The sequence below is a fragment of the Triturus cristatus genome, chromosome 12 (assembly GCF_964204655.1).
Source record: "Triturus cristatus chromosome 12, aTriCri1.1, whole genome shotgun sequence".
Lineage (NCBI taxonomy): Eukaryota > Metazoa > Chordata > Amphibia > Caudata > Salamandridae > Triturus > Triturus cristatus.
Genome location: NC_140595.1, coordinates 815,053,601 through 815,125,689, shown reverse-complemented (window position 1 = coordinate 815,125,689; position 72,089 = coordinate 815,053,601). Strand labels below are relative to the sequence as shown.

The window sequence follows — 72,089 nt, the reverse complement described above, 5'->3', positions numbered from 1 at the left end:
GGATCCACTGAGAGAGAGGGAGACTGACTATGTGGGACTGAGACGGAACTCTGAGAGAGGAGAAGAAGAAGAGAAGTCTTAAGAGTTAGACAATGAGTGGCCTGATGAGAGGATAGGTCATATTTTATCTGAATCTCAGATAAGTCTGTAAGAGAGCCAACAGTGAGTATATGGCCAATGGTTATAATACCTTTGTTGATCCATTATTTCCAAGAAAGAACTCTATTATTTATTTTTAAGGACTTATTGTAACAAATAGGAGTTTGTGAAGTAATATCTAAATCGGAATTAGAGGAGGCAATTAAAGGTTTAGCAACAGCTACGGAAAGGGTAAATATAGGAGAGAAAAGGTCCTGGGTGTTGAGAGATATGAACCGCTGCGTTTAAAGAAAACGAAGTCAGTTGGGCCTGCTCCGATTGACCACAGGTAGTTAATGTTGTATGTGGGTTAGCCGAAAGGGAAGTCCAAATTTGTTTCACTATAAAGGCGGAATGATAACACCTAAGGTTAGGAAAATTTAGCCCTCCAGAATCTTTGGGTTGTTGAAGACAGTTAAGTGAGATTCTAGGCTCGTTCCACAAGAATTTGATCAAAGAAAGATTAATGGTATTAAAGAAAGAGAGTGGGAGGGTAACAGGTAGAAATTAACTATCGGTAGCAACATCATTTTAATTGTTGCTAAGCGACCTCATCAAGACAGAAATAATGGGGACCAGCCCTCCATCAATGCCGTGGTTTTCATAATTATTTAATTAAGGTGAAATTTAATGGTTTCTTTAATGTTATTTGTGTATAGGATACCTAAACACTTAATACTTTTTGAATTCCATGTAAACCCAGTATCTTTAAACATATCTGGGAGGCAATATTTATTTAGGGGTAGGACCTGTAATATATCTATTTTAAGTTTATATCCAGAAACTATAGAGTATTCATTTAATAATGAGAAAAAAGCCAGTACAGACGTGTTTGGGTTAGATAGATATAGTAAGATGCCATCCGCATATGCTGTAAATTTAATGTTGAGATTCTTAAATTGAAAGCCAATGAACTTTGGAGAATGGCAATTTTTTTCCAAGAAGGTTTCAAAAGCTAAAATTAATAAAAGTGGAGATTAAGGGCAACCTTGTCTAGTTCCCCTGTGGAGGGAAAAATAATTGGATTGATGACCGTTGACCCAAATAGAAGGCTGTAGCGCATGATAGAGAGAAGCGGGAGATAGGGATTGAATGTGAAGATAGGAGTTTCCAGTTACAGATTAATAAATGTTATGTGGCCCAAGAAGAAAATGATACTTTCGTGGAACAATTGTTAGATACCCGACCCCCACCTCTGTATGCCCCACAGAGGGTATATCCCGCTCTTCCCACACAGGCCCAGCTACCCGGTCCTTCTGTCTCTGCTGTTCCTGCTTATGTTACTGTTGATCAGACTGCCTTGGCCACGGCACCTCCTGTCCTTTTTTTTGTCTTCGTCGTCAGTGGCAACTATGACTGTTAGCACTCCTGCAACACCTATTGATTCGACATCCCTTTCGCCAGCTCTTACACACACGACCCAGCCAGCGGCGACGTTAATGCCCACTTCCTCTGTTATCACTCCCACTGTGTTCCTCCATTCCCCGACATCACAGAGTGGTGGGACATCAGTTCACGGCCCCGAGGATAGAGACTGGATAACATTTAAGGAACGCCTGAGGCGAACATTGGTGCGATCTGATATGGGAGAGGCAGTGTTAGAAATGGGGGTCTCTAGTTGACAGTGGCTGGCGCCGATGTCAAATAGTGGCCCTTCTTCCTAAATTAGAGTAAGGGGGCTACACCCTTTGATAACCCCTGCTCAATCCTGTGGTAACGTAGCACGAGCAGACAGGCCTATCTCAGAGGCAGTGTGTGAAGCATTTAGGACCATACACAATAACACAGGAAAATAGACGCCACAAACAATTATAAAAAATTGTTATCTTTATATAGATTAAACACGAAATTGGGAAATGCTCAAAGAGCCACAATGCACGTAATTACAGATTCGTCTCAGGAGGGATGAAAGCACTTGTGCGTGCGGGTGGAACGAACATGGTTCGGGGCCGGGGTCTATGCGACCCAGTGATGCACAATGTACAAAGTACCTAGGATATAAAGGGGCACGGTACACAGCTCCTCAGAGAGGGTGCAGGATGGAAGGCACACCCACAGCGGCCACAGTCCCTGGGCCGTGGCGATCCGCAGCGTGCACTCAAGGTAATCCTGGGACGGGCGTGAAAGCGGCACCCAGTGGCGCACGCGGAAGTTGGCATGCCTCTCGATGTGGAGCTAGCATGGGCACTCAGCGGCACAGCTCTTCAGCTGCAGTGGCCCACGATAGCGATAGCAATGATTCTTGTGGTAAGGTAGGGCTGGGCACTCAGCGGCACAGCTTTTCGATGGCGGCAACCCAAAACTGTGATAGTAAGGGCTCTCAAAGCCAATGCAGGCCTGCAGCGACACAACTCCTCGGCTGCAGCGGCCCACAGTGGCGGTTGTACTGATTCTCGTAGTAGGGCAGATGCGGGCACCCAGCGGCACGGCTTCTCAGTGGCAGCGGCCCACAATAGCAACAACAAGGTTTTTCGTAGCAAGGCCAAGGTAGGCACTCAGCGGCACAGCCCCTCGGCTGCAGCGGCCCACAATGGCATCAACAATGGATCTCGTAGCAAAGCCTATGCGGGCACTCAGTGGCACAACTCCTCAGCTGCAGCGGCCCACAATGGCGATATCAATAGTTTCTGTAGACAAGGCAAATGGGGGCACTCAGCGGCACAGCTCCTCAGCTACAGCGGCCCACAATGGCGATAGTGATAGTTTCCGTAGACAAGGCAAATGCGGACACTCAGCGGCACAGCTCCTCAGCTGCAGCGGCCCACTATGGCGATAGCAATAGTTTCCGTAGGCAAGGCAAATGCGGGTACTCAGCGGCACAGCTCCTCTGCTGCAGCGGCCCACAATGGCAATAGCAATAGTTTCCGTAGGCAAGGCACATGCAGCGTTACCCACAGTAGTTCCAGAGGCCCTGGATTTCTCGACAGAGGCCTCACCTGTGAGTAGGATTCCTCTCAATAAGAATCCGGGCTGCTGATGAATGAAGTCTAATGTCCCTGAGACTTCAGCAGGAGGCAAGCTCAATTCAGGCCCTTGGGTAGTTGCTTCAGTGGATGGATCAAAGCTTCAAAGACCTCTCCCTCTCGTTTACACGGCCAGAGGTTCGTCTTGGCATCTCGCAGTTACACACCACGAAGGGGTTTCAGCTCAGATCTTTATACCCCAAAAGTCTTTGTTCTTGAGAAAGTCACAAATCACTCGATCCAACCAGAACCAGTTTGGTGTCGATTTGGGTCACTTTATTTACGAGGCTGCATCCTCCCTTTCAGGGAGAGGGGCCCACCATCAGACACCCAGCGGGAGGTGGAGCCATCCTTCACCTTGCCAGGCACAGCCCTGCTCAGATCAAAGGGGTCACCCCTCGCCATACTTCAACGGTAGATTGCTCCATTCGACCCAGGCTGGCCCCGGCCTGCCCTGGCCCTCTAAACCAAACAACCAATACACTTACCAGTGAAACACGCAGAAAGACTTAGACAAAAAGATACCTACTTTCCCAAAGCGGCAGTTGCACACGCAGAACATAAAGACAATCACTACTACCAGATGCACGTTAATATTTGGAGCGGAAGCATACCAAATTCGACCTCCCTAGCATGTTCCTTGGTACTACTAGGACTACACCGGTTCATCAGTTATTTTATAATAAGGAGCATTCGCGCTGTGTCACTGAATGACAGTGGCACAGCGCCCAGAACATCTAACGCCAGCAACCATGAAGGAGACATAACAACAAAAATGGAAGGGAGACCTATGCCAATGATGCCAGGTCTAACACGTGTCCCCTCCAGCTGAAATGTGGGGAGAACTACCCACCCCCTGGGAGTTCTCATCACTGAGGCGGAAAAATCTGGACAGACCGTCAGCGTTGGCGTGTTCTGTACCAGGGCGATGTTCCACTGTAAAGTCCATACCCTGTAGAGAAATGGACCACCTCAACAACTTTGGATTCTCCCCCTCATCTGCATCAACCATCTGAGGGGTCTGTGGTCCGTCTGAACCCGGAAGTGAGTTCCAAACAGGTATGGCCTCAGCTTCTTCAATGCCCAGACCACAGCAAATGCCTCATGTTCAATTGCACTCCACCTCTGTTCCCGAGGGAGCAACCTCCTACTAATGAAATCCACAGGTTGGTATAGGCCCTCCTCATTGATCTGTGACAGAACGGCCCCCACACCATGCTCGGAAGCGTCTGTCTGGACAACAAATTACTTTGAAAAGTTGGGCTCCTAGAGTACTGGTGTGGAGCACATGGCAGTCTTCAGGGCATCCAAAGCTTTCTGACAGGTGTCAGTCCAGTTCACAATCTTTGGCTGCTTTTTATAAGTCAGCTCAGTCAAGGGTGCAACAATGTTGCCATACCCTTTGACAAACCTCCTATAATAACCTGTGAGTCCTAAAAAGGCTCTCCCTGTGTCTGGGTCATTGGGGCTCCCAAGCCAGGATGGTTTCAATCTTAGGTTGCAGGGGCTCCACCTGACCGCTCCCCACCTGATTTCCTAAGTACACCACAGAACCCTGCCCAGTCTGGCACTTGCTTGCCTTGATTGTGAGGCATGCCTTTTGCAGTGCCAACAACACTTCCCAGAGGTGGCGCAGGTGGCCCTCCCATGAGGAACTAAACACTGCAATGTCATCCAGGTAGGCAGTTCTGAAATCTTCCAGCCCAACCAACACTCTGTTGACCAACCTCTGGAAGGTGGCAGGGGCATTCTTCATCCCAAAGGGCATCACCCGGAACTGGTAGTGCCTGTCAGGCGTGGAGAGCTCCAACCTCTCCTTTGCCCCATCGGTCACGGCGATCTGCCAGAACCCGGACGTCAAGTCAAACGTGCTGAGGTACCGTGCAGCCCCTAGCCGTTCTATGAGCTCATCAGCTCTGGGGATGGGGTGCGCGTCAGTCTTGGTGACGGAATTGAGACCTCGGTAGTCCACGCAGAACTGAAGTTCCGGGGTGGCACCAGGCACCGCAGCCTTGAGTACCAGGACCACTGGGCTGGACCAAGGGCTGCTAGAGGACTCAATCACCCCTAAAGCAAACATTTTGGAGACCTCCTCCTTAATGTACGCTCTGACCCGGTCAGTAACTCCGTAAGCCTTATGCTTCACAGGAGGACTATCCCCAGTGTCCACGTCATGGACACACCAATCAGTGACACCAGGCACCAGGGAGAACAGATCACTAAATTGCCCCAACAGTTAGCGACAATCACTCTGCTGTTCAGGGGTCAGTGTGGTGGAGAGGACCACGCTGTAACGCCCTGAACGTCTCAGGATCGTTTAACAGACACGACAATGAGGACGCAACCACTTGTGAAGGGTTAGTTCTTTTAATGAAGGCAAAATAAAATACAAAGAACAAACAAAAGTTATAGTCACTGGAATCCTCCAGGCTAAGTACGTTACCAGCCCACAGCACGGATGGTCCTAACCGTCCTCTGCATATACGCCGATCCCGGCGTATGCCAACAGAGGGCAGAAATGAAATGGCCGACAATGCCAATCGGTAGGCTGTGAGGGGCACGAAGAGTGTTGGGGAGAATCGAGGAGTCAGGGAAACACCCAGCCGGGGTCTCTACCTGAAGGGAGCAGCCGCTCAACCTCTTCCTCAGACTGCACCGGGACGCGGAGTCACCTCCTAGTGATGCGTCACCGATACCCCAATCACAAGCAAGAAGACTGAACCGAGAGCAGCCGCTCGATCGATCCTGTGGACTTCCGAGTCTGTAACGCGGCAAACACCTCCTGGTGTGCGTTACAGCTGGCAGTCCCTGTGTCTCTGGTCGGGCTGGGAGTTACGACTCCAACCAGCAAAAGCGCCACTGCGCTTGGACTCAGCCGAGTCAAAAAGCGAAGCTCAATGGTTGACCGGTAGAGCTTCCGGGTCCTTCACAGGTGACGATGGGGCAAGACACGGCCCAGGGAGTAACGACTCGACCTACCTCCGTTCTTGCCTTACTGGAGCACCACTCCGGAACACTGCTCTTCACGAAGCAGGTACGTCGGTGTAAACACAATATCCGACAGCCTTGTACCTCCCGGTTCCTCCCTTTATAGGGCGTGTTTTCCTTGAGTTATGTAACAGCTCTCCTGTTTACATAAGGGCGTGTTTCCCTTGAGTTATGTAACAGCTCTCCTGTTTACATAAGGGCGTGTTTCCCTTGAGTTATGTAACAGCTCTCCTGTTTACATAAGGGCGTGTTTCCCTTGAGTTATGTAACAGCTCTCCTGTTTACATAAGGGCGTGTTTCCCTTGAGTTATGTAACAGCTCTCCTGTTTACATAACCTCTCAACCGCTAAGCATCCTGGGAGATGTAGTCCGTTTTTGCTGGTTACCGTTTTCCTCCCCTCGTATGACAGGAATTCTTGACACACGCCCTCCACTGACCCATCTTTCTCCTCTGCCCACAGGAGGTCAGGAAGAGGCTCACTCTCCTCTTCCGTTCCAGCATCTGTAGCTAGAAGCATGCCCACTTCAGACCTCTCAAAGTGGGGCTTCAGGCGGTTGACATGCAGGACCAACAGAGGGTTCCTGGGAGACTGCAAGTCCACCAAGTTGGTAACTGGACTCTTGCGCTCCACCACCTCAAAGGGGCCGGTCCACTTATCCTGGAGCACACAGGGCTCCACTGGGACCATGACCCAAACCTTTTGACTAGGCTGAAACTCGATCAGAGTGGCATTCTGATCGTGCCAGCGTTTCATTTCTTCCTGGCTGGCTTCCAGATTTCCCTCAGCAAGTTTTCTGAAACGCCGCGTTTGGTTCCTGAAGGCCAGCATGTAGCTAAACACATCCTGGGGAGGCTTCCTGGTAGATTGCTCCCAGCCTTCCTTGACCAAACTCAGAGGCCCTCTTACCTGGTGACCATAGAGCAGTTCAAAGGGACTGAACCCTAGAGACTTCTGTGGCACCTCACGGTAAGCAAACAACAGGCATGGCAAGAGAACGTCCCACTTACGCCTCATGGGCTCCTCTAGGCCCATAATGATGCCCTTAAGGGCCCGGTTGAATCTCTCAACCAGCCCGTTAGCTTGAGGGTTGTAAGGAGTCATAAACTTGTACGTTATTCCGCACTCCTCCCACAGAGACTTCATATATTTGGAAATGAAGTTAGTACCCCTATCGGACACCACCTCTCTGGGGAATCCCACACGGGAGAACATCCCCATCAGTGCACGTCCCATCACGGGGCCATCACTGTCCTGAGGGGGATGGCTTCAGGGTACCGGGTGGCATGGTCCACCAAGATCAGGATGAACCTGTTGCCCATGGCTGTCTTGGGGTCCAGAGGCCCCACAATGTCAATGCCCACTCGCTCGAATGGACTACTGACAACCGGGAAGGGCTGGACCTTGATCTTCCTCCCGCTCTTTCTACTTGCCTGGCAAGTATCACATGTCCTGCAGTGAGCATCTGAGCTCTTGTGCATCTGGGGCCAATAAATGTGGGTGACCAGCCTCTCAAAGGTCTTGGTCTGCCCCAGATGGCCGGCCAATGGCACATCGTGAGCCAACCCCAGTAGGAAGGCTCTGAAGTGCTGGGGTACCACCAGCACACGGGCTGACCCAGGCTCAGCAGCCTTAGGCTCGCTGTAAAGGAGGTCATTCTCCCAATAGATCAGATGTGATCCTGACTGATCACCTGTTGCCTGGGCTTTGGCCTGTTGCCGCAGTCCCTCAAGGGATGGGCACGTTCTCTGCTGTTCACAAAATTCCTCCCTGGTGGGCCCTCCTTCTGCTGCCAATGGGTCAGCTCCGGTAGGTCCCTCAGTTTGGCTACTTGTTCCCCTGTCGGTTCCAGGGCATCCCCCTCAAGGTCTGCTCCTTCCTGGAACGTGGGAACCATGGGGGCCGGTTTCCCATGCCCCCTACCCCTTCTCTTTAAGGCAGGGGCCTGGGCCATACTTTCAGGCTGCAGGTCCTTCTGAACATCCTTACTGGCTGCCATGGACCGAGTGGTTGCACACGCCGACTCAGGCAGACCCAACATTTCCAAATGAGACTTCCTCTCCACCGTAGCCCACGGGGAGTTCTCTAAATCGTTGCCCAACAGACAGTCTACCGGCATGGCTGGCCTCAGAGCTACTTGGAGAGTTCTTGAGACCCCCCTCACTCAAAGGGAACTTGAGCCACTTCACACTGGCTCTCAGAGTTGTCTGCTGACACTACTGGGCAGAATGCATGGGGGACAATCTGCTCTTTGGACACCAACCGGGAGCTGACAGCAGTCACACTAGCCCCTGTGTCCCTCAGAGCCTCCGCCCTATGGCCATTGATGGTTACCCACTGCCTGTACTTCTTAGTGTTAGCAGGCAGTGTGGGGTTAGGGACCTTCTCAAAGTCTCCTAGCGAGACAAGGGTCAATTCTACGTGATCCCAGCCACTTTGGACACCCATCTCTTCCCCTCCGAGGGTTAAACTGGCAACCTGGCGGGGGTGCACGGGGTGGTGCATTGGTGTCCCTCAGGGGACACTGAGGATCATAATACCTGTGGCCTAATTGACCACATTTAAAGCAAGTAAGGGGCCCCCTCTGAACAGGCCTACCTGTCGGGGGCACTGGCTTCTTTTCAAGGGGAGGCTGGGACACCACTCCTTGGTTCCCTGGGCAATTATTTTGGAGCCCTCTGTGGAACTCTCTCTGTTTACCCCTGTCCCCCCCACTTCTCTGTTGGGGACCCTGCCCACCTTTGGCGAAGTCTCCCACAGGACCCTTGTGAACCCGGGTGCTCACCCAGCGGTCCGCCTCCTCAGCAAGCTTCCTAGGGTTAGTTAGCTTGCTATCAACAAGGTGCTGGTGTAGCTCTGGAAAACAGTTACTAGATAAATGCTCCCATGTGAACAAATCATACAATTGCTCAAAGGTTTCCACTTTGCTACCTTTTTCCCAGCGATCCATTGCTTTGCAAAAGAAAGACACATATTCAACCCAAGTGGTACCCTCCAACTTCTTGCAGGTCCTAAATCTCTGCCTGTACATTTCTGGGGTCAAACCATAACGCGTCACCAAGGCCTCTTTCATATGGGCATTGTGAGAAAGCGGGTTTCTGTTGCAGTGACCCCCCCTTTTTTTTTTTGCCTAATAGCTGATGCACTTTTCCTTGTTGTGCCCTGGGCTCCTGCCAATCAGGTGCCCAGGGCCTATGTTCCTTCCTTAAAACACACAAACTCCCAATTGGCAAACCCTGGCCACATGTCAGCCCCTGGTAAATGGTACCCTAGGTACCCAGGGCCTTGTGACCAGGGAAGGCCTCTAAGGGCTGCAGCACTCATTGTGCCACCCTTAGAGGCCCTGTACCCTTACACACACACACTGCCTTTGCAGGCTGAGTGTCTGGGTGCAGGACAAAACAAAGAGTCGACATGGCACACATCTCTGTGTGCCATGCCCATCACCTACACTGCCAAGGCATATGTCAGCCACCCCTCTGGCTGGGTGCCTTATGCCTATGGTGTGGGCACAGGAGCAGGAGCCATGTGCCCCTACAGTACCCAGGTCCATTCCTGGGCACTGTAAGTACAGTGCTGCCTTTTACAAGTACATGGTGCTGAGAGCTCGTCAAACACGAGCTCCACAGCACCATAATGGCAACACTGAAGACTGGGAAGTTTGGTATCAAACTTCTCAGCACATTAAACACACACTGATGCCAGTGTGGGATTTAATGTACTAAGCACCCCAGAGGGCATCTTAGAGATGCCCCCTTACAGCTAACCTACAATCCACGTCTGCTCTGAGGCTGCCCAGGCTGCCACACAGCAGACACGTTGCTGGACCCCTGGGTGGGAGAGCCCCTGCTCTTCCGGGCCTGCAACAATGCACATCCTGGGTGAGGTGAGAAATCTCCTCCCCCAGGATGAGCAAAGGGAAGCTTCAAAGGCATGCCGCCAGTTGGAGTTTCCCCAGGCCACTGCAACCCCCCACTCTGGCAGGAAGCTTGGCCGGAAACCCCATACAAGGACAGGGGATGTGCCAGCCTGCCCACCCCACCCCTCAGGTGGGGGAGGCGAGGTGCAGCACATCTCCGGGCTCTTGCCATCTTGAAGATGGGAGGCCCTACCCTATCAGGATTAGGCTACTGCCCCCCTCCCACAGGAGAGAGGCAGGATAGGGGGTGTACCCACCCCAGGACAAGGACCCATTGGTCCCTGGCCTTCACCTACCTGTAACGCCCCTAAATCTAGTATTTAGGGGCCCCCTGAACCTTCCTTCCGCAGATCCCAGATTCGAAACTACAAGAAGAGCAAGAAGAACAAAGACCTGCCCTGCAGCTGCTAAAAAGAGGAAGACACCAACTGCTTTGGCCCCAGCCCTACCGGCCTGTCGACCCTCGAACCTGCTCCTGCTCCAGCGCGGCATCTCTTGTGGCCAGCAACCTCAAATACCCCGGAGGACCTGGCTACCTTTGAACTCTAAAGCCCCTGGGACTCCCATGAGTAGAGGCTCTACTCAGAAACCTATCTCTAACCCCTGGCAGCAGCCCGGAACCGCGAACCCAGCACACTCTGCACCAGCCAAGCCTGGCCAGTGCCGGAGTGAACAAAGACCCTGAGGACGACCCCACGGCGACTGTGACCCCGAGTCCGGCACCCAAGGACCCCCCTCGACATTCCGGAAGAAGCCTGCAGCCTCAGAACAGAGTGCCACCCCAACCGCGATCAACAAGAGGGTAAGATTCCCGACATCAAAAGGCACCCCTGCACCCGGCGCCCTGCGGCCCCCTGTGCCCAATCCCGGGGTACCCACCTAACCTACAACTACCCAACTTACCTCTCGAAGTGGTGGTGGCATCTGAAGCATCCTCGTCCCCGAGCTTGCAGCCTTTTTCCAAACCGGAACATTCCCATTGACTTCCATTGAGCGCCCGAAGGCTCAAAAGCACCCTGCACCCAGCCGCCCGAGTGGCCCTGGCAGTGCACTCTCTACACTAACCTACGTCCCCACTTGCCCTGAGTAAGTGACCAGGAGCCCAGCTCCCACAGCCGCGTGGCTTGCCAGACAGCAGCCACCAACCAAGGCCCCCCTATCCCTCATAGGATAACATTGGGCCTAACTCTCTCTGCACCCGGCCGTCCTGAAACCGCTGAGGGTGAACCAACTGTACCTACCTGACACTGGGGGACCCCTGAGTCTATGCCCGGAATTTCAACTCTGCCAGTCGGGTACTTACCCTTAAACCGCTAACTTCATTTTCCTCATAGGGTAACATTGACTGGCTTTTTCTTGAAAAATCTTCTAAGTGTGAACTTTTCAAAACTGCAAATATTCACTAAAAATCAGCCAAGTGACAAAAACGAATTTACTCACCTGCTCTTAGGTGAGCTCCCAGTGCTGGATCTTGGTGCCCAGCCCTGACTCTGAAAAGTGTCCACAACTGTACTTACCTCTAACTCATTTTTCTTCCATAGGAAACCATTGTCTGCTTTTCTGTGAAATTTCTTCTCAGTGTCTATTTTTGCAAAATTGAAATATTCTTTTAAAACCGTACCATTTCTGCAAACGAAATTACTTACCTGTTTCTGATAAGGACCCCAGTCCTGGGTCTAGGTACCCAGTCCTGGATTACTAAAGTAACGATAAAGTACTCTACCTGCAATTTGAATTTCTTGCCATAGAGATCCATTGAATGTTTTCTTTGAAATATTTTCTAAGTGCTAACTTTTGAAATAGCTGAATATTATTTAAAAATCATTACAGTTATTAAGTCGACTTTCATCACTTGATTCTGAGTACTGACCCAGAGCTGGATCTAGGAGCCAGACCTGGAATTTCAAAAGTAATCTGAAAAGTAATTTATTACAAGATAACCTGAATTTACCATTGAGCTCAATGCATTGTTATGTTTAGGAAATAGGATTGTTTATTGCAACCAACTGTGACTGTTTACAAAAATCCATTGCTTATTGCAAAAGTATTTATATTCAATCTCTCATTCTGAGAAAAGTATATTTTTTATTCCCTTTGTGGTTCTAAAAATAAAACAAGCATATATTTTATATATATAAACCATTGGCCTAGAGTTCAGTTATTGAGTGTGTGAAACCATTTGCTGACTGAGTGTGTACAATAAATGCTTTACACTGTCCTCTGGTACTGCCTTACTGCTCAACCAAGCTACCACTTTTGAGAGTAAGGTCATACCTAACTTTGACCTCTATCAGCCTCTGGGGGACTGTGGACTCTGGACACCCTGTACCCATTAGGGAACAGTATATACAGAGCCACTTTCTCACAGGCATACACCATCCTGCTCCGCTCAGGCAGGTCTAACAGGGTATCCCTCCCATCACTCACAAAGCGTCCCCACAACCCCGCTCCCCAATCCTTCTCAGGGACCAGGTGGGACACCATGGCTATCTCATATGCGGCAAACCATTGCCCAATATCCTCACTCTTATGGAAATCCTTGATGACATCCTTGGGTATGTACACTCTACTCTCGGTAGGTACTAAAGGTATGCTGCCACCAGAGGGAGAGATCTCCAAACTCTTAGCTTTGATCTCCAACTCCCTCAATACTCTCTGAGGCTCAAGTTTCATTTTCTCCAGTTCAAATGCCAATCTATTATTCTCAATATCCAATGTTTTGCTCTTTAGGTCCTTCTGACCTTCCAATTTGGCCATCTCCAAACTATGCTCCTATCTCTCTCTCTGTCCTCCATCTCTTCAGGAGACAGACTCTTTGAGGACACACTAGTACCTGGGTTGGAAAGTGCCTTACCTCCCACTAAACCCACTTCCTCATCCTGCTGCCCTCCAGCGTTCTCTTCCTCATTCCCGGCGGACTCCCTCGCCTCTATCCAGGCCTTAAGGGTCTTCTGATATTCCTCCTTCCTAGAGAGGCCCGCAACAGGGACGGTGAATCGCTTGCAAAAAGACTTTAGCTGTTTGGCAGTGTATGTTTCTAACCTATCTTCCCCAAAGAGGAGATCCTCCGAAGCATTGGAGGTTGGCCTACCCAGTGTAGACATGACTGGTAACTACAGTCAACAATAGAACAGAACCAAAAAAAAAAAAAATTACCTGGCTGACAATCACAGTCCGCACAGAACAACAAAAAATACTTGGTGGGCAATCACGGTCAGCAATAGAACCAAAATCACCTGGCTGGCAATCACAGTCAGCACAGAACAACAACAAATACTTGGCTGGCAACCATAGTCAGCAATAGAACCAAAATCAAACCGTACGTGGTTTACCCTCACTAGTAGCGTACACTGGTTATTGTATGTGGATCATAAATGCAAGTCCTGATCCTCACCGCTGACCACCAATGTTAGAAATGGGGGTCTCTAGTCGACAGCACGGCCCCACTTTTCTAAAATGTTAGCTGCCAGACTTTTCCCTTCACTTGACAGCTCATATCCCAAAAATAGGACACTGAGGGGCATATTATCAACGGACAGCGATAATTATCGCTGGCCATGCTTAGCGATGATTTTGTTATCGCAGGCTATCTCTGGAATTAATCGCCCTGGTAGCGCGTTATTAACAACGCGTTTCTCCAGGGCGATAAAAATTCGAGAGATAGCGAGGTCAGCACCGTTTTGCAGGGAACATCGCTGGTTTTCCAGCGATGTTCCCTGCGAAACGGCAATAACCTTGCTGATACGACCCACAGGGTCGTATCAGCATAATCCACCCCAATGTTCGGGATAGGTAAGTCTGCATTTTAGCAGACATTAGTTTTTGGAGAAAACAGCATTTTTTTCCAAAAACTATCATGTGCTAAAATGCTGGGGCAGCCTTGTAAATATCGCAATGTGAACATCAGAGATATTTACAAGGTTGTCCTGCCCAGTGACGCCCACTTTACATCTCATCAGTGATGCAAAGGGGGGCGTTCGGTAAAAGGGTGCTAACATGCGCTAATGCATGTTAGCACCCTCTTGATAATAGGGCAATAGTTTTATCTGTGCTTTTTTGTCTTTAAAAGCCAAAAAAGCGGAGATAAAGCCCTTGTAAATATGCCCCTGAGATGGGCTATTTTCGATTTTTTAAAGTTGAACTTGTAACCCTCTGCGGCAAATCCCAAGATAATGGTGCTTACCCTGTTCAAGTGCCTCATTAAGTCGTCAAAAGTCAGATAAATATCATCCGCATAGGACAATGCTTCTTCATCAAAATTTTGAAGTAACTATGTTACTCTTGCTAAAAATACACTTGGGCTATTCATATATCCTTGTGCTAAACAACAGAATTGTCTCTGGGACCGCAACGCGCTGCAAACGGTCAGATATCTGCTTTCAGGCGCTATATTTTGGCAGAAAAATCCATTTGAGATATCAAGTGTGGTTTTGTATTTTTTGCGCACAATGTTGTTCATTAGTGCGGCACTGTGTGCATTTTGTACAGCAAATGTCTTTGTGCATGAGTTTAAATGTCTGTAATCTAAAACTAGACAATATGTGTTGTCAGGTTTAGAGACGGAAAACAAAGGATTGTTGATTGGTGAGGTACATTTTTCAATGACCCCCTGATATTCAAGTTGATCTAGGATCTCCCTGACCTGTTTTTAGGTCTCGCCTGGCGTAGGCTGCGTGCATGCGCAGTCTCGCTGGCGAGATTTAATGAGATGTGGTATTTTCTGTAAGGGGCATTAAGCCTCGCCCCTCTTTTCCATTGGCTGGCATCGCCGTTTATGCTAAACAGTAGCCAGCATTGGAAAAGAGGTGTTGGTGACGTATTTGCTTGGCTTTCTGAGCCGTCCCATTTGGACGGCCTCGCCTGCTTTGCGTTCGTCGCAAAAGTTTTCTTATCTTTATGGGGCCAAACACATGGCCCCATAAAGACAAGAAACCTTTTAGCAGGCAAGAAAGCCGAGCAAATACGTCATGGCAAGCGCTTGTTATAGGTGAGGAGATATTGAGTTGCCCACAGTCACATGATGTTGAGCTCACAGCGGGACTCGAATCAGCTTCCCTAGTCGACAGCTCTGGCACTTATTCCATATTTTCTTTCTCATAAACAGACTTCAAACATGGAAATGCCACATAAAAAAGGAAAATGATAACTTGGCACAGTATATATGTTGAACACGAGTCCTACGAAAAATGAAGAAAAAAAATACTCTGAATGAGAGGCAGGTTCTCAATTGGACTGACATCTATGGTGACGTAGAACTCTTTTTGTTTATACTCGTCGCCTTCTACAGCCCCACCGTTCCGTACAGCATGGCTGCCCACGAAAGCAGATGCACTTCTTACGCTCTGTGGCCGCTTGTTGTGTTAACTGAAATCAATAGGCAAAATTGCCCTGCGTGCAATCGTACAACATGTCAGCCGCCTGCGAGGTTGCTGTTTCTCTCGCTTTGCGGTTTGTTGACGCAGGTGTCGTAAACCGGTGAGTCTGACTGTGCTCCCGGGCCGCTGCTGGTGCGCAGGTGATCGGTCTCTTGGCCTTTAGTCTCGATCTGTCAGAGGTAACAGGTCAGAAAGATTCCCGTCACCATGGACCCGAACCGCATCATCCAGGCACTCAAGGGCACCATAGACCCCAAGTTACGGATAACCGCGGAGGATGAACTTAACCAGGTAGCGAACTGAGCGGAGAAAGCAGCAAACGTACAGGAACTAGCGGGCAAGGGGTTGGGGATGAGGTCTGGGATTGTGTTCTGCTATCCTACTCATTGCCCATCACCACTTTAGCTCCTTCGCATACTCTCTTTCCCCATTCACTTGATTTTACGCCGAAACAACCCCTACTCCCTCATGTCCTATTGTCGCTCATCCATCCCAGGCTTGTGTATCATTGATCATTTTAAGGCACATGATATCCTTTATCAACTGCGACCAGGTTAACAGTTCTCAGTCTTAGAAAGTGCCCTTGGTGGCATATTGGCACCGCATAACTCGCTTGTACCATTAATGAGTCGCTTCATACTATTGTGCCTCCCCCCCTCCCCAGCGAGCTCCCTGTTGTGGAGGGAATTATGCCACTTGCAATGCAAACTGTAGCACGTGAACTGTCAGTGTAAATTGGAACAGGATGATCTGAGTGACATGTCCGGAATACGATGAAGCTTAGTGCCTAAGAGTGAATACCACGTCTTGGCTGGTCGAAACATCAGAGCTTACACATCCACTTTTTAATGTTCATTTCAACATACAGTTTGGAAATGTAAATTTCTGCTTATTAAGGACCCATACCTTTCTGATTATGAATGGTTTTGCCAGTGATCCACTGAAAGCAGGCGGGGTCCGAGTATTCTGCATTTCCAGAGGAAGTAAATTACTTAAGTTTAAATTACTGCACGAATTACTGCAGTTTACATTAGTTAAACCTAGTCTAAATTTAAAATATATTTAGAAAGCAAAGCTTTAAAATGCTTCTGGTACACTAATGACTCGCAAATTATGTAAGATCCTGTAGCAGTGCAAATATGGTTCAGAATGATGGAGGAGAGTGGGAACCTCTTGAAATCTCCATGTTAAACTTTGAAGTTTCTGTCAAAACAAGTTTTTGTTCTGAAATCTGATGCTCAAAGCATCCGATCCATGATGCAGCTAGTGATATAGATCTGTTCTGAATACCTTATCTAAAAGTATCCAGTAGTTTATGGTGCAGCGCATTACAAGAACAATTTAACTGTAGCGTTCCAGTGGCCCACCTTAAGTTTTAGCAACACGTCGGTCGAAACCCTCAGGGCCCGATTCACAGAACTAACTTAAGACAAAATCCTAAACTTACTACCATTTTGGTATTCACAGAAGGCACTTACTCATTTTGGTATTCACAGAAGGCACTTACTCATTTCGGTATTCACAGAAGGCACTTACTCATTTCGGTATTCACAGAAGTTAGGAGTCCTAACTTTAGGACTCCTAAATGCCTTCTGTGAATACCGAAAGCCTTAAAATTAGGATTTTTCTCAGTTTAGTAGTAGTAAAGTTAGGAGTCCTAACTTCTGTGAATACCGAAATGAGTAAGTGCCTTCTGTGAATACCAAAATGAGTAAGTGCCGTCTGTGAATACCAAAATGGTAGTAAGTTTAGGATTTTGTCTTAAGTTAGTTCTGTGAATCAGGCCCTCAGTAGTTCAATGTCTGTTGTGTGTTAGTGTCTGAATCAAGACTGTGTGGAGCAAGACATTGAAAATGCTCTAGACGTGTTCAAAATGTGGAGTAAAATCTTCATGATTTGATGCATGTGACTTCTAAGAACTCCTGCTTTTTAAACCATCATTTTATTTGTATTTTTGGTTAGGATGTCTCACCAATATTTAGATCTTGCCTCCAACAGCACATGCGCTGCATACGTTCTTGCTTACGAGAGATATCGTGTTCAACAAGGGGCTTGCTGCCTGGTCATTACTTAGCATTCATTAGTTTCATTGTCCCTCTTATTTGTTTGAGCTATTGGCATTGCTAATAATAATGCAACACCAATAGCTCAAACTTTAATAATGCGAGACCTATTGCATTGCAAATGCTTGTTTAGCTTCTTGCTTTATTGGGTATTGCCTCTGAGCATTTGGTGAAACTTTTAACGGGATCACGTGGTAGGTTGAGTTCTCATCCCACCCTGCGTGATTTTTGCACATTGCTGGAGCTTTGGGTACTGCCCACTCCTGTGCATAAGCATGTTTTAAATTAACGGGAACGTGGTTGGAAAATGCAGGAAAAATTACTTCTTCTCCCCTGGGGCACTCCATAACGAATGCAGGCGGCCAATCTTGTTCTGCTAACAGGATGTTATAACCAGACGATAAGTCTTTTCAAAAAAGACTTTTTAATTTTCTGGGCTTGTCCCCCTCCAGCCGGAGTGTTACTTCATATAACTTATGTGGGACGCTCACCCTGGTGTCTGGTGTTTCCACCGTGATGTAATCATTCAACTCCGCTGTCACCAGAAATTTTTTCAGGTTCAGGCGAGCTATTGTTACTTCTGCCGCGCTGTCTAACATCGTCAGAGCCCATTCCCCGTTCAAAAGTTGTGTCCTCAGAATTCTGGGCATGTCTGATTTTCAGACCAGCGACTTTCTTTTTCTTAAATTTAGGTTTTGGATTTTGTTTCTCTTCTTTTTTAGAAGTGAAGTCTTGAGCGCGCTGCTTGTCTCTGGACTGTGTGCGCTCTTCTCTGTGTTCTGACCGTCCTTCTCTTTCTGAGCCTTTCTTCGAACCCTGAAAGGAACGAGAGGAACATGTATCAGTATACTGATACCTGTCAGGTTTCTTAATATTATCCCTATTCCTAAGGTTCTACCTCTTTTCAGAGGGCTCCCTTTGGGGAGACCTACCTCGGGATTGAGATCTCTTGTCTGTAAAATTTTCTTTTTTATTATCCCACTTCCTCTTTGAAGAATTTGGTGTTTGTTTAAAGGTGTCCTTTTCAGGACTGCCCTGTAGTTGAGGTTTTCAAGGTTTTCCCCCCAAACTATATCTGCCTAATTCTACATATGCAGTTTCTATTATTTTTGGTAGTTCATTCTCCTGTTCCGATGGAGTGACCTCCCTTAGGCGTTGGCGGATTGCCACTGATGCTGCTTCCCCTTTAATGTTTGCCAGCATAATTGCTGATACCTGGTCGTCGTTATTTAATAACTTCATCCCTAGATTTAGGGCAGGTTCTGCTCCATAGTCGTTTTGTATTTCTCTTAAGACATCTGGCACTACTGCTATTGAAGGAATACCATGCGTCCTGGTATATATGGCAGCAAAGACTGTAACCCAAGAGGCGCAGTCCTCTAACTGTGGTGTTATCCCCATGGGCAAACAGATTGTTAGCATTCTGTGTTTCTCAAATGGGGTTGTATTTGGAAATACTGCTTCTAACTGGGTTATTTTCTGGGCTACCCAGAAAGGAATTTGTTCACGTTTTGTGGGCACTTTGCCCATTACTGCCTGTAATGTTTGTGGGATAATTTTAGTCCCTGAGCTCTTTGGAGGAGCTGCTGTAGTTGTAATTACTGTGGATTGGACCGCAAGTGTCCTCAAGACAAAGTTTGTCATGTTTCTGTAGAGTTTTATCAACTCTTTGTGTTGAACAAGTAGTTCATCCTGTGGCATTGTGTCAATGTCTGGATGTGGTGCATAGGTCGCTAATATCGGCCATGTTGCTCCTGGAATCCCTAAAGGACCAAGTCTCACTCTTGTTCTTATGTGGGGTAGGGCGCCATTAAACCAGAAAATATGTTCCTGGAAAGTAAGCGGAATCTCGGTCTCCTCAAAAGGAGTGTAGACCGCTGCAATGTCATCATGTATGTAATAATGAAAAGTTTTTTTTACAGCATCGGCTGCTGGCAATATAACCCATGAGTAGAATACCTCTGTTTTGAAATCTTCGTGCGCCTCTATCACAAATATTACTCCACCTCCTCTGGATTGTAACCCATGCTTGAGTAGTTTAACTGTTAAAGTTTGTCTTACTTTGGGTGCAATTTCTATTGTATCCGCATCGACATCACCAGTCTGATTAGGTCCCTGGTTTAAAACTCCTTCCTCGTCCGCCATCGTGTTTAAGACACAAAATTGTCCAAGGAAATGGTGAAAAAGGTCTTATGCACAATTTTTGGGAATTTCCTTTCAAGCTTGATTAACCAACAGCCAATACATAGGATATCTCGCCTACTCAGCTGTGGCGGAGTTTTTTCCCACTCACTCCAGACGTCTCTGGGTTTGTAAGTAGGGTCTCTGAGAGTAAGACCAAGCACGACTGAGCTACTCAGATTTTCCTGTTGAGTAAGTGTGCCTTTATTAGACCACATTGGGCGCCATGTTGTGTAGTCCCAAAAGTACCCTGTCATGCAGGACCTACGACGCTTACAGATAACATATACTGTGGGTCTAGTGGCGGACTGACTCCGTACACCCCCTCCGCATATATCAGCCTATGGTTTGCATTAGCTAGCTCGCAGTGCCACTAGACTCTCCTGCTATCAGAGAGATTCGTTTTGGCAACCTCAGAACACAATAACCTCAGACTCGTGGAAACAATATATTACTTTTCACCCAGTCACTCGTGCTTACTTGTTTTTGCTCTCGGAGACATACACAGAAGAAACAGTCGGTCGTTTTAACAATGAGAGTTTATTGTACCGTTGTTCTTCTCATGTAAGATATATGCGCTGCCATCACTGTAATACAGTAGCAGAGATATAGAACCAGCAGTACAGTGAATATAAAGAAATAGTATTGTTCTACCATTGCGTAATAGTCATGAACAGATACATGAATATAAAATGCATTTATAAAATAAAGTGCGTACTCCTAAGATGCCTGACTAGATGTACCTAAGTGTACCTAGCATGTGAGTAGGTGCTTTAGATCCTAAACCTAAGAGCCAAGAATCCCACTAGGCTTTTAGTTGAACCCCACTACCTGAATAGTGAAAGTGTGGGACTTCATCCTGGACTTGAGCTGAACACCCCGCAAGGGAACGTCAGACCACTGTCAGCTGGAGCGATGGCACGCCGGAGCATCTCTGGTCCATGTGTCGGCCTCGAAGTCTCGGGTTCCTCCTGCTTTCTAATAGCAAGGGGCACTGTATTTATACAGTCTATGTACGTGTTTTACCCATTGTTCAGTATGAGGATGACGTTGGGGATTAAACCTTGTGCGTCGATTGGAGAGGTGAAGGATACCTCCTGGAGAGTGTACTCATCAATTATTCATATGTGCTAGGGGTGACGTCTTAGCAATATTGATTGGGAAAAACCCATCCTCTGCATGGAACAGGGTGAAAGGTTTAGTCCATAAAAGGCTACAGTCCTTATAAGGCATTCTGTCCTTATTTGGAGTTATGTCCTTATAAGGTTCGTTCATATGAAATAACGGGCGCTAATGTAGGGAAAGTGTCCGATGTTCCCTGGACCTATAGTAGGGTACCGATATGAAACATAACAGTGGCCACAATGCTGCATTCTGGGACTTATAGTTGTTGTTGTTTTTTTATTGTAAATTGGGGCTGAAACTCCCAACATGCAAAGGTAATCCTAGACTCTGAGGTGAACGCACAGCAAATTCTGATAAAATGGGGTCAAATCCTGGGGAGGGTCAGGCTTCATTGGCACCTCATGAAAATACTGAAAGATTTAAAAAGCGCCCTTTTTGGAACTATGGCTCTTTAGCAAATTTAGCTGAAGATTGTGCTTCAAAATGCATAACTTGAACCATTTTTTCAAACCTTCCTCAGAGGGATCTAACCCCCTCCCTTGCTAAAACCCTTTTCAAAGGCGTCTGGCACACTCGAGTCATTCGTTGGAAATTGGGGCGAATATTCTGCCCCATCTCTTTGAAAAGGAGCAGAGATTAGGCAATGGCATAACCAACATGTCCATTCTTAACACTGATAAAACCGCTCACATTTTAGAAGTTGATTAGCCAGCCCCCCTCTTGCCCCCTCCTGCCCCCCTCTTGCCCCCTCCTGCCCCTTCCTGCCCCCTCTTGCCCCCTCTTGCCCCCTCCTGCCCCTGCCCCCCTCCTCTCCCTCCTGCCTCCCTCCTGCCCCTCCTCTCCCTCCTGCCCCCCTAATGCCCCCCTCCGGCCCTACCTGCAGTTAATTCTCATTTGTATTCAAAGTTGGGTCATGTGACCCAATCGTCTGCAATCATTTTGTGAAGTTGATTTTTATGCACGCAGCATTCCAAACACACACACTGACACACAAACCCACGCACCGTATCGCAAAGATACCAGAATATGAATGAACCCACAAGGCTATCTCTTCTTGGAAAGGAAACTGGGGCCCGGAGGGTTTCACAGACTCTGTTGTGACACTGTACAGCGCTCCTCTGCCTTTAGGTTATGTTCACGCTATAGACATACTGCATACTTAAATACACACAGGGCTTTAAGTGGGCCGGGTCCCTCTGGGTCTCAGACGCAATAGTAATTATAGATGGACCTTGATACAGGTCCCTATCGGGCCCTACATGTATGTTCTGAACTCTACTGGCAAAAACATTGATCGATATCAACACAATTAATGTAAAAAACACGTTTACGTCATCCAGATTAGCGATTCAGTTCCTGTTTGTAGCTCACCAGTTTAACCCTCCTGAGGAATGCTCGATTAAGTAAGCTTTTTCCAGGATGATGTGTTTCTGCATTTTTTTTGTGTTGCATATTACCCCTGTATAGTGCACACTTTGAACTGAGTCACCTCCAGGTGTTTATAACGGGCCAGGAGGAGCTCTGGAGCTGGAGCTGAGGCTGAAGGAAGCCCCAGTATCTCACAGTGCCTGTCAGTGGATCGAAAATGTGTTCAGAATACATGCTCATCCAATCCTTGGCCTCTCTGCAGAGCCCACAGAGAAACGGGCCCCAATTCCAGTTGCAATTGTGAGTTCGTGCTAATGAGAGAGAGGGAGGTAGAGAAGTGTCAAAATATTACCCAAGGCGAAACTAAAGGAACATGTAGTGCTTACGGGCGAGTGGGAGCTTTGTGTGTTTGGAAATGGTGACGTGAAGAAGGTGCGAGGAAGTGCATTCAGGAGAGAGTGAAAAGAAGGAGCTGGAGAGGAAAGAGATGAGATGTAAGATGTGCAGAGGGAGGAGCTGTGGAGAGAAAAAGTGTGCTCATGGCTGACACAGAGTGAACATAAAGGAGTGACTGAGGCACCCGGAAGACCTCTACCCCCTTCCACAGGCCTCAGTAAGATTTCATTCACAGTCTCACACTTTCAGAATTAATTCATTTTAATCATTAGTTAGTTACAACAGAATTACTATTGTTCCTCATTTTTCTTAAACAGCTAACAACCATTGACAAAGCCAACAGTGCTGGCTGTTTTTAGCTGTGAATCAGTTATTATATATCTTAATGCAATATATTTTTATTTCTTAAATCCCTGCATACACAGATCTTTGCAGCAAGTGCATTAACTCCGTCAGCTATCTGATTGAATGCACATTGAGTCCCCCGGCCTGGGGCGTGAGGCGGGAGGGGCTTGGCTGGGCTCCAGCGAAGAGTGTGTAGGATTCCTGCTTTCCTGCACGGGGGTCTCCTCTGCCTGCAGCTGAGGTCACATCCTGCCCTGCCCGCCGCTCCAGAAATACATAACCCTCTGCCTGCTTTGTTGTGGTGCGGGCAGGCAGCCTTGTGCAAAGCCCTGGCGTGAGGAAGGCACGGAGAACCCCTGGCACTACCAGCTGCAAGGGGCACGGGAACAAGATCGCACAGAGAGACACAGCGGCACCGGGACTGAAGGGAACGAGTCCTTGTTGTTGAGCAGAAGCCGGAAGAAGAGGTACCCTCTGTCCGGCCTCGTGGGCTTCACATCACCAAGTTAGGTGGGGAGGGGGCCTGGGAGGAGAGAAGGGTCAGAGGGAATTAATGGGAGGGGTGGGGGAAGGGTATAGAGAGGGAGAGGAAAGGAGCCGAGATGGAGAGGTAGAAGAGAACGGGGGAGAAGCAGTGAAGAAGGAGGAACCCCTAACATCGCAGGGTGTGTGTGTGTGTGTGTATATGTGTGTGGACTGTGTGTGCATGAAGTAGGCTGTCTGATAGTAACAGTGGACCTTGTATACACATATTTTAGCGAGGAGTGTGTGTCTGTTGTGTACGTGTGCTCCTTGTACCAGGTGCTGAACTGCAATGGGACAATAGTGTATTCTGAGACTTCCCAAGGAGAGGGCGGGGCAGGCCCGGTGTGGAGGCATGAGGGGGGCGGAGTCAGTGTCAGCCTGTCAGTGCGCCTGAATTACGCTTTTAAACCCCTCCCCCAAGGATACTGTTAACAAGGTGGGATGTGAAAGACAAGAAAGATGCTCTATTCCTGGTGCTGCCACGCCCCTCCCACCTCGCCTCGGAGGCACCACTGATTGGGCATCAACAGACGTACGCGTGTCAGTGCGCACATGCATAACACACAGACTTCTAGGCGCACCCTCATAACACACAGTGACAACCTGTGCACACAGACCAACAGACATACCGACCACCATCCCCGCACAGAAAGCAACACACATCCCAGCACACAGAGGTGGAGAAAAGCCTACGAGTCAAGGAGTAAATTAGAACATAAGGAGGCTTTAAAAAATATCAATCTGGAATCAGAAGGGCTCCGTCGGCCTATTATGCATCCAAAAGGGAGGACGCGTGGCATTCAGCCAGAGAACCCTTTCAAATAGTTCCATCTTCTATAGACCCTCTTTGAGGACGTCTGAACCCTCTCCCTCGGCGGCAGGTTGTGAGGATTTGGCCAATTAATTTACTCAAAAAAAATGGATATATATGGATCACTTCTGGTACAACAAAAAAACCGAAAAAATGATCTGTTTCTTCCTGGCGAGAGTGTTTAGTTTGCAAAAAAAGAAGTGCCGGGCTCTCGTCTGCACCTTTTACCACCCATCACCCCTGCCAGCGCTGCCAAGGACAGTAACAACACAGGAACTAACATTTACACTCCTAAATGTGTGACAGTTCTGACTATTTCAGGCCCCCAAAGCTATACGAATGGCTTGGGTGGCAAGTAATATTCATTTTGAATGTATATTGAGTTAATAATTAACTGTTGTGGTTATCTCTAAATTAGCCAGACAGCACCACCTTGTGGCAGACTGTCACAGGGCCTGGTGCTGACAATTCAGTGCCGGTGCCGAGCACCGGAAACCACCAGCTCAAACTAAGCACTGCCTGTTGACCAGATTCACTCACAGAAGGACTCTTGACTTCCCTTTCACCAAGGAGTAGGATTTACAGGCAGTGGCGGCTCCTCCGCTATGGCGGAGGAGTGTCGCCCCACTGCTTTCAAGCAGTGCGAGAAGAGGAAACATAACATGATAATAACTTACAGTTGTTATCATGTTATGTTTCCTTTACGGGCGGGAGCGTGGGCGGGGCTGCTCTGCTCACGGAGCAGGGCAGGGGCGGACTGGTTTGACCACTCTACGCACTCATGCGCACTACCCTGTTCTCCATGTAGGCTGCATTGCAGCCTGCATGGAGAACATGCCCACCCCTCCCGCCCCGGGCTGAGCGCCGTGTCACGGCGCACAGACCAATCGCAACGCTCCATTGGAGCATTGTGATTGCCTTTGGGGTGGGAGCCTGGCTGCCTGCTTCCTGTCCCAGGAAGCGGACTCAGGAGACCAGGTGCACAGAAGACGCGGGACCCGGCCTCGAGGTAAGGTTTTTTACATTTTTTTTTTTTAGTTCTAAACCCAGCTCCCCCCGCGCGAGCCATGCCGGCCGCCCCTGTCTGCAGGCACTACTTAAGGGAGTTACATCAGGCTCACCGCTCGATCCAGAACTCTGTATATTCTGAAGCAAGGGACCAATCCCATATACCTGCTGCTACAAAGTTATTAAATCTCTCTACGCTGTGGAGAAGTCCCGTCCTTCTGGGAACAAGCAGTGGTAAAGCCACTGCTAAAGAAACCATCCTCAAACCCGCAATTAGCTGAAACTTCTAGACCGATATCCCTGTTATCAGGGATCGGGAAAGTGCTAGTGGAACATGTCAATCAGCATCTATCATCATTCCTTGAAATGAATGATATTTTGCACCCCATGCAAACTGGATTTCGGCAAGGACATAGTACTGGAACTGCGGTTCTCGCAGTGACGAAGGAACGTATGCAGATCCTTGGCCAGGGGGTTCAGCAGCAGGTATTATATTCGACTTAAGTGTGTCTTTCGATACCGTGGCCCACCCACTGTTGGTACAGAGACTTAAACGTGTAGGCATAGCTGATCTACCACTACAGCGGCTCTCGTCCTTTCTCAAGGACAGGAGCTTTCAGGCGTATGATGGGAAACATCGGTTACATCGCGGTGTTTACACCGCAATACATTTACAACGCGGGTATTACAACGAAAGTCATTGCAATGACTTGCAGTAGATGGCGCTCTAACCTAAGGAATAGTATGATTTACTATTACTCGACACCTCCTGGTCCCCGTAGCAGTGGAGTCAAGCTTCACCTCTTCGCACCTGAAACACCCGACATTGGTGGGCATTGGTCTACCGTGCCCCTGGTCACCCTGAAGTGACCCAGACTCTGACCCCTCTGCTTTCAGGTTCTTCACATCTCTGATCCAGGCTTGGATCACACTGGACACTTCTCCTCTTCACGGCAGCAACACTTTGCAGCATCTCGCCATAGAAAACGACGAAGATTCCTGACACCATTTGACACCTATGCACCCAGCTTCCCTGGGTTAGGTAAAACGAGTACTCCAGTGCTCACATGGGTGCTGGCCTTAGAACCTTCTAAGTTTGAAAGGGTTTGCTCAAAGTCCTCTCCTAAGTGTCCTTAATCTTTAAAATTCCAACCGCGACTTTCCCATAGGATTGTACGGAGCTCGCGGCTGTGTTCTCACACTGCACGCGTCCCCTGTGGGTCCCCTGTGTCACTGCCTTGGGTGGTTCCTTGGGGTCTTAACAATTCTACATACTCTAGGCACTGTGTCTAGTCAAGTCGTGGTTCTTATACCACTTTCTTAATATATGGTTTGGTCTCCCCCTGGGGCCCATTGTGTATTGTGCTATTTACTGTCGTTCTAGTGCTTTAATATTGTGTATCTTGATTTTTAATCTCATAAAGAGGTTAGTAGAGAGTGTTTAGAAATAAATACATATATTTTATATATACCTGGTGTGGTTCTCCTTTCATTTGGTCATTCAAGAGGTTATAATCTGGTAAACCAAGCTGCTTTACATTCCTTTGAGACTTAGCCCGGAGGCTGCTCTCCATAGCTACCACTAGGATAGCTTTCAATAAAGGTTGTCTTTAACCTAATCATCAATAAGGGTCGTTTGGACTGGTGCAAGGTGCCCACTATAACTAGTGGACGGCATATACCAGGCCAACTTCCCACAATTACCATCTTATGCTGACGATACTCAAATCGTTATGTCTCTTGCTCCAATTAATCGATCACAAGCTCAACAACTCGGACCTTGTCTGAAGGAGGTCGCTGACTGGATGACAAACTGTTGCTTGAAACTTAACGGGGACAAAACCGAAGTGATGGTAGTCGGCAATGAGGCTGACCGGTGGTCTTCGCTGAGTTGGCCAAACTCACTAGGAGGTCTTCCTGCTACTAAAACTGCAGTGAAGAGCCAAGGCATCTGGAGAGATAATAAACTCTCATTCGAGACACAGGCCAGGAACGTAGCAGCCAATTGTTAGGGCATGCTGAGAATGCTTAGGAAGAGGTTAGATATGCGCTCTTTTTCAGCTCAGAAATCCGTTGTCCAGGCACTTATTTTATCTCGCTTTGACTATGGGAACTCCCTTTACCTTGGTTGTCCACTATATGTGGTAAGGAGATTGCAGAATGCCGCAGCCAAGCTGCCATCAAAGATCTCAAAACATCATTCAGTTTCAGCTTTTTACCCTCACTGCACTGGTCACCCATAAAACAAAGGATACCATTTGAGGCCCTTTGTACAGCCTATGGACGGTACCATAAGAAAGGCCTCAATGGATTCTGCATTTGGTTCAGACCTATAGTCCTAGAAGGACATTGAGATCTGCTACGTCATGCAGCTTGGTAATTCCAAAAATCAAGAAAGTTTGAAGTGGGGGCTGCTTCTTGGATTATCATGGAGTTGATGCCCATGCACACTAATAACCAAAGCAGGAGTCACCTATCTCGTGACTACAACGACTTCTACAATAACAAAGTGCAAACATCCGAGCCCAACACCAGATGGCGATCTATGCTACAGTATACAATCTACAGAGCATATGCCTCGAACATGTAGTTGAACTAAATTGGTGTGCTAAACGGACTGCAGGGGTGGTAAATTAATAATATAAACCAGTTGTAAAATGTAGCTCTGGTTTCCTGATATATGCATTATCACTCCACCCCCTCTCCACATGTAGCATATCTTTGTCTGTAGTGCTAACTATTAAAGAACCACTGCCATGTCCCGGTGTGCATGACATAAACTGTCATCATACATGAACATTTTCAGAGCCCTGGCATGAGGTTTGGGGTCCAGGAAATCCTCCACTTGAGTCTCACACTAGTGGTATGTTAAAATCGGCTGCATGTGTGTACGTGCACATACACCTGTAACCCCTTGTGTAGAGGCACCCCCTCTTAGTACAACAAGTATAAGGCAGCATCAAGCAGGTGTACGGTCAGCTGCCTCAGGTCCACGCAATGTTGTGAGCAGGTCCTACCCCACAGAAGTCTCTAAGGATCCCACCCTGTGCCTGGATTCAGCTCCCTCAGCTCCGCACAATGTTGTGAGCAGGTCCTACCCCACAGAAGTGCTTCAGGATACCGCCCTGGGACTCTAATCAGCCCCCTGAGGTCCACACAATGTTGTGAGCAGGTCTTGACCCACAGAAGTGTCTCAGGATCCCACCCTGTGCCTGGAATCCGCTCACTCAGCTCCACACAATGTTGTGAGCAGGTCCTACCCCACGGAAGTGTCTCAGGATCCCCCTTTGCCTGGAATCTGCCCCCTAAGCTAAACACAATGTTGTGAGCAGGTCCTACCTCACAGAAGTGCCTCGGGATCCCACCCTGGGCCGCGAATCAGCCCACTGAGGTCCAGACAATGTTGTGAGCAGGTCCTACCCCACAGACATGTCTCTGAATCCCACCCGGTGCCTGGAATCCTCCCCCTCAGCTCCACACAATCTTGTTAGCAGGTCCTACCCTACGGAAGTGTCTGAGGATCCCACCCTGTGCCTGGAATCCGCCCCCTCTTCTCCACACAATGTTGTGAGCAGGTCCTGCCCCATGGAAGTGTCTCCGAATCCCACCCTGTGCCTGAAATCCACCCTCTCAGGTCCACACAATGTTGTTAGCAGGTCCTACCCCTCGGAAGTGTCTCAGGATCCCACCCTGTGCCTGGAATCAGCCCCCTCAGCTCCACACAATGTTGTGAGCAGGTCCTACCCCACAGAAGTGTCTCAGGATCCCACCCTGTGCCTGGAATCTGCCCCCTCAGCTGCACACAATGTTGTGATCAGGTCCTACCCCACAGAAGTGTCTCAGGATCCCACCCTGTGCCTGGAATCCGCCGCCTCAGCTCCACACAATGTTATGAGCAGGTCCTGCCCCACAGAAGTCTCTCAGGATCCCACCCCGTGCCTGGAATCTGCCCCCTCAGCTCCACACAATGTTGTGAGTAGGTCCTGCCCCACGGAAATGTCTCAGAATCCCCCTGTGCCTGGAATCCGCCCCCTCAGCTCCACACAATGTTATGAGCAGGTCCTGCCCCACAGAAGTCTCTCAGGATCCCACCCTGTGCCTGGAATCTGCCCCCTCAGCTCCACACAATGTTGTGAGCAGGTCCTACCCACAGAAGTGCCTCAGGATCCCACCCTGGGCCTCTAATCCGCTCTCTCAGCTCCACACAATGTTGTGAGCAGGTCCTGCCCCACGGAAGTGTCTCAGAATTCCCCTGTGCCTGGAATCCGCCCCCGCAGCTCCACACAATATTATGAGCAGGTCCTATCCCACGGAACTGTCTTGTGATCCCACCTTGTGCCTGGAGTCAGCCCCCTCAGCTCCACACAATGTTGTGAGCAGGTCCTACCCCACAGACGTGCCACAGGATCCCACCCTGTGCCTGGAAACAGCCCCTGAGGTCCACACAATGTTGTGAGCAGATCCTACCCCACGGAAGTGTCTCCAAATCCCACCCTGTGCCTGAAATCCACCCTCTCAGGTCCACACAATGTTGTTAGCAAGCCCTACCCCTCGGAGGTGTCTCAGGATCCCACTCTGTGCCTGGAATCAGCCCCCTCAGCTCCACACAATGTTGTGAGCAGGTCCTACCCCACAGAAGTGTCTCAGAATCCCCCTGTGCCTGGAATCAGCCCCCTCAGCTCCACACAATGTTGTGAGCAGGTCCTATCCCACAGAAGTGTCTCAGAATCCCCCTGTGCCTGGAATCAGCCCCCTCAGCTCCACACAATGTTGTGAGCAGGTCCTACCCCACAGAAGTGTCTCAGGATCCCACCCTGTGCCTGGAATCTGTCCCATCAGCTCCACACAACGTTATGAGCAGGTCCTACCCCACGGAAGTGTCTCGGGATCCCACCCGGTGCCTGGAATCGGGTTTGTGGTTTGATAGCCCTGCTGCGGTAACTCGCAACCCTGGCCACTTACTGTCTACACAGGAATGAGTGGGTATAGATTCTGGCAGTTCATCGCCACCCTCTGCGCCTCTGAAAATTAAAATTCAGTATAAATAATTAATTGTCAGACATGTAAGGGAATTCACTTGTGCATACATTGTAAAATGACATGTAAGATTTTATAAATATGAAACTTTGCCTTGCTCCTACAAGCTGGTATGTTGCGCTTTATAAAAACTCAAACTACAATAAAATAAATCTATTTGTAAAACTAAACATAATAAAGATATTTAATATTGTTGAAGTGCCATAACTTGCCTCGCCGTCTGTGTTCACACATTTTTTCGCTCCACGCTGTTCCTGTGACACATCACTTCTTAATGGTCTGCTTTTTGTATTGGACTAGGAGACCCTGCGTTTTGCACCCTGCAGTGGGGCAGAAAACATTCTGGCTGAATCAGACGATGAATTACCAAGGTATGTAAGATCCACTCCATGGCACGTGTCTGCCAGTGATCGGTTCACTGGTAACCAACATGGGCAAGTACAAAGCTAGGATAAACCTAATGAATCTTATTATAGTTGTGAATGGTTTTATTAATCCAGATGGATTCATTGTGTATGGCAGTGGTATAGCAAAGGTGCCATGACTCCTAATGCAAGTAAGAACAAGCATTGGCAAAGCCAACCAGTCTCACGTGGCCTGCCAGTCTTTTGGCTTTGCCCATTGCCGAAGCTAGTGTGTCTTTGTCATGGCTTTTCCATAACTTTATTGTCAGGAAGCTGCGGGGACAGGTCAATCTACAAAAAAAAATTGGGCTAAAAGCAAAAATACCTTTTGGGCTTAAAAGTAGGCATTGTAGTTAGTCCCTGACACTTAAGGTAACTACTTGGTGAGTTGATGTGCTCCTTTTGAAAGGATAAGATGTCATCTCTCTCAGAGAAGTTAGCTATTGGCTGAAGTAGGCATGCCCATTGCCCGCGTGTATACTTCATTGGTTTGAAGAAAAATGTAAACAATACAATAACAAACCAATGGATGATGAGAAGTGGCAGAAAACCCCTTTAAGTAAGAATACCATACATATAATTTGAGTAAAATGAAAATGTCATGGATAACGCCAGTCCTAAATATGTGTACATTTACCCCATGGTTGTGTAGGATAATACACCCGTAACTACAGTGCAGTGGGCTCCTCAAAGCCCTGGGCCACACTGCCGTTGCACTATTGACGGCTATATGCCTGATAATGGAGCCTCTGTTAATAATGTTGTAGGCATGGCCAGCATTTCCTTAAGGCGAGATAAGACAGCAGTCCTAGAGTGACACCTAATGGTGGTGTCGAATTACTTCAAAAGGCCCCCCCAAAAACTGCTGGGTATTTGTGTATCGAGAGTACTTCAGGAACCAAAAATATTGTTTTGTCTGGAAGACGAAAATCCTTGTAATGCTCATGCATGCTAAAAGGCGGAGCACAACAAGTGGACTTGTTTTACACAGATAGCTTAGTTCCCATGTTTATTTACACACTTCACTTGGACATCAGTGTGCAGAAAAGCCACCTGGGCTCACACATTCATTGACCCTTACGCACAAAACTATAAAATTAGGATATTTATGGCTGTGAAACTTTATACAGCATAAAATGTTATAGTAACTATGTTTTTCTGTGGTATTAACTTTAGGTTTGGGATTGGGAAAGATGTACACCCCGTGCATTGCCTTGCAAAATGTCTGTAGGAGGCCGGTTTGCCCAGTGGGGTCGAATCTCCAACCACAGCACAAAACTGGCCTCCAGTCAGACAAACACTGTTTCTCGAAGACAGCCTTGTCCACCCCCTAGAAGCGGAGGACCGAGATGGAAGGCACCTTCAGAGGATGCATGTTGAGGATTAACAGTGTCTGCACAGCACTTGATTCAAGAAACGACTCAGTAAAGCTCAGTCTCAGCCCAATTTAGTAAAAACAAAAAAAATATTTTATGATTAAAATAAGGACAAAATGACAAAAACTGAATCAGTACCTGAAACAGTTCTAGCTTCTTAAAGTGACAGTTCCATTCCACATGGCTGCTTCATTCTGCATGGACAGTCAAGGACAGTTCCTGAGCAGTACTCACAAGTGGCCACTAGGGGCATCTTCTCCCTGCTGCCACCATGCAGGACTCCCAGCTCTAGGCTGCATCTAGCCTTCACTCATGCCGAAAGGGCTGGATGAGAGTCGGTCATCTTCTACAAGCAGGCACAGTTCAGCTGCCTGGAGGGGTGTCTCACTTGCATGTCCACAGCAGACAGTCTCTCTGGTCTTTCGGAGGCTGCCTAAGCCAGTAGACGGCACCCCCTCCCCTCCTCTCCTTCCCAGCTCCGAGACCAGTCCTTGGTGTTCACTCCAAAGTCCTCTGGAGGGTCCTCGTAACAGATACTAGTGCACATGGAGTGGAAAGCAGCTGTGACACTCACTTTCCAGTTCAAAAAACAAATCTCCACCAAGTCCAGCGCCAAACTAGTTACTACTGGTCAACTGCTCTACTTCACAGGAAGAGTCCATGGGTGCCCTTTGGTGGTCATCCAGTTGAGCAGACAGGGGGATCAGTCTTGACACATCCAAACTTTTGTGGAACAAAACAACCAAGTCTGGGTCTGGTGGGTCGCATTCCCAACCACAGGACAAGCTGATTTGAAGGTCACTCCTCTCTGATCTGCTACCAGGGCTCCTAGGTTCTCCCCGCGTCCTCCTCTGCAGACCTCTGTGTGGGTTTGAAAAGAGAAACCAGTCCTTCTGCAGCGCGTTCCTGCAAAGAACAGGCAGGTTGTGTGCCTGCGGCTGGGACACTGTACAGAATCAACTTCTACAGTATAAAGGAAACACAAGCACTGAGGAGTCAAAATACCGGCAGTGTCCAGCAGAGAGAAAGGACAGGAGCCATGTGAAAAAGCGGATATTCTACAGTATCACACACATTTTGCAGGGTGCCAAATCAACAAGCCTTGGAGTGTATCCAGCACCCTTGGAATCAATGGGATAACAACATGAACACACAAGAAGATGAAGGGGGACAGTGGAAGGTGGGTCCTCAGAAACAGGAAATGGGTAGAGGAAAGAGCTGGACTAGGACACGAGTCAGGGGCAGGATTGGAATACACAGAACTGAGATTGAAATCTGCTCACTAACTAGAACAGGACAGGAACATGCAGTCAGAACAGGAACAGTGAATGCAAGACAAGGAATCTGCATATGCAAGACAGGCCTGGGTGTATGCAGTCAGAACCGCGAACAAGGCAGACACAGGCACAAAGAGGCAGGATAAACAGGAGAGAGACAATAGAAACAACTAATCAGAGCAGGAACATGGAATCAAACAACAAGGAAAACAGAAATCAGAAGGCAGGTCTGGAATATAGTAGAAGGATCACACAGAGTGCAAGGAGACTCAGCAGCAAGGTCTTTTGTGCACTGGAGGCTCACCAGGCAGAGATAGCAGGAGGCTTAGGGGGGAGCACAGGTACAGGGAGAGAGCAGGCGATGGGAATCCGAGAACCACCAATGAAGAGAAGGCAGAACTGGAACTTGGATAGGAGAAGACCAGAGAAACCAGCGGACACATGACAGGACACTGGAAAGCCAGAAAAGGAGCACGGGTCAGAGGAAAGAGAGTGAAAACTACAGAAGTAAGGTAGAAAGAGGTCAGAAAGGCAGTGGGAGCCAGGAATAAAGACAGAGATTAGAGCACCAACACCAGGGCGTGATCGGGGCAGATTTCGGAGACGGAAAGGACTTCAGAGACTGCGATTCATCGTGAAGGTGGTGGGGAAACCTGGACTGGAAAATGAAGTGGAGCTGGGAATGTGAGTTGTTTAAGCATATATAATCCTATTCAGGGATAAAGGGGGGACCCCAGAGGGCCGTCGTGAATGCCACATTGTGGCAGGATGTAAAATCGTGACACTGTGTTTCCAGGGTGAAGGAGGGACAGACCCACACTTTTCATGGAGATGAGAATGGGGAAGTGGTTGGTCCACAGGTAAAAATATATTTTCTCTGGAAGACGTTTTCTGTGTATGTTTGCCCAGCAGATGATTTTTAAATATTTTTGGAGAAGACAGATTCATAGCTTCACACCTTTGACATCAAGCATTGGCAATTTTTAAGAACAGTGGTCCCTAGAGAAACAACAGTAAAAAGAGGGGAAATTAATATAGACCCAGTCAGTTCTATATTTGTATAACTTGTTCAGCCGGACAGAGGTCAGATATTTAATATTTTAAATTCAAATAGGAACAATACAGACAAGCTGTAGGTTTGTTAAACACACAATTTTCAGTGTAACAAACAAATTGCAAGAGAACACCTTTACACATTAAATGACAATTTAGAGCAGTGTATAATGTGTATCGGGTGTCGACGGCGTTTCAGTCCATATATACAATAAATGGATCATCATCAGGACATTTAGAATAAGCATGCCTGTGTGCAATAGTCTGTAATAACTAAGGTACAATTAGGAGAAGGAAAAGGGGGAAAAAAGGAAATACAAATAATTAAAAGAGAGCACCGGTTCCGGTACAAACATAAGAGTAAAATACGGACTAGTCTGTTTCATGTAGCAAGGTTTGGGTGCACCTCATAAATACAGTACAATTACACATTTGCCTTAATGACAAGGTCTGAAGGAGGCCGTGCGAGTAGAGATAAAAACATGGAAGGAAGGAAAATGCATAGCCATTCTGCACTTGGCCGCGTGAAGGTGCCTAAGAAATATGAAAAGGCTAGCGATTCTGCGGTGAACTGAGAAGAGTGAACGTGCGCGCCTTACGTAAGTTAAGCCGTGAATAAACACTTATAGGGAGACACATGCATGTTAGCAACTCCCGCATGGATAGTAACAAATATGGAACTGAGGGCACGAATGGTGAACAGCCAGACCTGAAGGAAGTAAAATAGAGGAGCTGTAGTAAGGGAGGAAGAGGGAGTTAAAATAGATGCCAGAGAATGAGCAGGCAGGTGCTTACCAAGAAAAATACAATCAGAGGTGTAGGGGAACCGGACCGCTTAGAGCGTCAAAGGTAATGGCGCAGTATTAGTAAGACCTGTACAAACAAGAATAATAAGGGAAAAGGAAGGAGCGTGCAGAGCAATCGCTCTGAAATAGAAATTTGTGAGTGAAGGAAAAGAGGGCTTACCTATCCAGTGATGGGAAGGGGAAGGCGCAGTGGTTTGAGTAACCCAATGGGGGAGGGAGCCGCAGCCGCGTGCTCCTAATTCCAGATATAGGGTTGAACTGTGAGGAAAGAATGAGGTCAGGTCTTAAGAATGGTATCTTCAAGCGTAGTGGTAGGATTTGGGAGGGAGAGAGTGTGTGCCTAGGTCCGTGTTCCTGGGTTGCAGACAGTAAATACCGGCTTCCGAGATGCAGGAAGAGAGCCCTTAGCTAGCTTTATGGTGTGTGGTGAAGCGCGATTGGGTAGAAATGGTCATGTGGTCTCTGGATAGAGATGAACAAGGGACAAGGGAAAATAAGAATGGTGTCGGCTATCTTAAGATGGTAAGGAAGTGTCAGAGTGGTAGAGTGTTGAATGCAACTCTGATAGCGAGAGCATGTAGAAAAAATAGATCACGAAGGTGAGAGTAAAAGAGAAAGAAAAGTGAAAAACGGGGAGCCAATTTGGTGAAATTCTATACAATTGCCAGTGTACGGCGCTTACGTAACAAAAAGGTCAGAGCCAAGTACAATCGTCCAATGGCAGGTAGAATGATGCCAATGCCTCCAGCTAAATCCATAATTCCGAATGGATTAAAAAAGGACAGTAGAGGGTAGGTGGGACAAAAACATGTAAGCAATAAACGGGCACGACCCCAGTGCTATATGTACATTGGTGTCAAGATGGTAATACTTGCATCAAAGGTTACAGGTAATTTACAATTAAACTACAATTCCATTATACTTTATATAAGTGTGGTCCAATCTTCAAGCCGGTTCAGACCTGTGTGTATGATGTTAGTCTTCAGGATCCATTTTAATTCTTCCTTATTGAGTAGTTTGAAAGGTCCCCACCTCTCGGGGTTTGCAAGGGCTGTAAACCCAATCGCAATCAAGCATTGGCAAAGCCAATAGGTTTGGCTTTGCTGTGCTGCATGGCTAATGAAACAAAAATTTTGACATTGCGAGTTGCATCATTTTCTAAGCACACACCTACAACATGACATAGACACTTTTTTTTGTTAAGGCTCTGAGCTGCATAGGTAATTTTAAAAAAATTGTGCAAAATCATTATTTTGTTTTTTTTTAGTTGGCGGGGAAAGCAACAATGGGGAAGAAACCCGGGGGCATGGGTGGGGGCCTAAAGCAACATGGGGGAAAAGGGGCAGTAGCAATCTGGAGTTAAGAATAGGGGCGTGGGTTTTTAAAGCAGGTGTGTAGATGCAACATGGGGCAAAAGCAACATGGGGCACAGATGGGGGAAGCTCCATGAAGCACTGGTGGAAGGATAAAATAGGTGAAAGAGAGCAGTGTGGAGCAGGTGGGAAAAATAGCACTTGGACAAAACAACAGTGCAGGGGCATGAGGAAGAAGCATATGGGTGGGAGAGAGAGAGACAAAGTGTGGTAGCAGTTAGAGAAGCACACAAGTGTGACAGCAAGAAAACAGATACACTCTGGTAGAGTGCTTAAACAAAAAGAAAAAAGTAAAAAAGTGAGCAGTGGAAGGACATAGTAATGTGTCCATGCTCCAGGGGTGGGACAAAGACAGGAAGAGGAAGGAAAACCCACACAGCTAACAAATAAAAAGCAAGCAAATGATAGTGACAATGAACCCAACCAATGGTAATCAGTGGGCAGGCTCTAAGATCACTCTAAGATAATAGTATGTCTTGCAACAGACAGCGCATATGATGACTAAGACAAGACCTAAAATGTGAGTGGGGTTGGCTGGGAAGGTATAAAGTGTCAGACCCTACTGTGACACATAGCAGTGCAGAGCTGCAGATGCTAAAAGTGTCTATTTATTCAGTCTGCTTCTGTTGAATGTAAGGAAGGTTCAGTAAGTTAAATGTACATCTCCATGTGCGCAAAAAGTGAGTGCCAGCATAGCGCAGTGTAGTGTGAGAATTCCATCTTCCTGAGGGTAAACAATCAGCAGTTACAACACTGTGTAGCCATTTGTGCAAATTATGGGGTTCAGAGACATGAAATGCCAACCCTCCCCTCTTTATTGGAGAGAGTCTGAGTCCCGAATGATGGATATAATGGTTATTTTCCCAAAAGATGGTAAGTAGGGGTCCAAGTTGGGCCCTGAAATTATGAAGACAATAAATGTGAAAAAAACAGGCACTCAGCCTTGTTTGAAGTGGATCAGAATCTTATAGAAACAGATGTAAATGATGTGAGATAAACACAGTTGGTCAATCGCTGGGGGCAGGGCCAAGTTTAAAATATATGTGGGTGGTCCCTGTCTGTAATGAATGCAGAACGAGTCAATACCATGGGTTCCAATCAGTTCAAGTGTTTCTATTCATCACCATGTTTGCTGACTTATTCTTCCTGAGAAGATGTGGGTCCACAGTCCACAAACGCGCCTCACTGACGAGGCCCAACAAGACTAAAATCAGTCTGGTGTTGCTTGTGTTCACACTCAGGTAGGACAGGGTCTACAACAGGCGTCTCCAGCTAGTGGACCACAAGCTACTAGTAGCTCGCAGGCTGCCACTGAGTAGCTTGCAGAAGATAAATGCCGGTCAGAAGGCTTGAGAATATACAGATTCCCACTTTACAACACTTTTTAAAACACTTGACAGGTTTCTGTGAGTGCTCAAAATCTGACAGTGAAGCATGATGCAGTCTAGCTTCTTCTGAAAAAAACTCTATTTACTTTTTTCTCCTATCTTTCATGCTGCTTCTTCGTTATCTGTCCTTTTTCCTTGCTTTCATGCTTTCTCTCCTTTTTCTATTTCATGTATTCCCTCTTACTTACTATTTCTCGATATCTTTTTTTTACTACTTCTTTTGTCTTTACCTACTTCTTTCTCTTTCGCTTCATCTTTGTTGCCCACTCTTTTTAGGTCTCGCCTAGCGTTTCAGCGTGAATGCGCTGCCATCACTTTGCGAGGCATGCAGTATATACTGTAGTGTGGAAGCTTCATGGTAGATCCGCCCACTCCCTGCCCATTGGCTTTTGTCTTAAATGCTGCCTTCTGATTGGTTTGAGGCTTGTTAGTCCCTCCTCATTAATCATTTGTATCCTTCCACGGCTATTGGCCCCTTTACTCCTAACACTATTTTCTTTTAGGTCTTACCTAGCATTGCAGCACGAATGCGCTGCCATCGCTTTGCGAGGCATGCAGTATATACTGTAGTGTGAAAGCTTCATGGAAGCTCCGCCCACTCTCTGCCCATTGAGTTTTGTCTTAAATGCTGCCTTCCGATTGGTTTGAGGCTTGTTAGTCCCGCTTCATTCATCTTTTGTATCCTTCCACGGCTATTGGCCCCTTTATTCCTAACACTATTTTCTTCCCTGTCTCTCCACCCCACCACACCCTCCCTCAGTCTGTGACTTCTCACCCTTCCCCGCCCCCCCTCTCCCATTAGTGTTTTCTTGCCTGCCGGCACTTCCGTTTAAATCTTTATTATTGCCACCTTGAAATATGCGAGTTCAAGGTGCGTGCTGTACAAAAACTTCTTGTGTTTAATGAACTAGATTTTAATGTTACTCTAAATATAATAAGACTCTAGACAACATTCGGGGTATGCATGGCAACTGACGCCTCTTAGTTCACAAATGGCATTGTTGTCGGGCAGGAGGAGCAGCAGTGTTTTAACTCATGCTTAAAATAGGCACTTTTAATAACTTCCTCTCAATTCAGTGCTATAATCTTGTGTACTGAGGTGACGCGCTAAAGAAATGCACTTTTTTTTTATTTTGAAGAGACATTATCGCACATTTTCATCATGTTTACTGTATGATTAACATGCCGATCATTTTCACGGCTCGCCCACTGGCTCGTATACGCTTAGCTCGTCTCTGGCTGGCTCTACCAGCTAATTAATATATTGGCTCGCGCACCTCTAACAAAGAGAGATGAATGGATACATGACAGTGAGCCTGGTAGATGGTAGAGAAATAGACTGGTGCAGACAAACAGACAAAGTCAGTCTCCATTGCCTCACATCAGAATCATCACTTTCAATAACCTGGAATTATATAGAGACCGACATAACAAGGCCAGGTTAGAATGGCAGACGGACTTGGAACTGCTTATAGACGATGACATGTGGCGGTACTGCTGTGTGGAAATTAAACGTATTTCGCTTAATGGCCGACATAGGCTTATAGAGTTCAAAACTTTGAACCGCATCTATCATACACCGTCTCGACTCCACAAATACGGACTCCATGACACCTCCAGCTGTGAGCGCTGAAGAGCCCTTGAGGCTGACTTTTTGCACCTCGCATGGCTTTGCCCGCCTATAGCAAACTTCTGGATACAGGTATTCACGGAACTCCAAACAATAACGCAGACACAATTAGGCCCAGACCCGCTCTTGGCCTTCCTGGGCTACTCCAAGAAAATACAGAAACCCATTAGACGTATGGCAGACATGGCACTGTTGGTCGCTAAGCGAGTCTTGGCGATGCACTGGTCTAGAGGCCCCCTTCCACATTGCAACAATAGTCCAGGGATTTGTTATATTGCAACACGCAAACAGAAATATACAGTGAGCTCCTCCCACCTAGAAACTGTCCGAAGAACTTTTGGAGCCTGTATGCCACGTACATTGAGTCACGAACACTGGCACAATCCGTAACACCTCCTCCTGTGGAGGGGAACCCACAGTTTCAGTCTCCCCATGGTACATCGTCGTAGTGATTGACGGGAGTCCTATAGCTGCAATGTAATGATGACATTGGAGGGTGGGCATTGCTGTCATCTGGGGAATTGCTTGCATTGTAAAATCAAGTGTTATGTGATCTGCTCACTTTCTTTTGCAAGGTAGCTGTGATTGTAGATAGTTTGCATTTCCGTTGAAAAGAAGTTACGTGATTTATCTCCCTAATTCCGTATTGTTATTTTACAGTGAAATGTTTAGTTTTCCTTTTTCTTATTTTCATTTCTTATTTTGATTGTATTGTATTATTGAAATGGGGAAAAATAAAATAATTAAAAAACATTTTTTTTAAACTCCTGCATGCCCCAACCTCATCCCCCCTCATCTATTCTTAGCAAAAGCCGCATATTCTGGGCTGTGCCCTGCTGGTGCAGAGGAGCACAGCAGAGTCTGTAGAAGCGCTGGGATCCCTAGCCTCTCCGGGCGGGCACCTAATTCTTCCGGGTGCCTTCACACTCAGGATAAATGAACACACTTTGTTCTGTGCTTTAGTCGCCCCTCTGTGAGCATTGTCTGGTAGATGGAGCTCTGTGTTAATAAACACATTCAGAGAGGTGGTTGTGTACAAACAAACAACAGCCACAATACTGTACGTTTTGAACGTGTAGTTAAATACCTGCTCATCGAGTACCTCATTGTCTGACCATTCCATGGCACTACCAAAATTACATTTGAACATATTTGCTCAACTGTAAAACACTCCCTTCTATGGGTCATTTAACAACTCTGGGCTTTGGGGTTAGGTAACCTACTTTGAAAGCTGTGTGAAAGAGTAAATACAAAAATTAATGCAATGAAACTAAGCAACCAGTACTGTCTAAAACACTGTGAAAACTGACACGCATTCTGGCATTTTGTTTAGTTAATGTCGATTTTCTCACAGATGCGAGTAAAGTACTCTTAATATCTTAATGAAATCTGCGCACTTTTAACTAATAGCATCAGGCGACCTTTGACAACTAGGCAATGAATACATTTTCATGTACCCCCGAAGCCCCCCTGCCCCCACCCCTTTGGCAAACTTCATTGCCTCGCAGTGTTTGGAGGATAACCAAGACACAGGAGAGTGAGTCAAATAGTCTAGAAAATAAAAGAGAAGCCGGGATTCGGATACTCATGCTCCGATCCCGATCACGTTGGTTAGTCTCTAAGCACTACTTTTATTAATGAGTTTCGCATTAGTAATGCACCAGGGTGTGCATGTGTGGCAACACTTCACCCATGAGGTACATGCCAAACAATTGTTGACAAAATCCACACTTTGCGTCTTTTTCAATATATTTATTACAAAGTGCAGGACCTTTCCAATGGATTTTGCACACTACATACATTCACCCCAAAAATAAAACGTGTAGGTAAAAAACATTGCCATTTACAACGTCAATAGCTCTAACTCACAAATGCGAGACCTATTTGCATTGCAAATTACTTTCTCTTTCTTTTTTCTTGTCTTTATTTAATTTTCTCAACTTTTTTCTTTGTTTCTCATTTTTTATTCTATGTTTCTCCCTTTCTCCATTTTCCCCTCCTTTGTTTCTTTCTTTTAGCATTCCGCTTTTCTTCCATTCTCTTTATTTCTCCTCTTTCTTCCTCTGGTTATTTATTTTCCTCACAACTTCTTTCTTCTCCTTTTTGTCTCTCCTTTTTTCTCTCAATAACTCTTTTTTTTGTTCTTTTGTTCTTTCTTTTTCCTTCCCATTTCCGTCTTTCTCCTTTCTCCACTTATTTTTCCTTCCTCCCCTCTTTCTTGATTTCTCTCCTTCTCTACCACCTTTCTTTTGTCCAGTGCCTTTCTTTCTCTGCCTTTTTCTATCCTTTCTTTCCCTCTTTTCTTTCAGTCTTCTTTCTCTCTTTATCTTTCCCACTCTCTCTCTGTTATTCTTCCTGTCTTTTTCTTTGTTTGTTGTATTTACTTATTGTACTTTTCCTCTAGTTCTCCGTTCTTCCTCCACTATTGTTCTTGTCTCCCCATTCTTTTTTGTCTTTTCTTCTCTTTCTTTTTTTCACTCTTGTTTTCCTTTCCTTACTTTCCATCCTTTTTTTGGTTCTTATTTCTCTGCTTTCCTTTTCTTCTATTTCTCTGTTTTACTCACCCCTCATCTTTTTCTACTACTTCGTTTGTCATTCTTTCTTTTTCCTTTGCCTCCTTTAATTCATTCCTTTCACTGTTTCATGTTCTCCCTCTTTCATTTTCTTCTTAGTTTTTCTTTCTTCCTTCATCCCCTTTCTTTCTTTTGCTCCTTTCTCTGCTGTTTCCTCATTGTTTCTTCCTTTCTTTTGTTCTCTTTCCTTTCCTGTCTTTCTGTGCTCCTTTTGTTCTTATATTCCTTTCTATTTCTCTTGCTTTTTTTCTATCACGCTGTCATTCTTTCCTTGTTTTGTCTCTTTCTCTATTCATCTTCTTTCCATCTCCTTTTTTCTATAAAATGCTCTGCCTCTCTTTCTCTCTGTCTATTTCTCTCTCTTTCTCGTGTGAGCTGTTTCAAGAGCAAAAGGGACAAAAATGATTATTAGAGACTCCAAATGTTAACCTTTGGTGGTAACGCTCCTGTGCAATTAATGCTTTATGCTCTCTTTGTTTAAGTTATTTGATCTCTGTGTACATCTATCATATTCCTAGTTTAGGCACTAGCTGAGCAGGGTTTTCAATGATCAGAAGTAGCTCCACTACAGGAAAGGTTGGAGACCCCTGGCTTAGCAGTTTGGACTGGACTTTTCCTGTGGGGAGGGACAAAGCCTGATTTGTATATGGTTTGCAACTGAGGCACAGGGTCAGACTGATTTGCATATGGCCATGTCTGAACTGGGGTGGCAGAGTGGGCTAAAGAGCGGTGATGGATCAAACCCAGATCTGTTGACTGAGTGTGAGTGTTTGATTGGTTCTGATGCTCTGTCCATCACCACCCCCTTTTGTACCGCTTTGTTCGCCATAAGTTGGCAGGGTATGCTCAGATGTGAGTCCCTTGCTCACTTTGCCACTGGATTCAAGCAAGCCTGGCTGAAGACGGCTGAAATGCCAGAAACCGGTCCTAGGAAGCTTGTTTCCGGTCCAGGGAAGGCATGGCTTGGCAGTTCGGGCTGGACTGTTCCCATGAGGCACAGGGTCAGACTGATTTGCATATGGCCATGTCTGAACTGGGGTGGCAGAGTGGGCTAAAGAACGGTGATGGATCAAACCCAGATCTGTTGACTGGGTGTGAGTGTTTGATTGGTTCTGATGCTCTGTTCATCACCACCCCCTTTTGTACCACCATGACAAAAGGGCACACATGCCCACACTCTGACAGATGGGAAGGCAGGCCGACACTCTGACAGACTGGAAGGCAGGCCGACACTCTGACAGACGGGAAGGCAGGCTGACACCCTGAAAGATGGGCAGGCAAGCCAACACCATGACAGACGGGACGGCAGGCTGACACCCTGACAGATAGGAAGGCAGGATGACACCCTAACAGATGGGCGGGCAGGCTGACACTCTGATAGATGGGCAGTCAGGCTGACACCCTGACAGACGGGCGGGCAGGCAGATACCCTGAAAGACGGGCAGGCAGGCTGACACCCTGACAGATGGGCAGGCAAGATGACACCCTGACAGGCGGACGGGCAGGCTGACACCCTAACAGACGGGCGGGCAGGCTGACACTCTGATAGATGGGCAGGCAGGCTGACACCCTGACAGACGGGTGGCAAGGCTGATACCCTGACAGACGGGCAGGCAGGCTGACACCCTGACAGATGGGCAGGCAGGCTGACACCCTGACAGACGGGCGGGCAGGCTGACACTCTGATAGACGGGCAGGCAGGCTGACACCCTGACAGACGGGCCGGCAGGCTGATACCCTGACAGACGGGCGGGCAGGCTGACACCCTGACAGACGGGCAGGCAGGCTTATACCCTGACAGCCGAGCGAGCAGGCTGACACTCTGATAGACGGGCAGGCAGGCTGATAGCCTGACAGACGGGCCGGCAGGCTGACACCCTGACAGACAAGCAGGCAGACAGCCTGCACCCCAAACTCTAAATGAGGCCCTTAGTTGCTTCTCTGTGATTATCAATAGGTGCTACTTATTATCATACTATAAGGTACTCATTTAATCGCCCTCAGAAAAATTAAAGTGTCAGTCAGCCTTGCAGGAATTGACCCCTAGGTGCTGCACATTACATGCAGGCCTGTGCAGAGGGTCAGAGCCCACTGAGCTATCTTAGTAGGCATCGAGCTCGTGGTCTGAAGATCCCAACTGGGTTTCCGTGACAAATACATGATCCCACAATGCTCTCTTCTTACGGGTCAGTCTTGTGTCCTGCAAATAACAGTGCACTGCAGCAGGTACACGAACCACCTACATAGCCTCCTAGTGCTGGATGGTGACACTTCCAAGACAGAGACAGGGCTCTGCAGAGAGAGCCTCAGCCCACTAGGCGATGCACTTGACTAGCAAATCTAGCCATTAACCTCAGTGAGAAACAGTTCCTCCTGAGGAAGTCTAATTCTAACTTACTCAGCCTTTCATCCCTCCAAGATTCATAAAATTAGTTCACCATGCCGTCTCATAGAGTGCTACATACCTGCAAATTGTAAGTAAAAAAATCTACACACAACACACCAAGGTTACGTGCAATGTAAGGCCAAACAGAGTACCAGAGTGCATTTGTAAATATGTGTTGACTCTGTTGTGGTATATTAGTGACTAGCGTTTTCCTTACCTCTTCAGGTCATGTCGTGCAGTACCCGGGGCCCAGCGCTGAACAGTACCATGCCAACCCGTTTCCAGGGGCCGGGCAGTACCAGACCAACCCATTTCCAGGAGCTGTGCAGTACCAGGTCAACCCGTCTCCTGGTGCCGTGCAGTACCAGCCCCAGTACCAGCCTCAGGGATACCAGCATGCCAACGCGGGGCAGCCGCAGGTACACCCAGGACTCGGCCCACAGAACTTTATGCCCGTGCCATACATGGCAACAGACCTACCACCTGGACTGGAATACCTGACTCAGGTGAGGCCTGGTCCAAGACAGGATCATTTTATTTACAGTACTTCAGCTGCACCCTGGAGGTGACATGGTGCCAGTATGCCAGTCTCCGTGTACTTGTTTCTCAGTACCTCGGGTTTACTCTTTCCATGTGAGTTCTGCGTCTTCTGTCTGAGCCACTTCCTGACCATGTGTTTATTTTCACATGCACCGTTTGTGCAAGTTCTTGCATCTGACACTGCACTGCCACTCAGTGCCCTTCCATCTTCCAGCTCTCTAACTGGGCATTTTTTTACAGAGCACCCACTATGGAAATTAGCCAGTTAAAGTTCCAGGGAAGTGAAAAAAGTTAGATAAAGAAGTGTTTTCTCAGAATCAAATCCGAGCCTGGTCTCCTGACTCCACTCAGCCACCTGGCTGAAAGTCCCACAGCTCCTCCCTACCTTGCTGCCCCCTTCTCTCCTCTCTTTGCCAGGCCAGAGACAGGTAACTAGTTAATGAGAGGACTTTCTTCCTTCAGACAAACAAGCTTTGTTGCTGGGAGGTTTATGAAATGGTGTCATCCAAATACTGGACATGTGCAGAATGTGGCGAGGGGCCCCTGGGACTCCTGTATCTCACAGAAATTCACAGGTATTAGGCTGAATGGGGATCCACTGAAGACTGGCGATGCCCTGGGCAGCAGATGCTGCAGGCGCTTGTGTTACATCCCTGGGGTTACGCCTGTGAAGTGGTGCCCTTAGATTAAATCAACAGGCCGCAGATCTTCAAGAGGTAATTTGTAGCAGCTTTATTGTACACCAATCAGATTAGAGACCTCACCCACAGGGAAGCAACAACCAACTTCAATAATCAACATTCTCCCTGGAGATGCTTACATTCTGGATTACTACATCTTCTCCTAGCAGCCAGAGGAGATACATACTTCAGAACACCACATCACCTCCCCCCCAACAACATCAACATAAGAGAAAAAGAATTAACAAAATCAAACATAACATTAAGAAATAAAGATGAACCAAATCATCCTCCCTTCCTCTTGTGTTACAGGAACATCTGCCCCATTATTTTCTTGTGGTTGACATTTGGCAATCCTATTTAGATTCCATATCCTATGGCCATTGGTTTTGTCTGCATTGTTAAACAGCTTAATGATCTTCATGGGCTTTCCAAACTAGGACTTACACATGCCCTCCTTTGGTCACTTGACCCTGACCCAGTCACCAATGCCACAACTGTCCTTTTCACAGCTTTCCTCTCATCAAATAACTCCTTCCTCTTCTCCATCTGTAAATCCATTCCACTATCAGCTTCCTTCCTTCTAGATGCAAGCCACAATGGAATAACCTTCGTGATGGCAGCTCTTCCTTTGAAGAACCTAAAAGGGGAAACCCTGTAAAAGAATGTGGAGTAAGCCTGTACTCTTGCACCTTTTTTTACAGCCACTTCCCAGTCATTACCAGAGGCCATGGGCAATTCCATAGCTTCCTTAAGAACCTTTACAAACCTCTCCACCACACCTTTGCATTCGGGATGATACAAAGCTGCCTTCTTATGCTTGATGCCTCTCTCCTTTAGAAAATACTCCACTACTCGAGAAGTGAACTGAACCCCATTGACTGATAAAATAGATGCAGGAAAGCCTTCTCTATCAAAACGATCCCCCAGAAAGTTGACTACAGCTTCTGATTCCACTGAGCTGACTATCCTCACCTCTGGCCACCTTGACAACATGTCCAGACATAGTGGTCCTGAGACTTCAACTTAACCAGACCTAAAATGTCTATCGCTATGTCCACCCACTGGCCACTAGCTTGCTCTCTGATCACCATAGGTTGTGTCCTGCTCTTCAGAACCTTGTCACTACAAGCACATTGAAACAATCATGCACAACTCTCTCTATGTGTACATCCATAGCCGGCCACCAGTATGCCTCTCCTTGTTTTTAGCAATTCCCATATTACTCGCATGATCATTAGCCACATGTTTGCTTCTCAAACACTCAGGAACAACCAATTTACTTCCACACATTAGCATACCATTCATTACAGCCAAATCATCTTTGACATGCCAAAATCCTTTGAGATACTCCTCACAATCCTGTTTCTCTCCCCATCCACATTGCACTTTAGCCATCACTTGTTTCAACGTTAGGTTATTATCTAAGCTTTCATTCCACACAGCTTCAGAGATTAGCCCATCACTAATCATACAGACATTTACCTCTTCATCAAGTTCCTCTCCTGCAACAAAATCACAATTCTCAGACAATCCAAAACTCTCACTAGTTCCACACAGCCTGGAAAGACAGTCTGCCAAAATGTTTTTAGAACTAGCTATGTATGAGACCTTGAGCTCAAATTCTTGCAAGGCTACCACCCACTTCCTTATCCTGTGAGAAACAAAATCAACACCTTTCTTACCGAAAACTCCTTTCAAAGGTTTGTGATCAGAAATGACTTCAAAGCACTTACCCACCAAGAATCTTTTTAGTTTGCGTATTGCCCAGTAAGCACCAAGCGCCTCTTTTTCCACCACTGTGTAATTGCATTCCGCTCCCCTCAAAGGTCCGGAAATGAACAAAATGTTTTTTTCAGAACCTTCCACATTTTTGCAATAAGAAAGCACCTAACCCCATAGAACTCACGTCAGTCATCACATATGAGACCTTAGAGGGATCAAAACTAGCCAAACTGGAAGCCTCATTCAAATGTTTCTTAATCACATCAAACTCTTCATTACATGCTTCACCCCACACAAACTCACATTCAGTTTTTTGCACAAAGTTCAAAACAAACTTATTGTAAAATTCCGCCATCCCAAAAAATGTCACCAATTCTTCTTTATCCTTGGGATAGTTCAGATTGGAAATGGCATCTACCAACGACGGTTTAGGCTTGATTCCTGACCCAGAGATCAAGTGCCCCAAATATTCAATTTCTCCAACATCAAATTTGCATTTTTCCACCCTCCCGGAGCTTTTCCAAGACAGCAGTCAATCTCTCATTATGCTCTTTTAGATCAACCCCATAAACTAGTACATCATCTTGATAAACCTTAATTTCACCAATACCCTTCAGAACGCTTTCCATCACCCGTTGAAAAACAGAGGCTGCGGAGAAGAGTCCAAAAGGCATCCTGAGAAATTTGAAGGTTCCCAATCGTGTAATAATAGTTGTGAGGTCCCGAGATGCCGGCTGAAGCTTGATCTGATGATACGCTATAGAAAGGTCCAATGTCGAAAAATGCTTTGGTCCATCCAGAGACTACAGCATTTTGGTAATGTTAGGGAGTGGGTAATGATCAACCACCACCTCCTTGTTCAGCTCTCTCAAATCAATGCATAGCCTAGCCTCACCATTGGCTTTGCGGACCATGACAACAGGAGAAATCCATTCAGAGGCCTCCACCTCCTGAATGATCCCATTCTTTACAAGTTTGTCCAATTCATTTCTCAAGCTATCTTTGACCAATAAAGGAACACCTCTAACTTTCGCTACTCTAGGAACAGCGCCTGACCTTAGTCTTATGTGATGGACATAGTTTTTGAGACAACCCAACCTCTTTATAAATACCTCTGGTAACCTTTTGACCCAAGTTTCACAGTCTTAACTGGTGGTAACTCCTTTAGGCACACTGAGGGGGATATATTGGAGTCGAAGTATACATACAGATCATGCTGGTGAAACCAACTAATTAAAGAGTCCCCCTTCATGGAGACATACATTTTACCAGGGATAATCCTTCCCTAAAATTAAATTGTGTTCCAAAAATAGCCAAGAGATCAATAATTTCTCCCACATAACCCCTAGGTTTGATGACACAGGAGAATATGCTTGAATAATCTCAGAGGCATCTACACCGGACTGTCGGTCCCATCACTGACTACTATGTACCCGACTAGATTCTATTTTACTGATCTCTCTTACTATCTCCGCTGCTCTAACTTAAAGAAACTGAGCGGTCCTGATGAAGGTGGACTAAAGATTAATAATCCACTGAAACGTGCGTCGGCCAGACCGATTTCCAGCTGGCTGAATAAACTTGGAAAATATAGAAGGATTCTCACCACAAGTTTTTCTGTGCAAGCCATTCTAGATGGAACATTATGAATGTGTTGTGTGTATGTGTACGACTGGGATGTGGTGACTGGATGTGAGGTTAGTTTATGTATGTTTATGTAAGGGGTCATTTTTCAACATGAAAATTTACATGTTTAATGTTGCACAATTTGCTGAATTATGTATGATTTGCACTGTATATTAGAACACAAACAGTTTATGGTTTTTATACTCTAAAAAAATATATAAATGAAAAAAGTGGTTTATAATTAGTGCAATAGAATTACAAAAGACCAAATACAAATAATAAAGTATATGAATTAATGAATTGTATTTGTATTTAGTCATATCTACAACAAAGGGAAAGCCCGCATGAGCTATTTCTAGCCACTGTGAAAATGTCTGTTGGTTGAGTGGGAGGTTCTGTATATATTATTGCATCACTTGTGAGTAGGTCAGGCAAGAACAGGCACATTTGTGCAGGAGCTACAAAATGGTGGCTCTGTACGTAACGCCGCACATGACGTGCATTGCTACTTGATGTAGAGAGTCAGGCAAGGACAGTCATGTTCTGCGCAAGAGCGTTCAACTGCCAAGCTTCAAAAATCAACATTCTCCCAGCAGATGCTTACATTCTAGATTCCCATATCATCTCCTAGCAACCAGAACTTAGAGGAGATGCTCACTTCAGAACACCACAACCTGCTTTGATATTTCCATGCTGTGTTAGGTCTACACCTGTGCACAGCACTCCACACACTTAACCAAGTTTCTCTGTATGCTTCGCTTGCCCCCTCCCCCCCACCAGTAACTTACACGTCTTTCTACAACCTTTTGTAGTTTCCAGTTTATGCCACGGATAGCCTGAATTGGCAAAACATATGTCAAGGAATGTAATGTCTTTACTCAGAATTCTACACACTAGAAATGGACATGAGTAGTCAAAGCATTATTGAAAATGGTTCTTCTTTCTCACTGCGCATGGTAGTACTACTCTCCAAACTCTAAGTTCTATTGTTTTATCTGTTGCAGGTTGACAAGCTGTTAATCAACCAGAAATGTAAGTACATTGTTTGATTGAACCCATCACAAATGTGTACTCCAAGCACAACACCTACGCACAGGAACTTATTCCTGAGGCACTGGTTTAAACAACAAGCTCTTGCCCCGCGCCGCTGCCACCCGTCTTACCAGGAACCCCCTGGTAACTAGCATAATACTTACAATGATGCAGAACATGAACCTTCTCAAATACAACAGTTTGACAAATAATTGTTCAATAATTGTAACTATTAAAAGTCAGAATACTTTATTAGAACCAAAACAGATGATCCACTTCTCTTAACAGGTTAGGAAACAAACCACGTTTCTGCAGTGTGCCTCCTCCTTATGTATAATAGCATCTACTAACAGATAGTCCAAGCTCTTGGATTTCTTTAAATTCACTTTTTGATCTTGTCCATGTATGGTTCCTCTTGATGTTGGCACTTGATTTTTCACCAAAAATATGTTTGTCTTAAGCTGGAGTGACCACGTGTTTCGTGGCTCTATACTGCTTCTTCAGGGCTGTAAGAAAATTATCTAATACAGTTCTCAGTGCGCATAATGTATGGAAATAGGGTACTTGATACCTGGGACATAGCAGCATTTACCATATTGAGCTTACCAAATCAGCTGCTTGTATATATTCATGATTCAGCAGTTGAAGAGGAATATTAGATCCATACAAATACTGTATTTGTTTGTTATATTTCAGTTACTAGTGAACATTGTAAGCCAGTACCTGCTGGTAGGGTACACTTCTCAGATTATAAATCAAAGTATATTGAAAAAGAAAGGAACACCATCTCGTCTCAGTTTCTTAGCACAGATCTCAATTTTTAACAATTCACACCACTTTTCCAATAGAGGACCAGTGCATTCCATTGAGAGAGAAATGTAATTTCTGTATCTGTTTTTAAAACAAGTAATCTAATCATAAAAACAAAAACATTATTATAAATAGTAAAGTTTTAAAACTTCTCATACACATCCAAAGAACATCTCCTTTATCCTAAATCATAACTTTGTACACAGAGCACAATAATTATACTAAACATTCAGACACCACAACACGTGCGCACACATGCAACTAAGTTCAGGTGTGCACTTAAAGGCTTGGAAAGGCCGGCACATGTCCTGAGGAGGCATACGTGTAAAGATGTGGAAAGGCTGGCACATTCCCTGAGGAGGCATGCATGTAAATGCTTCTAATGGCTGCCACATGTCCTGAGGAGGCATACGTGTAAAGGCCTGGAAAGGCTGGACCATGTTCTGAGGGAGCATACGTGTAAAGACTTAGAAAGGCTGGCCCATGCCATGAGGAGGCATGCATGTAAATGCTTCTAATGGCTGCCACATGTCCTGAGGAGGCATACGTGTAAAGGCCTGGAAAGGCTGGACCATGTCCTGAGGGGGCATACATGTAAAGGCTTGGAAAGGCTGGACCATGTCCTGAGGAGGCAGGTGTATAGATGCTAGTAAGGGCTGGCACATGTCCTGAGGAGGCATACGTGTACATTTTGGAAGATCTGGTTGTTTTCCTGCTTAGGAGACCTGTGTCACGAGTCCTCTGAGAGGATAACCAAATATCCTTAACTTGACAACTCAAGTTTTGTTTGTTGTTTCTATCCCCCTTTTTAGACTTTGTAGCCCACCCCAAGATGGATTCCAATTGGTTGTTCTCCAGCAGTGTTCTAGACTCTGCTGGACTGTAAGGGTTCACAAACCATGGAACATGGATGACTCCAGTCCCCATGGCCAGGCCAGGCCATGACATGACTAACAGCTGGAGGTAGCTGATTTGCGGTGGACTGTTTTGCCTGCACTCCCAAAAATAAATGGGGAACCTGCTTATTTGCTCTCAATGCTGTTTTAGAAAGCATACCTGTTTGAAGATTTCTTTGTCCCACTGTCCCTAGTTCAAGTTCTGTCAGAAGAATCAGCCAATGGCATGAGAGAAAACACATCTAAAAAACACAACAGGCCAATGGCAAAGTCACTGCAAAACACCATCACAAGGGAGATAGTCTGCTTGTCCCTCCACCACACAGCATTCTGTGTAAGGTACTGGTAAGAAGAGTTAGGCCCAGCAGACACTACTGGCTGGAGGCAGCCTGGGTCAGATACACTAGTCCAGGGGGCGTTATTGGACGCCCGGCATCACAAAGGAGCCCAAAGTGAGGGTGCATCGTTTTAGATGCGGTTTTGAAAAAAATGCCTATAGCAAAATGTAATTGGCACGGACTGGACACACAAAAGAGTTTGCGGTACCCTTTGAACTTGAGTGGCCAATTGTGTTGGCCCACAACTGCTGTAAACGCTTACCTTCGAGGGGCTCTGGCTCCTAATGCAGTGGAAACAATTGACCCAGAGTAAGCAAGCTTTGCTGTTCCCCTGAGGGAGTAGACAAGATACTCCAAGACTGGCTAAAGACCTGCTGATACTGTCAATTGATGGAGAAGGACATAGAATGTGTGACATGGAGGTAAACTCCCTTACTCCTTTCCAGAACTACCGGCCCACTCCACCATGTGCTGCAGAGTGAACCTATGCCTCTGAGGAGTAGACTAAAACCCAAGACCTATTGCCACTGCCCAGCTTGACCTGAAGTCATCTCTTTCGTATACATGGCAATAATCTTGAGGTCAGACTGATATTCGCCCTATGGGTCTCCCTGTAATCCCATGAGTACAGGGGCTAATAACATTTATTAATCAAGAGATTGTTCTCAACTGGGAATAAATGTATTACATTTTTGTTTCAACAGAACATCTAATCCTGTGCCTGTGTTCCTTAATTACTTTGTCTATGTTAAGATGTCTGTGCCTCCTGCACTGCTTATTTGCTGACAGATAATCTAACACAATAAACTTGGAAAAATCATTAATTTTATTTTCGATGCTTTGAAAAATTCATATTAAAGAACACATTAATCAGACTTTTATTCAATTGATGTACAAGTAATATTTTTTTTCTTTTTGTGGCACAACTCTTCTTGAACATTGTTTTCAAATTGCAAATGAGGGTTTTTTTCCATTTAAAGGAAGGAGTCCATTATTTTCCCATCTGTTTTTAAACATAGTGCCAGCCAGCCTCATCTAAAACGTTGATGCGTTTCGGCCTTTAAATATGTTGCTATCTTCTTCAGGACATTAGCACAAGTACCTTCTGGGACCGGACTGAACAGTTCTATTTCTTTTGCTCTCCTGTCAGCTTCAATACACGATATTCAATGTTTTACTCGTAACTCCACAACATATATTTATATTTATCCATTTGTAAAGTCCATGGTTACACAAACGGTGTGTCCCCGTGCTAGAGCAGCCTCTCAGTAAGGTTGGCAGAACTATTAAAAGAATATCCGGAAGCAACGTCGGCACTAGAGGCTCACGGACTAGTTTGAGGGTGGAAACAGCCATGTCTTTAATCTCTTGCAAAAAATGTTTTCGCGAGGTTCAGTTCTTAGTTCCTCAGGCAGAGTATTCCAGATCTTAGCTGCGAGGTATCCAAACGAGCGCGCTCCTATCCTGGCTCTCTGTACTCTCGGCACAGTAACCAATGCCCTTCCTTTAGATCTTAGACTCCGTGCCAGTGTGTAGGCTGTTATCATGGACTGGAGATAGCGTGGTCCTTTTTTCCACAGAATTCTGTGGCAGTAGCACATGGCCTTGAACGTTATTCTCTTCTCCACAGGCAGCCAGTGCAAGGTTGCCAGGGCCCTTGCGCCTGTTGATCTTTTTGGGAGGTTCAGGACAAGGCGAACTGCCACATTCTGGATCGACTGGAGCTTAGTCAGTCCTTTCTTAGATGCTCCCAGATAGAGGATGTTACCGTAGTCCATCTGGGAGGTGACCAAGGCGTGTACATTTGTCTTCCTCACCGTGATAGGTAAAAGGTCAAGGAGTTTCCTTAAGGACTTTAAGAGTCCCAAAACATTTCCCCGCCACCTTCCGAATTTGGCCTTCAAATGTAAGTTTAGAATCAAGCCAGACCCAAAGGTTCTTTACTTTCGCTTTCGGGACAGGTATTTGTCTTAATGCCTCAGGCCACCATGCTGATGTACATATCGAGGGGGCCTTTCCGACTATCACCACCTCAGTTGTGTTTCCATTGAGTTTCAAGCAATGGTTGGACATCCATGCTGCTAACCCCTCTAAACATAGAGAGAATTAGTGAGCTGTCCGTTCCGGTTTCTGGGATAAGGTGACAATCAGTTGTGTATCATCGGCATACGATACAACTGTCACATTGTGTCCTTCCACTAATTCTGCCAGTGGGCCCATATAGAGATTAAACAACGTGGGGCTCAAAGTTGAGCCCTGTGGGACCCCTGCAGCAGAGGAATGCTCTTGGATGTATGTGGGTTTTGGGCTACTTGGAAACTCTGTGATGAGAGAAAGGATGTCATCCAGTGTAGAGTTGAGCCCCTGACCCCGCATTTACATAATCTTTTGAGAAGAAGGCCATGAGATACGGTGTCAGATGCTGCGCTGAGATCCAACAGGATCAGCGCAGCAGTCTGTTCCGGCATCCAAACATTTCCTTAGGGTTTCTGTAACAAGGAGTAGCGCTGACTCTGAGTGGGCGGCTCTAAAACCAGACTGCAAGGGGTGAAACAAGTCATACTGGTTAATTTGATTAACTAGTTGCTTGTTTACAGCATTTACTTGTAAAAAAAACTTATGGGAGATGGTTTGTTTCCATATAAAAGCTGTGATATGCCAGCAGTAGTGGCAGATGGTCAACGCCCTGGCACCCCCTAGGGGCAGCCGCTACTGACATCTGGTGCTGCTAAATTTGGCCGAGACAGTCACATTACATCTGTCCCTCCATGCTTCTCACTATCCACTTTGTTGCACCTGCCCATTTGAGATGTTCCACTCCAGAGACAGACTGCCACACCTGCGGCCCCGTCTGCTGCACACCGCCAACTTGAACATCAACCTAATGGCCAACCGTAAACCACGGTCACCCCCAAAGACATTGTTGCACTGTTGGGTGTCTCAGAACTGAACGACAAAAAATGTGCGAAACATCACCTTAGGCTGCTTTTGCTTCCCTGAATAGAGTGATTTGAGTATTCAGAGCGTTTCCTGTGCCTTGGCTTCATCTAAATCAACCCAAGGCCGCTGTACACTTACAGAACACCATGACTACACAAGTAAACGTGACATCAATACCAGTCGTGTCTCTTTTCGAACAAAATATCCTTACCTTGACTACACAAGTTGTGTGTGCTATTTCTGTTTCCCTTTATTAGACTTTTAAGCCCACTCCGTCCACCAAGAGTAAGCCTTGACAGTCAATCGCGCTGATCCACAAAGTTGAAACATAAATAAGAGATGCTTAGAAATTCATTTGTATCTGGTTCCTGTGGTTGCAGAGGGAATAGGTAACAGTTTTTGCCAAGAATGCTCCGTTGCCACCAATTTCCGGAGGATCCATAGAGCCTACCCAACAATCACTCCCTAGATCCACCTTCTTAGTCTGCCAATGGAGGTCCAGTCTCAGTGGAATGGGTGTTAACCAACCTCTAGCATGACCTCTAGCCATTCACTCTGCTGTCATTTCAGGTCAAAGCACCCTCCGGACCCTCCGTGAGTATGAGATCCTGAACACAGCGAACCAGAAGATCTTCCACGCCAAGGAGGAACGGGAGTGCTGTGGCCCTCGGTTCGACATCAAGATCTACGACAATGCCCAGAGGGCTGTGCTCCATGCCCTCTTGCCCCGCAATTATTGCAGTTGTGAAGATGAGGTGAGTTAGCAGGCCAGGGCCCCCTTCTCTCTGGTACGAGCAGAATTCAGTCCAGGTTGCAGTCCTATTTGTCGTCCACAGTAGATATGCCCGGATCTATCACATTAAAAGTGTGGTGGTGGTGAAATGTAGTATTTCCAGATTAGTGCTGCTGGAAGTCCAGCTGCCAGTACTCTCAGCATGGCTACAAGAACGTTCACACAGGAGGGGTGGCATGGCCAGCTAAGATGGCCTCCCTTGAGCAGCCTCATCTCCCCACTGCTTAATCCTATCAGCATCCTTCACCTATCTCCTGACTACTAAACTATTCATATGCCACATCCTTTCTTGACCTGCTGAGAAGGGATTCTAGCTCGTGGCAGCTGCTCTCAGCCGTGTTGGGGCCTGGGACGGCCCAGAGTCTAGCTCGGTAGCCTGCCGCGGACCCAGCGTGGTATCTACGCGCCTCCTGCCTGCGGCCTGCTTCGGGGACACGGTGGGTGTTGTCAGCGGGCCTAATGAGAAACAACGGTGGCACTAGAAGCAGATGCCACCTCTTCCAACTGCGCTCCCCAGACATCCTGCATCTTATTGCCCGGGGGGCCCTGGTAGAGTGAGACGCCTGTGATGTGGCACACTGGCCCTTATCTGGGAGGGGCTGCAGCCTAATCTAGCCCTTGCTTGAGGGGGCCCTGAGGTGGCTGGTGCGGGGCACCCTTGGAGTGTAGGGACCGGAGGCCTGGCAGGCTCGGTGCGTCTGTTGGGGCGTAGCCCCCCTGCCCGCAGCTCCCTCGGCGTCTCTGAACTTAAGTAAACTGACAATCATGTCAGTCAGCATGACGTCGGACAGCCCACCCCCTTCAGAGTCTGAAGGGGGTGGGCGATCCGGCGTGATGTTGAGTGACATGATTGTCAGACCAGGGGCAACAGGCAGCAGCACACAAGTGCGCATGAGTGGGGAAGGTCGGCAAATTTTTCCGCCGTGCCCAGTCATGCACAATAGTGTCTGCTCTGGCTGGCGCATGCCCATTAGGAGAGCGAGGGTTGAGCAAGGCTCAAACCTCGGTTTCCTAATGGGCAGGCGGGCGAGTAGTAACCGTGCCCTAATTTATAAGCTGTTAAGGTGATATGACTGAAGTAAATGCTCATATGCTACTATCTATACTTTTGGCAAAATATAATAAATAAAGAATGGCGGGGGCTTAGTGTGATGGGAAGGAAGTAGGGATGAGACAAAAGTGTGGTTGTGAGTTTAGGCGACAGGGGTTGAAGAACGAAGGCAGCAGTGGCTGGGTGATAGCTCAGCATTGGTACATGTGAAAATAAATAGATTAATTTCCACTGGTGGAACAAAGCAGATTGAGGCACTTTTTAATTGGAAAAATGTTATGTAATAAGGAGTGGTGAAAATGGTCTGAAAGAGCAGTAAATTAACAATAAAAATGGGAGTAGGAGAACTCGATTTGTGCTCACTTCAATGTTTGCCCAGAATGCATAGACATTCATACTGGCAGGAAGGGCGCACAGTACAACTTTGCTTTCTAAAATTTGCTTGAAAATGCACCATTTGCCCTCTCTTTTTCCAAAAATGTCTAGAAAGGAGAAACCCCCCGAACCCCCCTTAGGTTGTTAGGGCTCTCTCACTCACAGTGGTGCACTCCAACTAAACTTTTCCGCCCGACCACTTTCAAATGTCACCAGCCGCCCCTGAGGCCTGGCATGGTGGAACTCCCTGGACTGCAGCCAGACCCTTGCAGGCTGTTGTGAGGCCCCTGGGATCAGGGGGATCCCGCTGCCAGAGAGGGGGCAGGAGGAACCCTGAGGCCTGGACGCTAAACATCCGCCGTACCATCGTCCTGCATGGGAGTCCTGCAGCTGGGATTGAAGGAGCAGAACTACCCAGGCGGAAGCACTGAGACCAGCTCCTGCTGCCACTGGTGTGGTTCCCTGACATGGAACAATGCGACTCGCCCTGCGTCATCCTGCAAAGGAGCAGAGCTACCGAACGGCACCCACTCCCGGTAAGACCTTCCTACAGGATGACAAGAGCAGAGGTGCCCTCGGGGTGAGTGGACTGAGGGTCCGCAACATGCTGGGACGCCTCTCTCCCCCATACTCCATCTTAAGTCTCCTCAGGGTTGTGATACAAACACCCAAGAGGAGATAGTTGAAAGTGATTTGAGCAGGAAAAGGCTCAAGCAGCGATGTCTTTCCTGCGGAGTTGTATCAGGCCTTCTTCCCCTCTATTACTCAGCACTTACTAGAGGTTTACTTCAAGCTAAAACCACCGGTGTACTCCTGAAGTCAATGCGGGAGGGTTGCATCTCTATGATGCTAAAGTCAGATGAAATTGCTCTGTAAGGAATTGTCCCTTAGGCTACACCCAGTAATTACACGATTAATAAATGAGGACCAGTGTGGCGTCATCCCCGGTCACAACACCACTATGAACATCCGGAGGCTAATGCATGTACCTCATGGGGTGGAGGGTCAGGACGAAGAGCTTGCCATTGTTTCCATTGACATTGAAAAGGCCTTTGACATGGTAGATTGGCGGTACCTCATGCAGGTCCTAGAGGCCATGGTTGTCGTTCCACAGTTTCGAGGTTGGGTGAAAATCCTGTACACACGGCCCACTGCTAGGGTGGGGGTTGGTAAATTATGCTCCAATAGCTCACCAGTTAGCAGAGGAACGCAACAGGGCTGCCCGCTCTTTCAGCTTCTTAACCCTATAGCATTTGAACCACTGGCCATATCAGGAAATGGCACACTGGGAAACACAGTGGGTAACGCTAGTCACCTGGTGTCTTTATATGGTGACAACACCCCTTTTTTACCTTAAACACCCTGATGTTGGGGCACTTGGATGAGGTCAGAGAGGCGTCGGGCCTCCGAATTAACTACAATAAATCCCTAGTGTTTCCCTTGGGGACATCTCTCACCTGAGCCACAGAGACCCTGCCAAGGCTGCCGCTCTGATGGAAAACTGTCAGCTTCTGCTATTTGGGCCTGATGGTGGCACATACAGTAGAGAAACGCTTACAACACAATATCACCAGGGTACGTAGGGCCTTCGGTTTCCATTCAATTCTCGAATGCCCTATCCTTTCCCTCATGGTCAGCGTTGCCATTTCAAAGATTGAAGAGAGGACTGGCCATCCCCAACCTGGAACAGTATTACCTGGCTTCCTAGCTGCAGCACGCCACACGTTAGCTCACATAAGGGAGCAACTGGGAGTAAAGTTTATTTGAGGACCCCAGTTGCGGCTTCTCCCTCCCTCAGATCCTGATGATGGGTGGCAGAGGCGTAGTGCAGGTATAGTATCTCATTAAACTCACAGCTTTCTTATGGGAATGAATGGTGAAGTTAGTCTTGAAAGAGGCCTCCTTTTCCAGGGAATTCATCTTTTGGGACTTGCCGGGCTTTAGGGTACCAGCGAACACAGTGGACATGTCCGCCTGGCGGGAGGGTGGTTGTGAGACACTGGGAGTTCTGTACCTCAGTGAGGAATTTATCTCATTCGATGATGCCCAGAGCAGCTCCAACTTGGGTATGGGCCTATTTCTGCAACATGCACGCCTCACTGCTATAGTTCAGGAGATATGGACCTCATTCCCTGCAGCCCCGAGCTCCTCCTGTGTTTTCCTGGGCTTGTTGAGACTGGGGGAAAGGCCACATCTGGGTTTTCTGCTCTGCAAGCCCATGATAGCCGACTGGACCGGCACACCCCCCCAGCATGTGCAGCTTGAAGCAAAGAGCTAGGGACTCAAATTGAAGACGCAGTGTGGGATTTTATGTGTGCATTGGTAAAAATGCATCTCAAGTAATGCTAGATTCATACTAATCCACTTTCATTTTCTGCGCGCGACCTACATAACGCCTGTGACCTTGCATAAAATAGACCCAACTGGACCACCAAACTGCCCCCTCTGCTTTGCAGCTTATTTTCTACATTCTGTTTGCAAAGAAACAAGGTGGACCCTATAAGTCTAAGGGACCTAGGGTATGCATAACATTGAAAAAACCATTGGTCCCTTCATGAAGGTAATCAACAATGAAGCATAGAACTACAATAAGATCTATGCTAACCTTCTCCAAGTGGAGAATCTGTTCATTTATTTCCACAATAATTCAAAGCCCTAGGACAAACAAATACGTTGGCAGAATATTGGAAATCAACAGATTTCCAGACCTCAGGCATTTACATTAAGCCTGGGCGGAGTTCGTGGAGTTCCGCTACGCAGGACTCCGCAAAGTGACAAATACTCCGCGGAGTTCCGCAGGTGGCGGAGTGCGGTACGAACTGCAGTCCGTGATGATCTTCCTGCTGCTCGGGTAGAAATTCTGTTCACTCAAAGACTTCTGAAGAGAAGATTTACAAGTGCAGATCAGGTGGTCAGGAGGACCATATTCATAGCACTGAAATAGTGTAGGATGCTAGCCCTTGAGCTTGTACTCGCACCACCGTTCTCTTCATTCTTTCCACCACCCTTGAGCAGGCGCTCCGCAGCCTACTACGAGGCTTCAGTGGTATGGATGCTCTCACTACACCCACATACAGATCTCAGGCCTTTAGGCAAATTCACTTTGTAAAGGGAACTGCTCCCAAAAACATAGCATTGTGTGTTTCCATTTCACAAAGGACCCTGGACTGTCTGTCAGAGGGGCTGGTAGTGGAAACCAAGCAGGCCAGTTGAACCATCACTCTTTTAGAAGGGGAGCATAAGTATAAGAGCTGCATTTGAATGAATGACTGTCCTGTGTAACCTCATTCTCAGTAGCTAAGAGCCGCAGGTGGAAATCTCTAACCCAACTTCTCCCCTTGCATCAAGTGGTCCCATGAGTTATTGTTGAGTATTGGACTTTGAGTGCAATGTACTCGTAGTCTTACAGCCCTTCTGCCCCTGACTACACCAGCTGTGGAAGGCCCTCTCTCTTGTTATAGGCCATCGCTTGTGGCTGTAACTGAGATCTGGGGTTGTTAATGACTGAGAGAGCCACCACCAGCATTGCACTGCATGTTGAGACGGTGAAAGACTACTAGGATATTGACACGACTCACCAAAATACCCTCTTTTCACTTTGAAATACATTTCTTTGGTAGGGGGATTCTCTCTATGCCCTCCCCATCATTCTGCCCTCCGAAGAGTTCATCTCTGTTCCTGGGGCTTCCTCTATCTCTGTCTCCTCTTTAGTTTCTCAATCTATGGAACCTGTTCTTCGCGAGATTGACGTGATCGCTGGTATGTGGCTCAAGTGTTGAATATCTATGATTGCAGCTGGAAGTCTACTTGCCTACATCTGGGGGTCTGATTGGTTCCATCGTCAAGAGATGGGATCCCTTCTCCAGCAGCTTCTCCATCCTGAACAGCGCCAAGGAGGTGGTGCTGAAGGTCGTGGGTCCCGGCTCCACCATGGCTGCCTTCAGAGACGTCAACTTTGAGGTATGGTGAAGGGTGCTGTATCTATTGGTTGTGTATCATGCGGTGAGAATCCCTGAGCCAACCATAGTTTACTAGCCATATAGTTTACTGAGAAGCCCTGTACCAACCATAGAGTTTGAGATGCCCCACACTAACCATAGAGTTTTATGAGACACCCTCATTGTGCTAACCCTAGAGCAAAATGGAGAACCGAACTTTACCTTTATGATGTTGAAGAGAGTCCTCATCCAATCCCATGATGCTTTGCACCAAGCATATGTGCAATGAGGGCCAAACTCATGTTGTGTGCAATGTTCCATTAAACTACGCTATTCTGTGCCTTAAAGAGGTACAAACAGCTGAGGGGCAGATTTACAAGCCCCTTGCGTCACTTTTGTGTCACTTTTTCCAAGTTAAAAATGACGCAAAAGTGGCGCAAGGGCCTTGTAAATAAGCCCCTGAGTGTTCACAAATGTTACATACAATAATCAACAACCCTATCTATAGTGCAGAGTCACTTTACAACCTCATGCTAACTTATTTATCCAAACACTTTATACATAATATTAAATCACCCAACAGTGCCATTCGCAGGGTAGTTTTGTGGTGTTTCCTAAAACTTTAGTAAGCAAAATACAAGATAGAAATATTCTGACGTACGTTGACAAAATCTCACTGTGGCTCTCTGAACATATAAGGAAAGCTTTACGAAGAAACTATGTCACTTTCACAGCAAATGGTAGTATGCAATAACTAAACCAGCATATAATAGGTGAACCACAATTTTAGCAAGTTCTCCTACGTAGTTATTCACGTTTATGAGGCTAATTTTTAGAATGAGCCATAAAAATGATTATGAAGAATCATCATTTCAATGGGAATTCAAACAACTTACTTATTTGACCGTCCTTACACGAGATATTGGGACGGTTCTCGAAGTGAATTTAGATAAGAGAGGCAAACACCTACCCTTGGACTTTGAAAGGTGGCAAAAATAAAATCTAAGTCCAAGGAACAAGAATAATACACGGAAATGATTATACTACCAATGATACAGTATTTTCTTTTAAGGTCTTTATCAGGTAAAAATATAATTTACTTCACTTTAGAAAGCTTGTTAAAACATGTTGTCTGGTCACCTAGACACAAACCATTAATTTCAAAAAGTAAAAGTAAAAATTTATTTTTTGGCGTCAATAATCTGAAAGTGTTGGTTAACTTTTCCTTGGTATTATAGTAGGCACTCGTTTACTCCAACCTCTGAGCCCAGACTGAAGTGGGTAGAACTGAAAAGATGCTCAACTGACAGAAGTCCTGTTTCTTTCCTTTCTCAGACTAAGAAAAGTCAAACAATGTCTCACTTGACTTTATAACTTAACCATCAACTATGTTATTCCATGAATGCTGTGTGTTGATTGAAAAATATAACCCACCTAAAAGCATTTATTGTTAAAGAACCTATTTAAAACAAAATAATAGGGAACTGTTTGCAACAAATGACATCAAAGAACCTTAAACCAAACTGAAAGATCTGCAGCTCAGTGGCCCTCTCCCTACAGAAAGTATGTATACGGCAAGCGGGCCTTTGACACGCGGCGTAGGTTACCATCCCTGTCGGGAGTATGCCTGGGAGGTGCAGATTTGTTACACACTGTTGTTGGTCACAATATAGAGTCTGAATTTTATCTATAGTGTCTGCCTGTGAGGGAAAAATGTGGCCACCCCTCACACTCTGGTAAGTATTAACAATCTATGATAAATGATGTCATAGTCCAGGGTGGAAGGCATGTTACAAAGCATAGATGGCAGACACCAGCGCTAACATATCTGTTTCTTGACAGGTGAAAACCTCGAAAGAGTCCCTCACGGTGGGCCGCATTGCGAGGGTATGGCGAGGGCTTCGCAGGGAGCTGCTCAGCTACGACCACTACTCTGTGCAGTTCCCCATTGACTTGGACGCGAAGGTGAAGGCCCTCTTGTTGGTGACAGGCCTCTATATCGTGAGTATAGTCTTCGGTAAAGCTTTTACATTCGACATGGAGGGAAACCTTAGCTCGTGCGCAGACTCTGTATCAATAGATTTGGGAAATAATCCTGCTCGGTGATAACACTAGCACTTCATGACTAAACAAAGCATGAGAAGGACCCAAGCCCAGACTGCAGTGAGAAATAAAGGTGACCAGCCCTGCCCAGGTGGGTACATGCCATGTCCTAACTCTAAATAAAATCAGCGCCATTGAGCTCCTAGAGGAAAGAGAGCATATTCATCTCTCCATGGAACAGACCCTTGCTCAGCCCGCAACATTTAGAGAAGCCTCACACACCACAGCCGATACCTGTCAAGAAAAGGAAGTTTACTTCTGAAGAACTGATATCTGAGGAAGGTCTAACGATGACAAAGGCTACGAATCCTGTACCACGCCCGCCTCCACACACTCCCCAGCATCCTCTGCGAGCACCCACGCCACCATCAACTCAGGAGTCTGTGTGCTCTTCACACACAGGCTTAGTCCAGCAGAGTTCTTTTTACCTTCAGGAACCTTATTTTAAGCCAGAACCACCTATCAAAGGGGATAATCCATGGGAGGATACTATTGTGAACCCACAAGAGGACATTAACCTAGAGGCCGATCCGGTCACGGCAGCACCCCTCGATGACACCGAGGAATATCATGCAGCGATACTAAGGGCAGTAGACCACCACAACTACATGCATACATGTTGTAGAGGAGAAAACGGACTTCTTCATGGAGACACCTTAAAACAAGCATTGGCATAGCCAATAGGTCTCGCTTTTGGGACCTTATAAGTGTTTAGCCATGCAACAGTTGATGTTGTTGCACCAAGGATATTGTGCTCCATAACTAAATACTTATAAAGTCCCAAAAGCGAGACCTATTGGCTATGCCAATGCTTGTTTTATAAGGTGACGATAAAATGTGCAATATATACAGAAATGGGGTATGCACACTGCACAGTCACATTTCCTTTTTTACCTCCAAAACTCCTGAAGGAAAAGTCACCCATCCAAGCAGAGGCACCACATAGCGGAAAGGAAAATCGGAGCAGTTTCCTTCATCATGTTATTCGTTGAGAAAGAAAACTGTAGTGAAACGCACATCACTTAAACAAAATCATACATTTTGGGCACCTCTTTGTAACTTCAAAGCTCTTCAACCAATATTTACCTTATCAGACAGCTCTAAAATATATATTTTACTGCTGTTAACTCTCGATTTGGTGAAAAATGGTTATTGATGGGATAAAATTGGCATTTCCTTAATGGCTGAGGTGCAAATGCCCTTATGTAATGTTACCCAACCGAATGTAAATGTCCTACTGGGGGCCAGGAGGGCTTCAGAGGAGACTGCTTCCAATGCACAGCCTTTTTGGTGTTCCACCTCACTACAGCTTCCACTGTCGAGTAATTATGAACCACAATGTGATAGTATCAAGAAGATCACACAAACGAGGAGCTATAATTGTATTAAAAAGTAAACAACAGCTGGTCTGAACGCTCTCTTGGTAGAAGGATAACAAGGACATTAGATGTGTGCGGGTTTCTCCGCAGCCCGTACGTGCAGGAGAGAGCTTGCATGAAATAAGCATCTCCAAGAAAGGCACAGGAAATGGCTTTAATAGATCGGAAATCAATGCCATAATTCATGGTTTGCTAAAAGGTCAGACATCGCTGCCCACCGTGCCCTGTCCAACGCGGTCTGTATCCTCGGCACAGAGGCTGGCGGGATGCACTGGCACAGAGGTAGACCTCGAAATCGCGGCAAATTAAGAAACACTCCCGCTCCCAAGCTGCTGCGAAGGCGCGAGCCAACCAGTCCTATGCTATTGGCCTTTGCGTGCGTCTTTACCCGCACGGCCGCCATGTGGTTTCAATTATCGTACCCAGACACAGGCACGATCAAGAGAGTCTTTAACCAATAGAAATCGCTAAGAAGATATTCATGTCAATGCAAATAATAGACCCACCATGAATGTGTGAAATGCTAATGTGAAGACGGGTGGTGCGCGCGCGCGTGCCACAGAGAGCCATGTGGCTTCAATTATCGCGCCCGTGTCTGGGCACGATAATTGAAACCACATGGCGGCCGTGAGGGTAACCGCTACCAATAGGCCATGAGCGGAGCAATGCGCCTGCCTTTGGCCAATTGCGTGCTGTCTTTGTTGAAAAGACGCACGCAAAGGCCAATAGCGTAGGACAAAAGAAAAAGCACACGCACGAGCGAGTGTGAGGGCAGATTTCAAAAGCCCCTACATAAAGTCGTCACCAGAATAGCGCATGCGCACTGTTACAGGCTTGACCTAAAAATGAAAGGTTGGTCCAGTACCTTAAAGGCATGTGGAAATGCGTGCCACAGAAAATTTCAGGGATTCAATAAAATCCCTGAGAGTTGATAAACAGTATAAACCTGACCCATATCACTCTCTGCACCTCAAGGGTCATGTACTCTGTGACTTACCCTTCATCCCCCCAATCAATAACATCTGTCGAGGTGAGAATAAAGGTGTTCCTTTGTCCGGAAATAACCTCAGACAAGTTTGTACTCTATATGATGCTACTAGGTTCTTGCTTGGAGATCTACACCACCCCACCAAACCTACCAACTCGACACCATACAATGAGTCAAGAACAATTGCAACTGATGGGAGGAAGTGCATGCACTTCTCAGCAAACGTACATATGTTGTTTAGCAAAGTTCCAATAGGGGCTATGCATAGAGAGGTTTCTATGGCATCTCTGATCTTTCAGTTGCACAGATCATGCACTGATTGCGTATGTATCACACTGCAGTGCAAAGAACATATGCAGTAAGGAGCCCCGGTCAGTTCAACCGCAATCCACCCCAATCACAAACGGCAGAACCATCACTCTATTACAGTATCCCTACCTACACTAAATATACATTCCTACCTACATTAAACATTCTTCCTACACAGCAGAAGGAATGAAGGTTTGACCCAGCGTCAGACCAGAAGCAAGGAGTCTGTCTCAGCGGCAGCGCAGAGCGGAACAGGAGTCTGGCCCAACAGTGGCCCAGAAGCAAGGAGTCTGTCTCAGCGGCAGCGCAGAGCGGAACAGGAGTCTGGCCCAACAGTGGCCCAGAAGCAAGGAGTCTGTCTCAGCGGCAGCGCAGAGCGGAACAGGAGTCTGGCCCAACAGTGGCCCAGAAGCAAGGAGTCTGTCTCAGCGGCAGCGCAGAGCGGAACAGGAGTCTGGCCCAACAGTGGCCCAGAAGAGAGGAGTCTGTCTCAGCGGCAGCGCAGAGCGGAACAGGAGTCTGGCCCAACAGTGGCCCAGAAGCAAGGAGTCTGTCTCAGCGGCAGCGCAGAGCGGAACAGGAGTCTGGCCCAACAGTGGCCCAGAAGAGAGGAGGTCCCAGGCCCAGCTCTCCCCCTGCTGCTGCATCGATCTTGCTTCTGTCTTCTCCTTCTTTTTTACCACGTCTTTTGAGTGCCTTCTCATGCTCCACCCTTGTTTTCACTGCTTTCTCCGTGCTTTTTCCCCTGTTTTTTGAGTACCTTCTCTTGCTCCACACTCGTCTTCACTACTTTCTCCATGCTTTTCCCCCTGTTTTTAGTGCCTTGTTCTTGCTTTTCCCTCGTTTTTCACTGCTTTCTCCTTCTTTTTCCCAATTGAGAGCCTTCTCCTTCCTAGTCCCTCATTTTTAACTGTCTTCTCCTTGCTTTTTCCCCTTTTTGTGAATGCCTTCTCTTGCTCTACCCTCGTTGTCACTGCTTTCTCCTGCTTTTTTCCCCATTTTTTGAGTGCCTTCTCCTCCTTTTCCCTAGTTTTTTCACTGCTTTCGCCTTGTTTTTCCCTCATTGTCGTTCGTGCGTGCCACCAGTTTTGCCCACCTCCACCTTGCCCTGCCCACCACCTCCCAAGCTCCTCCTAGGACCTACTTAAGGGAGTCTGCAGCGCCCTCATTGTGTCTGACTGGGAAGGGTTAACTGCTGTAGGGATATCAAGGGGCTGGAATTTCTGATTCCAGTCACTATTCTTGCGCCAAAATCTAGCAATTACGACTTTTGTCCCAGGAAAAGGGAATAATCGCATGGACCTAGAAATAGCAAGTCCTTTGCATTGGTCATATGATGACTTCCTGCTTGCAGCAGATGGAAAATGTCAGCTGGACAGCCAGTAGGGGTCAAGACAGGGTAGGGTCAGTCATGAGATAATGTCTGCTCCGAGCAGGTGGGGGCTCTGCCTGCCCCAGGCTACAGCCTCTACCTTGGGGCTTTAGATAAGACCAGGTGCATACTTGTATCTGGTCTTGCTTCTTGGGAAGGGACCCATAGAAGGCCGGGACCTGATTGGGGATCTGTTGTATGCCGGCTCCATTGTGGTGCTTGGGGTCGGGCAGCGCCTGGTGGTGCTCCTCCCCAGAAACCATGCCCTTGTCCCTGCTGTGGTTTCACCAAGGACACATCTGCCCTCAGTGAAACCATGCCGGGTATCCCTGGACCCGGGATTAGTGGGTCTGGTACTTGTGGACACGATAGTTCCCGGCACAGACACTAGGGCCTCTTGTAGTGAGGGCCATAGACTTCTAGTGGTGGAGGTTGAGACGCGGTGGACCATGTATAATGTGATGGAGAAGTTGTTTATGCATCTGTGGTGCAGATACTCACTGCCTCTGTTTCTGCCTCCACACAGGATTACTTGTATTACGAGCCAAGTAGCCAGAATAACAACTCAGCGCCTTCGCCTATTCCAGGACTCCGGCTACACATCTAAGGACGCTCACCTCGCAATGGCGGAAGTGTTTCTGAAGCTGCAGCCTGTGGCATCACCCATCTTTCTCCCCTATTTCACTGGAGCTTACCTGTGTGTGTGTATAAACACTATAGTGGGTCAAGGAGTTAGAGCTCCACGTCCATGAACCACCCCTTCTCGAAACACTCATGCCTCATCCATAGTCTCTTGTGAGACGTGTACAACAGAACTATCATCTCTTGAACTCCATAGCCACGGGGTCTTTGTGGGAGGGTCGGTGGCAGCGTGCAGGAGTACCGTACCACTCAAGGCACTCCTCGAACCAGCCCAGTCTATTTAATATAACATATAGGTGCTGATGCCGATGGGTTACTCTGTAAAACGGGGATGGATATCCCATCCACCTAAATATAAATCTCATAGGATATAATGGGATTTATATTTCGTCGGACGGGATATCCATCACCGTTGTGACAGGGTAACCCGTCCGCCAAGATCTAATTCAGGCCCTTACTAACAGAGCCAAACACTCCCGGATCAAGGAAGACAGACTCAGAGATTGCCTTGTATACCCAGAATCACATATGTTGATCAAATGGAGAAGTTGGAATTAGAGCTGTGGCCCTCAGTGATGGAGCCGAGCACCAGGCCACATCTGCTCGATGGAACAAGTGACGCTCACAATGTATGCCACAGGCTCACCCTCGTCTGGAAGGGAGAAGTGCCAGGTGTCTGTCCCAGACTCTGGAGTTGTTGGTTAGACGCAAAGACACTTTGGATTGGACAGGATGCGGGCCTTGTGATGGACCGGCTGTGCCTAGCTCTCTCGTGGCTAATGGAGGTGACTCCTGCATAGGCACCATTGTATAGGATATAAAGCATACTCTATTGTAATCCATGTGAATCCCTTTTTAAACATGAAATGCCTGTAATTTTACAATATATTAATTTGTATATAAATCTATTTGTGTTTAAGTTCCTTTTAATAAGGGTGGTGTTAGCTAAGACTTTTAGATTTTTCTAAAACTTTAATAATAATAATAAATGCAGGCTTATTATGATGCCGGGTGGAGACAGCAACTCACCATGGGACCGACCAACATCCGGTCGGCAGTCCCGACCAATTGATTTCAATGCGACCGAACACAGTTCGGTTGCATGGTCCCTTTCCTCAATGGGAGCTTGTGTTACGGCTGTAAACCGGCTGTAACAGAAGCTCCCATTAAACCAGCCGTAACACAAGCTCCCATTGAGGAAAGGGAGGTGCAGTTCATCCCGGTACCTTGTGGCACACACCTCAAGGTGCCTGTCACAAAGTGCAGGGATCAACAGGGGGGCACCATAGGTGCCCCCTCTGCCTCAAACCGGAGGCCGTGCACCAAAGGGGGCCCCCAAAACGCTTTCTGACATGGTTTCCATGTCAGACAGGCCAGCATGGAAACCATGTCGGAAGCCGTGCATTGTAATCTCAAGGGCAGAAAGACCTGCCCTCGAGATTACAGGCAGGATTCCAACTGGCAGATGGGCTCTCCGTGCCGTCGGAAGCCAGCTGGAATGACCGGCCGGTTTACTTTCCGACTGCATCCAACATAATGAGGCGGTCGGAAAGTAAACCGATCAGCCGATTACAATGCAGGCCTAAAGGCTCTGACCGAGGGCCGTTTCAAAATCAGCCCCAAAGTATCCTTTATTAGGAGGTACCCTGGATATAAATAAAAATACTATAAACTCTGATCAGAGGACATAGTTGTGTGACATGGCCCTTACATACCTCTGAGGTGCCAACATGTTTCTGCCCATAGACAGCCTTTCTAGGTCTCAGGAATTCGTCAGGGCTTATATATGGATCCCTATACTTACTTAAGGTGAAAATATAAAAGTATATGGAGAGGACCTACCTCGCTCATAGAAGTCACAAGGTAAATTTACCTAGCGCCTTGAGGCACTTTGCCTAATGGTCTGTTCGATGGGGAAGGGTAGAAATACTATGGGCGATACTTCTTGACGAAAGTGTTACAATAGGGGTCGCCCACCCTGAACAGACCATGAGGCAAAATTTACCTAGTTCAAATTCAATCTGTTGCACCATCTTTTGGCATCCCTTAGTGGATGGAATCGCACTTGAACTCTGGGGCCCTGTGGCTGCGACACCATGTCTCCACAGGACACCCTACATTTTGCGGTGTTTTGTAAATATTTTAGCTTGCCCAGGAAGTTGTTTATTCTCCTGCTATTGAAAGACCTGGATTTCTCACAAGGTCTCCCAGCGCTCATGTATCTGCAGCTACAGAATGAACATGCTTTATTTGCTGTCTCATGCTTTTTACGTGCAGCTTTGATATCCAGCTGCTCCAGACCGGATTAATCCAGTTGTTGTACATGAGGATTATGTAATGTAATTCATTATCAACATAGTTTTATCTTTTAACTTTTTTTATGGTTCTATAATAAATCATATCAATTTTTAACAGTTTTATGAAGTGCATGTTTTGTGGTTTTATGCTTTTAAATGGTTGCATTTATAACCAAATAAAAGATTTATATGATGATGATGGTTTGGTAAATAAATACAAAGGATACAGAAGTAATGCTACTGCACTCTTTTAGGGCAGAGGGGCCAGCAGCAATTTACTACCAGGCCCTCCCCTACAAAAATAAAAATATGATTAAAAAAACAAAGATGGTGGGCGTGGGGGGCAATGGAGAAGTGGGTGGGAGGAAGAAATGGTCAGTGGCAGAGGAGAGGAGAAAAGCAGCACGTGAGGGAAAGTAACACTGATCAGGTCAGTGACTGGTAGGGTTTTAAATGGAAATATAAAAGTGCTGGTACTCGCTATTTAGGGTACCTGTTTGCTCCTAAGAAGTACCGGTATGCTCCTATTTAATCAATCAATCAATTGGAAATTAATAAAGCGCTGCAAATCACCTGTGAGGTTCTCAAGGTGCTGGAGTTACTAGCTGCTTCGCGGTGCTCTGTTCAGGCCTTGAGCTCTCTCCTGAATTCCTGGAGCGATTGGGTGGCCCTACAGTACAGGGGAAGGCCGTTCTTGGCTTTGGCGGTCACGTGGGAGAAAGAGCCTCCTCCAATGTTGCTTCGGTGGATCCGAGGGGTATCTGCAAAGAATGCATTGCAGCAGTACTCTCCCTTTCAAATTTAAAAGTGCGCGTACTCAGTACCGGACAGTACCTGCCCATATAAAGCATTAGTGACTGGAAAGTGACCCAGCGACTTCTGGTGCCTTTCGTGCTTTTCAATTGGTCAAATCTATGCATCAGTGTAAGAATGTAGTACATGCAATGTTTTCTGTAAAGTAGTAATCGATGCCTTTTGTTGAAAGAGACCCATCTGTGCTTTTAAGTACTCCCACTGTACAACTGTAGGTGACTTAAGGTCGACGAACCCCGGTGCCATCTTGTGTAAAGTAGTAGTATATACGTGTGACACCTAGTGATGCAAGCCGAGAGATTGAATGACGTGTTAACAATGTAATGTGTACTCTTATCAGGTGCACTTATCTAAAATATATAAAGATGTTAAGCGGGCAAATATCGCCTTTGTCTTTGGATTGATCCAACCCTATTCTGTCTCCATTTAGGCGTTCTCGACAGTTCAACCCCAGTCTGTGCAGAGCAGTTTTATAGGGGCATCCTGTGGAAAGAAAAGGCAGATCTTTTTCTGAGTTCTGCTACTAACAATCAGCAGCAACAGGCTTTTTAGAATGTTCCTTTATTCGATGGCGTCTGCTGGAGTTTTGAGACGTATTGTGGCATCATTCACTGGATGGCTTCTTTAACCTTCTACTCCATTGGCAGAAGGATGAGGTGGTTGTCTGTTAGAGTCATTGACAGGATCTATGTGCGGAAGTCCACCATTCTTGACCAAGTGGTGCCAAAGTAGGGTGTGCAATTTTATATTTACGAGTTTGATCTATGCATTCTGCCCAAGAGTGTAGGTTGAAGCATCACATTCATAATTTGACACCTGTCGACCACGCAGACAGAAAAACCAGGTAAACTGAAAAACTGCTTGAACGATGGATGGGTAGGAGCTATGGCAGAGGAGCGTCGCCCCACTGCTGCTACCCAGCAGAGGCAACAGTG

At 46.8% G+C, this 72,089-nt stretch overlaps 1 protein-coding gene across 2 annotated transcripts; it reads left to right on the top strand.

Moving 5' to 3' along the window:
• The first annotated feature begins 23,065 nt into the window (after window positions 1-23,065).
• On the top strand, window positions 23,066-70,476 carry LOC146782961 (phospholipid scramblase family member 5-like). Of its 2 annotated transcripts, XR_014972076.1 has the most exons (9): window positions 23,066-23,327; window positions 30,542-30,612; window positions 44,733-45,013; window positions 50,083-50,110; window positions 55,665-55,849; window positions 61,109-61,273; window positions 63,094-63,252; window positions 67,929-69,149; window positions 69,232-70,476. XR_014972076.1 is itself a non-coding variant. In XM_085637953.1 (8 exons), the coding sequence occupies exons 2-8, from the start codon at window positions 30,600-30,602 to the stop codon at window positions 68,007-68,009; spliced, it is 912 nt and encodes a 303-aa protein (XP_085494079.1). In that variant the 5' UTR covers window positions 23,066-23,327; window positions 30,542-30,599; the 3' UTR covers window positions 68,010-70,476. The 2 variants fall into 2 exon arrangements, 1 of the variants encoding a protein (XP_085494079.1); XM_085637953.1 differs by having other exon boundaries at window positions 67,929-70,476.
• Window positions 70,477-72,089: the final 1,613 nt, after the last annotated feature.

Coding starts and splice junctions, on each gene's coding strand:
- LOC146782961 (XM_085637953.1), top strand. Junction 61,274..63,093: donor TCAGAGACGTCAACTTTGAG/GTATGGTGAAGG, acceptor GTTTCTTGACAG/GTGAAAACCTCGAAAGAGTC. Junction 63,253..67,928: donor TGGTGACAGGCCTCTATATC/GTGAGTATAGTC, acceptor GCCTCCACACAG/GATTACTTGTATTACGAGCC.